The sequence below is a fragment of the Lynx canadensis genome, chromosome F2 (genome assembly GCF_007474595.2).
Source record: "Lynx canadensis isolate LIC74 chromosome F2, mLynCan4.pri.v2, whole genome shotgun sequence".
Taxonomy (NCBI): Eukaryota; Metazoa; Chordata; class Mammalia; order Carnivora; family Felidae; genus Lynx; species Lynx canadensis.
In genome coordinates, this window is record NC_044320.2 from 51,528,940 (window position 1) to 51,601,028 (window position 72,089).

The following is a 72,089-nucleotide window of genomic DNA, read 5'->3' on the forward strand; positions in this document are numbered from 1 at the left end:
GAAAATGAAGGCAAGCAGACTTAATTACACTTCCAAGTGATTGGCCTTTGAAAATACCTTTTTCAATACGAAGTATTGACCCTTTAAATAAGCAGATTCTATCAAACAAATCTAGACGTTTAGAAATTTCAATTATGCTCCTAATAGTTTATGTTGTGTTATGTCAATATTGTAAAATTCTGACGGTCTGTGTTTGGGTTCAGTATTAATTTCCAATGAGAATGTTTATAATCTTTTAAGTGAAGCAGGCATGTATGCAAGTAGCTATAATCAATATGGGGTGGAAGTTTAGAAAAGAGAAATGTTCAGCATGAACTGAAAAATGTTTTATGTTGAAGGTGAGACTTGTGATGAAGAGAAGTCACATTTTATGACATAGAATATTGGAGGGATTGAAAAAGAGGTTTTAAGAATAACAAGCAAGAACAATAACACAAACATTAAATATGACAAGCTTTTCTTACTTTCTAGTTGCGTGTTTACAAACTTAGGCAAAGCAATACAATGGTATTATTATTAATTATTGTTATAACTTTAGTAATAACTGTACTACTCCTCATGCTTGCTGTTTATCCAGCTCCTGTGCCATATCAGAAATTGTGCCAAGCAATTCACATTTATTTCCTTCAGACTGTACCTGAAAACAACCTTAAAGAATGATTTTGTATCTTCATTTTACAAATGGATTCTCTAAGACTTAGGTAAAATTACATTTCCAAGTATTCAAATGAAAAGCTAGAATTTCTGTACAGAATTTCTGTACAGATTTGTTTAACACTAAACAACAACTTTGTTGTGTCCCAGAAAAAAATATTTACACTAACTTATTTAGTGTATTTATTTAATTTCAATAGTCTTACTAAACAATTTTATAACAAGCATTGTGTTTTCTTTGCAGAATTAGGAAACACATTTTTAATGTTTGATACTAAACTATAAAGTGAAACACAGCTTTGACTCTCTGATGTATAATGAATCATTTAAGTGTATATTATTTCTTTAATTTAAATTAAACTTTAAAAAATTAAAACAGCTATTTTCATTTTACTGTCAAAGTAAATCTTTACTCTAGAACCTAAATTGTATCTTAAAACTTGGAAGCACCAATGTTTTTCTGCTAAGGGTTAATTTAAAAATTGCTTTATTAACAATTTTCGAATAGGAACATAGTATTTTTCTGTTTGAGATGTAAAAACTTTACTGCTGAAAATAATAGTAAAGGACATGAATGAGTGCAGAATAAGAACATGGAAATTAATATTGAACCCGAATATATGCCATTGAACCCAAACATAGGATATTTATAATATTGACATAGCACAACATAAACTACTAGGAGCATAATTGAAATTTTTAAATGTCTAGACCTGTTTAATAGAGTCTGCCTATTCAAGGGGTCAATACTTCACATTGAAAAAGGTGTTTTCAAAAGCCAGTCACTTCAAAGTGTAATTAAGTGTGTTTGCCTTATTTTCTTGCAATTCCAATGATTCAGAGCGCTCAAAATTTTCTGGCTTAGTTTGAACTTTTGAGATAATGGCAACCAATCTTTAATAACACTCACTTATGTCTTTTGTGCTTAAAACGATCAAATGCAGAACTCAGTCACTCAAAATTTGATCTTAAGTAAGTCCCCCTCCCCTTTTAGGCTTGAGGGCAATATTCTTTTCCAGTCAAACTTTCTAGACTAAACATACACAAAACAGATGATGTGTAGCAAATTCTCTCCAGTGCATCAAAGTTAACAGAATCAAACACGAGAGAGGGAGAGAAGAAAGAGAAGAAAAAGAGAAAAACTTAGTTTATCATTTAACTATATAAGAAACTACCAAACTTTTCCAGATGTTTGTACAATCATCATATGAGAGTATAGAGCTGCTCCGAATTCTCATCAATTTTGGCTATCTGTATTTTTAATTGTCACCATTCCAGTATTGCCACTAGTTTTGGGTGGGGCCATTTAACTTGCATTGGCCATTGGTATGTGATTGCCTGTGACTTATGCCATGTAAGAGCTGATGGTTGAAGAGCTGAGTGTGTATTCCAGTTCTCCTTCCTTTTTCCTCTTCCATAAGAATAGTATGTTCTAAACAGGAGCTGCTCCCTCATCCTAGATTCTGGAATGAAGAAGATAATGTGGATTCCAGGCAATGTATGGTATAGAACAAAGCCACATCCTTGGGCAAAATCACAGCCTAAGACAGAGCCAGGGCCAAACAAGAACAGATGTTAGTTAAAAATAATCTCTGTTGTTGCACGCTGCTGAGATTTTGAGGGTGGTTTGTTATCTCAGCCTATCATAGAAAAGCTGGTTAACATATGATCCATGAGGATAAAAAGGTGTTCCAAGCCTTTGGCAAGAAGAAATTAAAAAATGTTGAGCATCCATTTCACACTATCACATTTGAAATGATATGAAATTCTATGCGGCGCCTGGGTGGCGCAGTCGGTTAAGCATCCGACTTCAGCCAGGTCACGATCTCGCGGTCCGTGAGTTCGAGCCCCGCGTCGGGTTCTGGGCTGATGGCTCAGAGCCTGGAGCCTGTTTCCGATTCTGTGTCTCCCTGTCTCTCTGCCCCTCCCCAGTTCATGCTCTGTCTTTCTCTGTCCCAAAAATAAATAAACGTTGAAAAAAAATTAAAAAAAAAAAGAAATGATATGAAATTCTAATTCCAGCTTTCGAAAACATACAAAGTATAGAATACTGAATAGTCTTGAACATGCTAATAAACAAAAAATTAGCAATCTGTTTCTAGGTGTTTACCCTAAAGAAATTATTTTACATGGGCATGAGTAAGAAAAAATAGTCCATAAGGCTTTTCTGTATTTGAAAGACATCATTTCCCTAACCAAAGACATTAATTTAACTACAAGAGTAAAAATTAAGGAATAGTATGTTGAACAGAGCCTTTCTCATAGAATTGATTTTTTTCATTTTACATTCCTTTCATTTTATCTCTGTCTCCTTTCAAATCTTCTGAACGTGGACAGCTAGCATGAAGGAAAATGAGAGACCTTGACCACCTTTTCATTAGCAACTCTAGGCAGTATTTTCCATGTTTATTATTTGTGTCCTGTAATCCAGCCAAAGGAGGAACAGACAATTTTTTTTGTACTTTGCCCTTTGTAAAGGTAAGGTAAGGATTGTTGCGACCTCCCAGTCAGGTGCAAGTTCCATTTGCTTGTAAAGGATAAAATCTCTGCATGAGAAACAAGAGTCTATTTTGGAGATAAATTTAGACCTATTCCACATGATAATGCATTCCACGTCAGGCTGGATATCTGACAAATGTGTGAATATAAAATATGTTGGTTTAAAAACTATGCTGATGAAACATATGTTTTCTGTAAAATCAGAAAATTGTGCAAAATTAATTAAATCTCAAAAAATTCCATCTGGTTTACTGTTGAAGGTATACTTTAAAAAAATTAAAATCCAGAAAATGTGTTAGCTTTTTGTAAACATTGTCAATCTGTTAATGTCAGTGATTAGAAATGTAACAATTGCTGTTAGTTAATACCTAAGTAAGGTCCCTTTTTTTTTTTTTTACTTTTTGTTAATAAAAGTAATTTATAGTTGTTTTCACAGATAGAGGAATGGGGATACTCTTACTCTAAAATCCATAGAGTAGTTAAAAGATAAAAGGAAAAAGTCACTCTGTTCAGTGAAATGAATGAACAGATTTAATCCCAACTGCACACTCTGACCACACATGGTCTGAGTGAATGGGTCAGCTTTTGTTCTTCTCCTTTGTTTATTTTGCTAGTAAATTCCTCTCCAACTGCATCCTAATTCACTAATGTGGCTCAAGTACATAGAATAGTGCCTTGTACATCAAATACCTTCAGTAAAGATTTGTTCAATGATTGAATAAATGCAAAAGGTTTCATATAGTATCATAAGAGAAAGCACCCAAAAAGTAGCTATCACAGTTATTATTAGTCTAATTGCATAATTTTCATTAAAATGGTATTATATTAGTATTAGAAATTCATGAACTAGAAATTCATTTTCTAGAAATAAAATGTAGCAGATACGCTTGAAATTGAAAATATTTTTCCACGTGTGATATTTCTGCAAAAATAGAATTCTTGAAATATTTTCCTCTTGAAATTGCTTTCTGCTAATTTTATACATAATTATTAAATTTGTTATGAGCTTTGATATATAATTGTAAACATGTAAATAATTGTTTGCATTTAGCAAATATTATATAGATGTACATATTATATACACATAAACTTCTAAATATGGGCTAAATACTAACAAGTTAAGTTTTTTACAAAATAATTATATTGAAATAAAACTCTTAACTTGCAGTACGTTTCACATGCAGTACGTTTCATATTAGTGCAATGTCCTGTGTGTGCTTCTATGTTTAGAAAATATAGCATAAGCAAAGTAGAAGCTTTAGATTCCTGCAAATGAACCATTTTCAGTCTCTTAACTCCAATGTTTCTAACTCAGGAACTAAAAGAATTACTGTTTAGGTACATACTATCAACAACCAATGAATGGAAACCAATGGTTCTACCATTTACTTCTATATTTAGCATTTTCCTGGCTGCCTGGACAATGAAAAGTCCTGGTCACATACTGTTTTATGGGCAGAAGGGTGCATAATTATTTAAGAAATATATAAACAATAGATTACAAATATATAATATATAAAAATATATATTTATATATATAATAAATAAAATATAATTTTATTATTACAAGAAGGCAAATAAAATGCTTCCAAGTAGGCAAACATCATATTTTTATTTTTTGTATTAATATACAAGGCTACAAGTAAGTGATACCTTATATAGATGACTGGATTGTCTGCACCAGAACAGCTGTGTTACAGCCTCTGCTCTGATTGGTCTGAGTCAATGACGTGCTGACTGTTAAACATTTTTAATGTCACTTCTTTAGGTAACTAATATTCTAAATGTTTTCGATATAACTGAGACTTTATTGTGCAATTAGGTCTATTGTGTGTGTGTATATGTGTGTATGAAGACATTTGTTTGAAGGAGTGCTCTGGATTTTATAAAAGAGAGATTAAGAAAGGTCATTTGCAAAGTGGGGTATTATAATTTCAGTACAATAACTGCTTGGAAAATAAATTGATCTAGTTGTTTATAATTCCTGCCCATTATTATTTAACTCAATCTCTTTCTCTTTGGATTGTATATTGTGGCTGTCAAAAGGCCATTAAGCTTTTAATGCATATTTTTTCTTCATTTGCCAGATACCCTTAATCACAGGCAGTACTGGAGGAATTAATTGCAAAATTAAAGTAAAAGAGAAAACCACTGATAGAACATTATTAAAAGGGATAAGAAGAGTCACTATGAAATATTAAGGCAGGAAGAAGTAAGGATTTGAAATGCAGCTCTGTCTTGTATATTCTTCAGGGCAAATCTTACCTCTGCCCAAGGATTACATGTTCTGTTATATACTGATTATTAGTTTTAATAAAATATGGCATACACATAGGTCATAAATCTCATCTTATTTTTAAAATTTAGAATATTTTAAACTAAGCAAGTTAGGGAAGATTTTAGTTAAGATAAGGTAAGATCTAATTTAGTTGCTATGTTACCAACGTGAAAGGATATTAAATAAAATTGTGTGCTATCTCAATGTGTACAATTCTTTTTTTCTCCAATGTGCACAATTCTTTTCAGAAACAAGTGGAACTTGAGAAGTATATAATTCCAGGCAAGTGATGAAATAAAACAAAGACAGACTCTGAACACATGTGCAGTGTTTCTGGAGAGATGATTATAACTAGAGCTCCACAGACTCTCAGAGGAATAGAGAGAAAGATGAAACTAGAAGGTGGAGCTTATAGGTGGAACTGTAGTAATTTCACCACCCCCAAAATAAGCGTAGTGAAGACCAAGGCATTCTGATCCCATGAAAATCTGCGTTGCTAAGTACAGCTCTGAGCACAAAGAGTATGTTTTACAAAGACTTATTGAGTGAATAATTTGTTCATTATAGGTTTTAGCATACATATATTATGAGGCAATATTATAAGTATACCTTTGTTTTCACAAACGTTAAAAAGTTATATATGTATAATACAGCCATATTATTCACAATTACATAATCACATGGCTAAAACCACATCTACAAAGAAAAGTGGTTATATATAAAGTGGCCAAGAATAAGAAGAGTAATCTATTTTAGTTAGAACCACAATACTGACCACCTACTCTAAGGAAATTTCCAAGGTTTAAATGAAGGTTATCAAACACTTTCTTAATAAAATAATTTCCAGTTTGAATAAAGTTAAATATAATTTAACATATTTGTATCATTAGACTCCTTACTCCCACTGACAGTGTTTACAAGAGATTAACAGGCTATCATGTAACATAATTAAATAAGTCTAAGCAGAACAGAGAATTATAAATAAAATATAAAGCAATTTTGAAACTCCAATAGTACTAAACTTTTTTTTTTTTTAGAAATGAAAAAAATGTAATTTCCCTTTAATGGGTTTCCAAATCTTAAAGTAAAGTGGATTTAAAAAGTCCTGTTTTTCATTTGTGGAATGAATTTTGATGGGATAAGGTGCATTTTTTCTTTTTTTCAGTAGGCTTCATGCCCTGTGAGAGCCCAATGCAGGGCTTGAACTCACGACCCTGAGACCAAGACCTGAGCTGAGATCAAGTAAGACGCTTAACTAAGTGAACCAGGTGCCCTGGTTGCATATTTTTAATACAGATATTTACAGTGTAGAATTTTGAAAAATACTAATGGGCTAGAGCAAAACCCAAGTCAAGTAGATATCTTATCTACAATGTCTGCATTGCTCTCATTTGTTATTTCATCTTTCAAGAAATACTTCCAAATTTTAAGCAGCATCCTAGATTTTATTTCATTAACCAAAAAGGAAGATGGCTCTGGAATATTTAGATTTGTTTAATAAACAAAAAAATGTGAGTGACAGAAGAGTTTATTTGTATGCAGAAATAAATTCCCAAGCTATACACCCTTTCACTTGTATCAGCTGTAACTGTCTATATCAAAACTCACAGAATTAAGTATTACTTGTCTGTATCAAAACTCACAGAATCACCTTCACAATCATGGTCAAACCAGAGAAATGTCGAAAGATATACTTAAAATATTTTATCTATGGGTTTATATGTATATAGATTTCCCAAGTTTGAAGTGAATCCTTTGGACCAAAGACCTGTCTGGGAAACTCTATCTGTAGTTTCATGAGTATCATCTGCAAAGGATGGGAATTGAATTTTCAGAAATCAGCATCTTATTATTTAATATTAATGAGACATTTAGCATCAGGCTTGTGGGAATGATCGTGATTATTTTGTGATTGCTGGCTTATGTAAACTTTTGGTTTCCCCTGGATGCTGAAGTACTTATTTAAAATTGCCTCACTTGTTGCCATCATAAAATGTAACATGTCAATCTTTGAGAATGCTGTGAAAAGTAATTAGTTTTAGACTGTTAAGGACATTAAATTGAAGAAAAAATCAAGAATGACAAGAAGTATTATTTATCTTAATTTATATGAATTTGCAGCAAATAGGAAGGGCTGCTTTATTATGTGTCAATTAGGATTCATTCCTACGAGTATAAATCAGGTTTTGATTATCTTGCATATCAGGTGAGGAGAGCTTTCAAATTTGCAGCAAGGAGGAAGTTTGTTTGTCAGGTTTCTCTGCCTTGTCTTTTTAAAGTTATTTCTTGCAACATATTGCAAGTCAGGGCTTTGGAATACATTAGTTAAACCCTCTGAGACAAAGGATTAAATCCAACAGTTGAAACAGTAGAAATAGGACTAACATTTCAATGTGAAAAGTATACAGGATTGAGCAGTATATGCAATTTCCTTAACAAAAAAAACTAGTTGGATTAAATTCTGTCCCATAATAAATAAAAACACTTCACTCAAAATTGATTTTTTTTATATATTTCCACTTAAAGGTGAATTTAACTGTACGTTTTCAGCTGACTTTGCTTCTGTTTCTGAAACAGCACAGCTTTCAAGAATACTTTTAAGGGGAAATTAATGCTTTTAGCTGTGTGTATTTTGATGACTCAGCAAGAATACTGCTGAGTGCATGACACTTTCTAGAGCTCAAATCCAGTATTTAATGAAGTCTTTCCTAATCTCTTGGCAAGAGGAAGAATAACTGAATGTTCTCCTAAATTAACAACATAGGAAAGTGGAAGATGGTTCTTCCTTTATTGTGATTTCTACTCAGATATATTTATGTTTTTATGTATAACTCCAACATATTTTAAAAAGATTTTACAATCTACTTACAAATATTGGATATTGATAAAAATTTTTCTTCACCAGCAATATTATATAGCTATGGGAAATTCCTTTATTTTACAAGTAGACCAGTTATTTAAAATGATGATTCACACTCTATCGTTAAAGAATCAATATTCAAATTTTTACTAATATTGCATATAAATTCCTTGATAGTTGACTATACATGCTTAAAAATTTTGTCAAATTTTTAGCATCTCATGAAAACTGGCATGTCAAAGATAAAACTATAGTATTGCTTTATGTAACACTTTTATTTGAATTGAATGTGAGTCATGTTTGGTGACTACTTTAAATGGAATTGGAAGGCTTTGTTTATATTCCACTTAGAATAATGGCAATCACCTCCTGTATTAGACTACTTTACCATGCAAAGTATCATTTCCATTTGCTTTAAGTTTGCTTTCATGTATCCATTCACTCACTGAGCATATACTGAATACCTTACTAAAACAAAATACTATGAAGGAGACATACACATGGCTAACAGACACATGAAAAGATGTTCAATATCACTCATCATCAGGGAAATAGAAATCAAATCTGCAATGAGAGACCACCTCACACCTGTCAGAATGGTTAAAATCAACACCACAGGAAACAACAGATGCTGGCTAGGATGTGGAGAGAGGGAAACCCACTTGCACTGTTAGTGGGAATGCAAATTGGTGCAGCCAGTCTGGAAAACAGTATGGAGGTGCCTCAAAAAGTTAAAAATACAACTACCTTATGATCCAGCAATTGCACTACTAGGTACTTACTAAAGGATACAAAAAATACCTATTTGAAGGGGAACATGCACCCCAATGTTTATAGAAGCACCATCAACGATAGCCAAATTACAGAAAGAGCCCAAATGTCCATCGACTGATGAATGAATAAAGAAGAGGTGGTTTATATATGTATATGTATTTGTATGTACACACACAAACACATACACATACTTACATACATACATACATACATACATACATACATACATACAATGGAGTATTACTCCGCCATCAAAAAGAATGAAATATTGCCATTTGCAATGACTTGGATGGAGCTAGAGAGTATTATGCTAAGAGAAATAAGTCAGAAAAAGTCAAATACCATATGATTTCACTCATGTGGTACTTGAGAAACAAAACAGATGAACATAGAGGAAAGAAAAAAAAATAGGATGGCAAACTATAAAAGAGCCTCTTGACTGTAGAGAATAAACTGAGGGTTACTGGAGGGAAAGAGACCAGGGCAATGGGCTAGCTGGGTGATGGGCATTAAGGAGGGCCTTCATTGCGATTAACGGTGGGTGTTATATGTAAGTGATGAATCACTAAATTCTATTCCTGAAACCAGTATTATACTATATATTAACTAACTAGGATTTAAATAAAAACTTGAAACAAGAACAGCAAAACAAAAATCCCAGAATGATATTAGAGTGCATGCAAATCTGTGGCTAATGCTGTCTTGCAGGGATAAGAAGAGTAACATATAAGCCAGGTATTTATGACTTTCCAGGTTGAGCAGAAGTGCAATGGATAGCTCTGTGAAGGAAAAACAGTAATGAAACAACTGGAAGAGTATGAGGAATGAGAAGACTTGAGGGAGAGGCTGGTAAAATACATCTGTAAGATGATCAGGAATTCAAGAGATAAGTTTCATACCTTGAGCCTTAATGGCCATTTGTTTTTTTCTGTTCTTTTTACCAGTAGCAACTGATTCAGGACTTTGAGATGAGGAATAGAGGGTGGCAATATTTTATGAACTGTTCCCTCCTCCTCCTCCTCCTTCTCCCTCCCCCTCCTCTTCCTTCTTCTTCTTCTCCTCCTCCTTCTCCTCTTCTTCTTTTAGTAATAGCAGCCTTGTGGAGAATGAATATGAGTTGAGGAAACCACTAAAAAGAGAACTGGAGAACTTGTGTGAGGCTAGGGTATGCTATGGTTTAAAATATATAAGAAAAACCACCAGATAATTTGAGATGAACAAAAAATAATAATAAACCAGTAAAGAATATTAAATGTTCTGGAAAATAAGAAGAAAACTAGGAAGGGTAATATTGTCTCTGAGGCAAAAGAAATTTTGATCCAGAAGGAGTTGTTGCATAACGTACTTAGTTAAGTAACCTACTTGCCACTTAAAAGTCAACAAAGGTGCTTACAAGAGAAACCACTGGTCTTAGGAAATAGAACATTGCATAAGACTACCAAAGGAGACATTTCCATAGAGAGGTAGGGGCTACATGGCTATTGAAGCAACTGAAAGGTGAAGAAATATAAACAATGAATATGTATTATTTCAATAGATTTCGCAGTGAAGTGCAAGTGGTAGGTAAATCGATCTTAAAGACGACATAAAATAGAATGATGTTGGATTTTTACGTGAGGGAGATTGGAACGTGTTACTAACTGAGAGGTGAGAGAAGGAAAGGTATTAATGCATGAAGTGATTACTTAATTGCTTGGATTTACAAAAGCTAAACCTCAAAATTCTAAGTCTGTAAATTGCCTAAATCTCACTTTTCATTACTGAGCATACGCACTTGTTATTAAGAGGAAAGGTATCCTGAAAATAATTTACCCTAAAATATACTTGTATATTTATGTGTCTGTGTGTATGTGGGTTTCCATTCAGACTTTTATTTATTCATTTTTATTTTTTTAATGTGTTTATTGTTTATTCATTTCTGAGAAAGAGAGAGAGAGAGAGAGAGAGAGAGAGAGAGAGAGAGAGACAGAGAGAGCCCAAGCAGGGGAGGAACAGAGACAGTTAGAGGGAGACACAGAATCCAAAGCAGTCTCCAGGCTCTGAGCTGTTAGCATATAGCTCGACACGGGGCTCAAACTCAAGAACCATGAGACCGTGACCTGAGCCGAAATCGGAAGCTTAACCAACTGAGCCATCCGGGTGTCCCAACCAATCAGAATTTTAAAATATAATTTATAGGGGCGCCTGAGTGGCTCAGTCAGTTAAGCTGCGGACTTCGGCTCAGGTCATGATCTCGCGGTCCGTGAGTTCAAGCCCCGTGTCAGGCTCTGTGCTGACCGCTCAGAGCCTGGAGCCTGTTTCGGATTCTGTGTCTCCCTCTCTCTCTGACCCTCCCCCGTTCATGCTCTGTCTCTCTCTGTCTCAAAAATAAATAAACGTTAAAAAAATTTAAAAAAATAAATAAAATATAATTTATAGTGACTTCATGAGGATCTTGGATATTATTGTAGTGCACATTATTAGAATAATGTTACATTCTATACATGCAAGACTTGTCTTTGTTTTAAGAAAACATCTTTCCCCCCCCCAAAGAACAAACATTAACCATTATATTGGAACTGTTTAAAGAGTTTCTGTTGGGACACCTGGGTGGCTCAGTCGGTTGAGTGTACGACTTCGGCTCAGGTCATGATCGCACAGTGAGTTTGAGCCCCGACGTTAGGCTCTGCACTGACAGCTCAGAGCCTGGGGCCTGCTTCACATTCTGTGTCTCCCTCTTTCTCTGCCACTTCCCCACTTGTGCGCGCTCTCTCTCGCTCTCTCTCTCTCTCTCTCTTTCTCTCAAAAATAAATAAATAAACATTAACCAAATTTTTGAAAAGATAATAGAAACTAAAAAGTTTCTGTTAATTTCCCATATTTGGCTAAAGACAAATGTTTACTTTCACTTGACAGTAAAGATTCTCTAAATGAAATACATATATGTTTTAAAAACTTGAAACACCTTTTCATGAAAAGATTGGAAGTAATATTCAGAATTTATTTTATGGGAGAATATTTTTCACCCACTGGTTAATGATTAACTCAAAATAAATGGTAATCATAGCTTAAATTGATATTTCCTAACATAAGCTGACTGATAGCTATTTTAAAAAAAAGACTGAGTGAACATTTTCTTTCCATGCCACCTATTTATGTCAAAAAACATTTTTAGAATATTTGCTGTGCACACTGAAAATACAAACTTATGCTTATATTCTTTCGCAAAGAGAAATCTGTTAAATTGTTTCAATAACCGCATTGCTCCTCAAGTTTATATGAGCTTAAATATGGTGAAGTCTTCATCTGTAACTGACTTTTTATTCATGATTGATGGGTTTGGGTTTCAGTGTAATGAACTCGTACCTACACTGAAAGAAAATAATTTAGTTAACTAGCATGATACCCAATTCTTTCACTTCTTATCATGTTCCAATTTATATCATTTAAAAATTAAGGACTTTCTCTTCCTTGCCCAAGATTTAGAAGAATCCTCCTAGTAGAAGTGAGATTATGTTCATCAGTAAAAACAATTGTCGGGATGTGTTTGGGAGAAAACAAGCAAACATAATATATGTCATTTACTTATCTATTTGGTTTAGCTTCTTTTATTGTTTTAGAAACAGTTTTACAAAGAAATTCTGAATACTGTATACAATAACAACCAATATTGCCTTATAGTGAATCTTTGTCTTCTCCTCACCTTCCAGGTGAAGCCATATCCATGTGATAGTGGCAAAGAGGGCAAACCAAACAGCAGGTTTATTTGTAGCTCTGACTCTCCTACCTGGATCCAAGGAATAAGAACTTCTACCTTCCATTCCTGCTCCCTGATTTCCTGAACTCCACTTCCAGCAGCCATGTTGTGGCATACACTGGGCAAGAGTGACTTTAAATTACTATGTGTCTTATTCAATTCCTTTCATAAGCTTTCTATGGTTTTCAATGTACCGGTCTCTTACCTCTTTGGTTAGGTTTATTCCTAAGTGTTTTATGGCCTGGGGGGCAATTATAAATGGGATTGATTCCTTGATTTTTCTGTCTGCTGCCTTATTATTAGTGTATAGAAATGCGACCGCTTTCTGTACGTCGATTTTATATGTGATTTTGCCGAATTCATGTATCAGTTCTAGTAGTTTTTGGTGGAATCTTTTGGGTTTTCCATGTATACTACCATGTTGTCTACGAAGAGTGAAATTTGACTTCTTCCTTGCCGATTTGGATGGCTTTTATTTCGTTTTGTTGTCTGACTGCTGAGGCTAGGACTTACAATGCTTTACTGAACAACAGTGGTGAGAGTGGATATCCCTGTCGTGTTCCTGACCTTAGGGAGAAAGCTCTCAGTTTTTCCCCATTGATGATAATATTAGCTGTGAGTCTTTTGAAAATGGTCTTTCTGATCTTGAGGTATGTTCCTTCTATCTCTACTTTCTTGAGGATATTTATCAACAAAGGATGCTGTATTTTGTCAAATACTTTTTCTGCATTGAGAAGATCATATGATTCTTATCCTTTCTTTTATTAGTGTGATATATCATGTTGACTGATTTGCACATATTGAACCAGCCCTGCAGCCCAAGAATAAATTCCACTTGATTGTGGTGAATAATTATTTTAATGTATTTTGGATTTGATTTGTTAGTATCTTGTGGAGGATTTTTGCATCAGGGTGATTGGTTTATAATTCTTTTTAGCAGGTTTGGTTTTTAAATCAAGGAATGCTGGCCTAATAGAATGAGTTTGGAAGTTTTCCTTATATTTCTATTTTTTTGGAACAACTTCAAAAGAATAGGTATTCACTCTTCCTTAAATTCTTGGTAGAATTCCCCTGGGAAGCCATCTAACCCTGCACTCTTGTTTGTTGGGAGATTTTTTTATTACTGATTCTATTTCTTTAGTGGTTATAGGTCTGTTCAAATTTTCTATTTCTTCCTGTTTCAGTTTTGGTAGTTCGTATGTCTCTAGGAATTTGTCCATTTCTTCCAGATTGCCCAATTTATTGGCATATAATACTCATAATATTCTGTTACTATTGTTTGTATTTCTGCGTTGTGGTTAGGGATCTCTCCTCTTCCACTCATGATTTTATTTATTTGGGTTTTTTCCCTTTTCTTTATGATAAATCTGGCCAGGGGTTTATTGATTTTGTTAATTCTTTCAAAGAACCAGCTCCCGGTTTTGTTGATCTGCTCTACTGTTTTTTTTATTTCTGTATCATTGATTTCTATTCTAATTTTTTCCCTTCTTCTGTTGTTTTGGGGCTTTATTTGTTGTTCCTTTAGGAATAAGGTTATCCTTTAGGCATAAGGTTATGTTGTGTAGCTGAAGACCTTTCTTCCTTCTTTAGGAAGGCCTGGGTTGCTATATACTTCCCTCTTAAGACCACTTTTGCTATAATCCAGAGGTCTGGGACTGGATTGGAATAAGAAGTGTTGTTAAAATATTGATTCTACCCAAAACAATCTACACATTCAGTGAAATTCTTATAAAAATAACACCATCATTCTTCACAGACCTATAACAAACAATTCTAAAATTTTTATGGAACCAAAAGAGACCCTGAATAGCCAAAGTAATGGTGAAAAAGAAAATCAAAGTTGGAGGCATCACAATTCCAGACTTCAAGCTGCATTACAAAGCTGTAATCATCAAGACAGTATGGTACTGGCAAAAAAACAGACCAAAAGATCAAAGAACAGAATACAGAACACAGAACTATACCCACAAATGTATGGCCAACTAATCTTTGACAAAGCAGGAAAGAATATCTAATGGGAAAAAGACAGTCTCTTCAGCAAATGGTATTGGGAAAACTGGACAGAGACATGCAGAAGAATGAACCTGGACCACTTCCTTATACATGCACAAAAATAAACTTAAAATGGATGAAAGACCTACATGTGAGACAGGAGACTATCACAATCCTAGAGGAAAACACAGGCAGCAGCCTCTATGACCTCAGCCACAGCAACTTTTTCCAAGACATGTCTCCTGAGACAGTAAAACAAAAGCAAACATGAACTATTGGGACTTCATGAAAATAAAAACCTTCTGCACAGAGAAGTAAACAATCAACAAAACCAAAGGCAAATAATGAATGGGAGAAGATATTTGCAAATGACATACAGATAAAAGGTTAGTATCCAAAATCTATAAAGAACTTATCAAACTCAACACACAAAAAACAAATAATCCAGTGAAGAAATGGGCAGAAGACCTGAATAGACACTTTTCCAAAGAAGACATCCATATGGCTAACAGACACATGAAAAGAGGCTCAAGATAATTTATCAACAGAGAATACAAAACAAAACCACAATGAAATACGACCTCACACCTGTAAAAATGGCTAAAATTAATAATTCAGGAAACAACAGATGTTGGCAAGGCTAAGAAAAGGGGAACGATTTTGCACTGTTGGTGGGAATGCAAACTGGTGCAACCAGTCTGGAAAACAGGATGGAGGTTCCACAAAAAGTAAAAATAGAACTATCCTACAACCTAGCAATTGCACTACTAGGTGTTTATCCAAAGGATAAAAAATGCCGATTCATAGGGAAACATGCACCCCAATGTTTCTAGCAGCACCATCAACAGTAGCCAAATTATGGAAAGAACCCAAATGTCCACCGACTGATAAATGGATAAAGAGGAAGTGGTATATGTAAGATACAATGGAATAGTACTCAGCCATCAAAAAGAATGAAATCTTGCCATTTGCAACAACATGGATGGAACTAGAATGTATGCTAAGTGAAATAAGTCAGTTAGCAAAAGACAAATATATGATTTAATTCATATGTGTAATTTAAGAAACAAAAACAGATGAACACAGGGGAAGGGAAGGAAAAATAAGATAAAAGTAGAGAGGAACGCAAACTATAGGAGACTCTTAAACAGAGAACAAACTGAAGGCTGCAGGAGGGGTGCATGGGCTAAGTAGTGGGAGGATGGGCTAAATGGTGATGTCAATGTCCTAATAAAATTGCTTGAAAACAGTGATAAAGTTTTAAAAGCAGCCAGAAGAAAATGAAATCTTTACATGCAAAGAAACAAACAAATATAAAAAGTAGTATATATGCCTTGTTAGATTTTATGGAAGCAGAAGACAATGGAAGAGAATCTCAAAAGTACTAATAACAAGAAAACAAAAGCAAACACAAAATCAGTCAAGCTTGAATTCTATACCCAGAGAAGATATATTTTGCAAATGAAGACAAAAATTCTCAGGGTTAACTCCCTCTTCCAAATGCTACTTATTTCAAAGTTAGATTAGTGAAATATTGATTGAAGATATGTGTTTGGATTAACAACTAAAAAGAATATCAGGAATTTCGTGGCATGTAAGGCTCTCTATCCTGAGATTCACACCATTTTCTTTTCTCACATCACTGGGGCTCATAAAGACGAGGACCTCGTTTAAACCTTTCCACAGGACAGATTGCCAGACAAAGTAAATGATAATATCAGGTAAAATTGAATTTCCAGACTAAAAAAATAGACATTTGTAGAATAATGCTATCTCAAAAACTGTTCAAAAGAAAAAAAGAAAATCAACACAATAGAGAATATATATCAAGTGAACTAAAATTAGTAGAAAAAAAAGACCTAGAATTAGAAATAAATACACACAATGTAAGAAAACAGGAACAGATGCTAGCAATATCAAACAAGAATAAGAAGTTTTTTTTTTTTTTTAAATCAAGATAAAACAATACGGGAAGTTATTTAAAATAAAGCATCACATGGCTAAGTGAAATAGTAGTATAATATCAAAACAGCAAATTAGTGAGGTAGATGATCAGATTAAGGAATTTTAAGAAGGAAGCACGAAGGGATGTAAAAGTATGTATAAAACATGGAGGGTATAAAAAGGAAGTTTCAATTCCTTGGTCGAAGACTTCCTAGAAGAAAAAAACGAGTAGGGGTGATGGAGAAGGAATTTTTTTAAATAAATAAATAAATAAGTAGCCATATGATTTTAACCTTTGTTTAAAAAAATTCCATCACAGTTCAGTGAAAATATATACTTGGTATATGGGATTACGGTGGGAAATATTGACCTGAGAGGAATTTGTAATAGAGAAGTAGGTGAAAAGATACCAAGCATAGTTACTAGAAGTACCCAGTTAAAGTACAAATCCAGAAGAAGCTGTCCAGGTCACCCAAAACTGGTGAGCAATGAGAAAAAGAAATTAAGGTAAGAGGGACAAAGAAGGAGAAAAAAAAATCTTCAGAATTGGGATATGGATTATATTCTATTCCCAATATGGTAACTGTATCTAATGGTATAGGAGGGTATGACAAAGGAGAGTTTATCTTTAACTCTACCAGGTGCCATGGACATGATCCACTTCTGGTGTTCCTGCGAATAGAATATAATTTTATAGTAATCTCTGTATAATAAAAAATATAGGAATTTAAATAAATAACAATGAGTGAACTCCACATTGAGAGAGTATATGAGAAGTAATTTAAGAGTAGTATGCAATATAGACAGCAAATGAGATCATGAAAGAAAAACATTTCTCTGAATAAAGTTTTAAAAAATGAACTTGGATTTGAAAGCTTCAGAGAAGAAAGCATAACATTTCTGTATCCCGATGAAGAACCCCTTCTTTCAGGCATTAGAGCCTTCCACTGCTTGTTACCCAATGTCGGAAAGCTAGTGTATATTTGTTTTCTATCTGTTTATAATGGTGGGATAATTCATCTAGTAGTTAACCAATTATGGAAGTCTCAATGAAAATTTTTAAGAGAAATGAGTGGAGAGGCAAATTTTAAGAGGCAACTGATCAATTCTGACCTGTATTCATGAGTGTTTCATGCCAGTAAAAGTTTGTCCTGATCTGATGTCACCCAACCCCCTCACCAGCAGTTAGGTCTAAGATATTTTACATACATCTAATTTCTGTGATAAAAAGATAGCAACTAAAGGTTATATCAAGCAATGCAGAACAAAAATGATTCTTTAGGGAAGGGAATTTCTTTGATATAGAGGAAATTAGTGTTTATCTCAAAGCAATGGAAAAGAAATGCATAGCAAATTAAAATCGACTTTTTCCAATCTACCTTTTCCTTCCTACCACCTTACCTTCCAGGTTGTACTCATTCACCCGACGCCATTTCAAGTAAATCTTCTTAGATATCCTCAAAGAGTTTTATTATCTCTTTGTGCGATCCATGCCCACTCTTCTTCAACACTTCTCTAGGACTGATTTTGGGGAGGGAGATGACAGCTTTTCCTAGTTCACCATTGTGGCAGGAAATTACCGTGTTTTTGTTTTTTTGGTTTTGTGGTTTGTTTGTTTGTTCTTGTTTTCGTTTTTTTGTAATTTCTTTTAATATTTTTTCTATAGCCCCTTTTAAAATCAGCCTGTTTATATTTCCCCAAAATTCATATGTTGAACTCGTAACCTCAAAGTGTGCTGATATTAGTAGGCGAAAGTCTTGGGGAAGTGATTAAGTCTTGAGGATACAGCCCTCATGAATGGGATTAGTGCTCTTACTAAAAAGGCCTCAGAGAGCTCTGTCCCCCTTTCAGCCATGTAGGGATCCAGTGAGAAGTCAGGAACCAGGAACAGATCCTCCACGAGAACATTAGGATGCTGACATCCTAATCTTGGATTTCCATTCTCCAGGACACTGATCAAAAAATGTTTGCTTATAAGCCACCCAGTTTGTAGTATTTTGTTATAGCAATTTGAATAGACAAAGACAATGCTCAACATTCTATTTTAACTCCATCCATCATCCATCTTTGTAGATTTCTTTCAGCCTGCTACTGCAGTTTAACTTTATTTTCACAATGGTTTGCAACCAAGAAGAAGTGGTTGGCTAAGCTTTCAATAAAAAGGACTTTTATGCAGAGCATGACTTTCCCAAAAGATACATGGTGAGGTCTGAGTCTATCAGGAGATTTACTATAGATGTACTAGCATATGAATATTAAGAAGTAAATTTACATTGGGGCACCTGGGTGACTCAGCCGGTTGAGTGTCTAACTTCAGCTCAAGTCATGATCTCATGGTTGGTGAGTTCAAGCCCCACATCGGGCTTGCTGCTGTCAGCCTATCAGTGCAGAGCCTGCTTCAGATCTTCTGTCCCCCTCTCTCTGCCCCTCCCCTGCTTGTGCTGTCTCAAAAATAAATATTTAAAAAACAAAGAAGATAATTTACCTTTAAGCATAAGTAGTATTTTAAGGCACTTTTGAGGGAGAATGACTGATTAAGTTGACATTTTAGACAGATGTCTCTGGATTGTATGAAAAATGATTTGAGAGGAGCTGAATTAAAGAAAAGAGATCAGGAGGCACCTGGGTGACTCAGTTATGCGTCTGACTTTGGCTCAGGTAATGACCTCACAGTCCATGAGTTCAAGCCCTGCATCGGGAACTGTGTTGACAGCCCAGAGCCTGCAGCCTGTTTCAGATTCTGTGTCTCCCTCTCTCTCGGCCCCTCCCCTACTCGTGCTCTGTCTCTCTCTCTCTCAAAAATAAATAAACATTTTAAAAACTTTTTTAAAAAGTACTTCATTAAAAAAAGAAAAGAGATCAGTTAAGTTGATGAGTGGTCGCATGTAGTTAAAGCAAAAAGATATGGAAGAATGGATTTAATTTCTGGAAAATGATTGATTAATTCATCAGAATTTGTCAATGATCAAACGTGAAAAATAAGGTAGAGAGAAAAACAAAAATAACCTTTGTGTTTTTAATTTGGATATTAGGATGCATAAGGGAGGTATCATTTGAAATAGAAAATACAGTACTTTTTATTTGTTGAGTTTAAACATCTGTGGAATATACAGGTAGAATCTTAGCCTTGTGGTTGCAGGTGGAAATTCAGATAATTTTGAGTTCAGTTATGACTCCCAAAGGATGTATATTAATGATCTTGCTATCTTATCAGGTTATTATTACCTAATCTTACTCTCTTAAATTCAGTATCCATTTTTTAAATGTTAAAATAGATAAGAGGAGATTAATGTTATACTTTCGTATTAACTACAACCAAATAAGAATATTTTGTATTTCTGTAATGAAACACCATTGTTTATGGTCCAAGATGAAACTAATTTAAATTTAATTATCTTTCATAGTAAGCATGAGAGCAGGAAGATACTACTTTTCAGATAGCTAGTGTAAAAATTATTTTTATTTATATGAAGAAATATTCTATTTTTCTGAACATAAAGGGACAGCCATTTTGAAAACCTTGTAACACAGGTCACCAACAACCTTATTCAGCCAAGACTTCCAATCTTCTCATCTATGGATCTTTTTCATGTGGTCCTTAAGATGAAAAAAAAATTATTATAAATTGGTTAGGCTTTGATTCTGCTTCCTGACATATAAAATGGCCCCAGAAGCCAATGGGAAAAAATTTAAAACCTATATAATCACATGTAGAAAATTGAAAGACAGCATACCATGAAAACAATAGTGTTTACTCCATAACATAAATATGGTTTCAAAGGCGAACTGTGTTATTGAAAGGTAAGTAAACCACAGCTCTTTTCTTTCTTTCTGCATGAGAAAATCTGATGGAAAATAACATAGCTGAAAAGGGATAGTGCTCTATTAAAAACATTTTCAAGATTCCTGTCTCTTTAACTTCAGTCCATCCTGACACAGCATACCCTTCAGAATAGACCCTATTATGACTTTTCTGACATTGTGACATTACATCTTGCTTCCAGCTGTTTTGAATATTCCAAAAGAATATTTTTAGAGATAAGATACAATTAGTAGTGCCAGAAACTCTCTCCACATGTAGGCAGCATAGATTATAGCTGAAGAAAGGTGGGCCAATCATAGTTTAGCTGTATCATTATCTAGGCCTCAGGGATAGCTACAAACCTGAGAATCTCATTGACAATTTAGTTACAGAGGACTTTGTTATGAGTTTAAATTGGCCAGGATAATGTACATGACAAGTCTTTTTAGCTAAATGTTTAAGCTCCTTTAATCACAGAGTATGAGGAATAATTCCAGTATGTTTAGAAACTCAGTCTGGAAGAAATACCGCATTTTGCAATGTATTCTGAGGGCAAAAGCTACATGACCAGATTAATGAAAGCAGACAAGCAATATTCCTATATATTCAGAGTCAAAAAAAGGTTTTATTTCCTTCTCCCTGACACTGAAGTAGCTTGCCAATGAAAGAATAAAAAAATAAATTAATTAATTATTTTTAATCTTACATATGAAATTATTTGAAACTACAGTGAATACATTTATTGCTTATCATCCACTGCTATTCCTTTAAACTCCCCTAAACTCTGCAAAAATTCATCTAGACATTAATTCAAGAAAAATTTAAACAATTTTGGAATATCAAGGTATATTAAGAATAGAGTTATTAGAACAGGAGACAAAAACTCTACTTGTATTTTATATCTTATTTTCTTAGGATAGGAAATGCAGCAGGCAGAAAACATTAATGGGGAAAAATGGAATTATTGCTAGAAGGCTTTGTTTTAAGGGCCAAGTCCATAATTTACTAGCTGCTTGCATTCAACAACACAATTTCTAAAAATCATAACTTGATTTTTATCAGAGTATTGCTGTGAAAACCAGGCAAGATTCTGAAAGTTCTTTTCGATAACAACAAAATGTAGAAATTTAATTACTATTAACAAGTATTTTTCCAAGTGCCAAAGGAACATTAAATTTCCATTATACCTTATTTCCTAAATTTCCTATTCATACCTAAATATCCATTCCACCTTATAATGTTGTGTTTTTTTTTGCCTTTCTTCTATTATTCAAATACAATGTGTTTTACTGGTTACAAAAAATTAATATTAATTTGCAAAACATTACTGCTTATTTAAAAACTTGGGAGGATTTTGTTACCACTATCATATTTGGAAGCATTTTATTTCCTTTTTATTCCTTTCTTTCTATGATATAAACCTTTCATTAGTTGGCTAGGTATTACTTTTATGAAATTCTATTAACACTGCTGGCATAATTTCTAGGCAAGAGATACTTATAAAGAGTTATCCTTGTGTTATTCTTCTGCAATGCTTGCCCCCACCAAGTAATGCAATAGTTTAATGCAGTGCAATAATGGCAAATTGCAAGTGTTTTTATTCTAGTTCTTGTGAAAATAAGTGCAGCTTATACCGAAAATATCCCCTGGAGATTGTCTTGGAAAACTTTTATTTTTTCTGTTTTGTTTTTATCATGTCCTTATAGGAAAGGAAATGGCAGTAATAATCATAACAATAGCAGGCAATATTTATTGAACATATACTATGTGTTCATACTCTTCTAAAGGCTTTGTATACATTGCTCATTAATACAAAACATTACATGATAGAGAACCAAAAACTGAGGTTTAGAAAATTTAAATTACTCAGGGATATAATCACTTAAGAGAGAGGATTTTATCTAAGGTCCGACTGATTCCAGAATCCTTGTGCTGGTAATGACAGACTGGCACGCATAGGAGACACATATCTTTAATGGAATTGAAATGTGATTGGTGGAAGTTCATGAACACATAGATCAAACTACAAGGGTAGTAATGCTTTATCTATCAAATTGAGAAAGGCCAGGAATTTAAAAAATGTGTTATATCAAATTTACCTTGAGTATGATATTTCAATATCTTTCAGCATATTCTATTTTAGTACTGTCCCTCTCATCTTTTTCTATCTTTAGAATTTAGTATGGTCCTTGCCACGATGAGTAGTCAGTAACTGTTGTCAAATCCGAACTTGATGTGCTGGTTGCTCTCATTTCTCCTGTGAGAAAAATACAAAATGTGCTGAGGTGGATAGAAGGACAACACTAAATTGAATACCTACTAAATTGCAAGCACATGTTACACATCATTGCATTTGGTTTGCATCACAGGCAGTGAGGTGGTTATTTTGAAACCTCATGTTATATGATGAGTCATTTGCTTAAGCGAGCACGTTTGGCTATTGAAGGAATCAGGATCTGGATCCAGGTCTGTTTGATTACAAATCTAACAGTTGTCCAAGTAGTCTACGCAAACTTGTAGGAGTTAAAGCGTTTCTTTGCCTCACTGGCCTGTTTTTGTCTCTATGCCGTAGCTGATGGAAAGTTCACAACCCTTTATTCTTCTTTCAGGTGACGGACATTTTGAGGATAGATGGGAGGGTAGTATCCTTGATGCACGCACAGTGATCTCTCCCTACAGTGTACATATTTCTTACTTTTGCTAACATGGAAGACTTTCATTTGTGGATGTAGCCAAGTCAGCTTTCCAACTTGAAGGTCAGAAAATCAGACTTGTCTTTTAGAAATGGGTCTGCCTGCCTCCCTCAGCTTTGCTTTGCTGATAAGTCATGATTAACTTTCACAGAATCACCTACAATGATTTTTTTTTTACCCATTTCAGTAAAAATAAGTCAAATAATAAGGGGTTTTGGTTATATTTTCTGAGAGGATTTCCACAATTATTCTACTCATGCCTAGCAATAACTCCCCACCCCTTTTTCTTTCTTTTGGCTCAGGAGTCACATTTCAGTGAAATATTCAGAATATCTAATTAGAAAAGCAAACTGCTTTCATAGATGTGAAAAATCTATGGCATATTTTCTCTTGGGATATAAAATTTAAATTACTGTGCTGAGGTATGTGATTCTTGCTCTTTTATAATAAGCAGGTTATGTGCTAAAAAGAAAAGAGCAAAAATCCCTGAAGATTGACCTTGGTTTGGAAAGTTTTTTTTTTTTTTTAATATACAAAGTATCATGCTATACCATGTAATTTTATGGAAATTTGATACCAGGCCTTATTTAATTTATACACTAAGTTATGATAACTCTAGGCTTTCTAGTCTGATTTATGCTGGAGGAACTGTGGGAAAAAAGGACATTATTTTGTGGTCATGCTCAGTAATTGCTACATGCTGTAAAGATTGTGCTATGGTAAATCGAAATAATTACAAAGTTATCTATACAATATGACATGCTTTTTATTCTCCTGGGATGGTGCACCAGACCAGAAATTCTAAAATTTCACTTAAGCTGATAATATCCCTCCAATTAATTGTGAAATATATTATCACCAGACAAGAGAGAACACCAAAAGTGCAGTGAAAGAACTATGTCCTAGATTTGTGAAGCGTATGATGGATGAGAAAAGACTCACCTTGCCTGACCCAGGAAAGTGCGATAGCTATTAGGATATATGGGAACTTGTCATTCTGTATCTTATATTAACTAATATGTAATATATGTGTCTCTGGAGAAATTTCACACAAGAACAGTAAAATTATGAGACACTGTCAAATCTAGCAGAGCAAAGGTTGTAAAAAATGATTGTTCTAAAGATTTTTTCTTTTTTTCTTTTTATCATTTTTTACTGATATTTCTTTCACGTGTTTGCCATTACTTACACCTGCATTACTGATTACTTAATTGATGAACACATTGCTTTTCCAAGTGTTTATTGATATTTCATAGGTCAAAATAGGATACACAAATTTTCCCATTCTTGATGACAATATATGGTATAAATCTATATGTATATATATGTGTTTATATATATATATATGTATATATGTGTGTGTGTATATATATATGTATATATTTTAGAGAGAGCATGAATGGGGGAAAGAAGCAGAAGGGGGGAGAGAGAGTGAGCATGAATGGGGGAGAGAGGCAGAAGGAGAGAGAAAGAGAGAGAGAGAGAGAGAGAGAGAATCCTAAGCCAGTTCCAGTTCCATGCACAGCATGGGGCTTATTGCAGGGATCGATCCCATGACCCTAGGATCATGAACTGAGCTGAAATCTAGTGTTGGGCACTCAACCAACTGAGCCACCTAGGCACCCCAACATCTATATTTAAAGAAATATTTACCTGGAATCAAGCTAAATCCAATAGTAAAATAAGTATTTAGGTACACACACACACACACACACACACACACACACACACATCCAATGAAAATTTATTTGTGCGGTCCATATCATTCCTTTCCTCCAATGCCCATTTCTGGGCATGAGATTTATAATCATTACCAAGGTTTACAATGCCTGTCTCCAATCACACCTTCTTCCTCTCTTCTCCATTTCTATGGTTCATCCAATCGTGTTTTTTCTAATGGGTGAACATGCCAATATATTTCCTTCCATAATATCTTGGGTCTTGCTGTTCTCTCTGCTTGGAAAACCCCACTCCAAAAGTTTATATGGTGTGTCCTTCCTGTCATTCAATTGTCAGTTCATCTACTACTTGCTAAGATACACCCAACTTAAGTTTGCCTTCCATCATCCCATGACATAATTTTTAAAAAAAGAATTACCGTTATGTATTATTTATAGTACTTATCACTATCCTACATCCTCACCTTTGTTTTAGTTGTGGATACACAATTAGACTTGAGTCTAACACAACACAAAGCATTAAATACTTATATCAGTCGCTTTATGTCAGTAATCATTGATGGACACTAAAATGTGTAAGCAAAATTTTGATGAGATACAGGAGAATTATGGAGACTCAATCTGTCCCCTCACAAATTAATTATTGATCTCAAAGAGACAAAATGTCACATCACCAGTAATAGAATAGACTGGAATTATGATCCTCCTGATATGATACACTGAGAAGGATCAAATACCATTTTGATGTTGCTTCAGCCAGAAATGTATAACCTAAATCTAATAATGAAGAAACTCCAGATATACCCAAATTGAGGGACATTCCACAAAATTGGGTTCTGTAAAGTCTTGAAATACAAAGAAGACTGAAGAACTGTTGCCAATTAAAGTAGATTTAATTGAAAGATAACAGTTTTCTAAAGAAAATACGGATACTGAATATTAATCAATTTTGCCTTTGGTTGGCTACCCTGTAGACCAGGACTGGTAGTCCAATATGAGAAAGCAAAATAATTGAAGAATTGCTGGCAATTAATGGATCTGACAATTATTTACTGGGCGCATTTGCTTATCTCATTGACTTCAATTTAACATCATCAAAATGTAATTAAGTTCCAAATAGAATGTATGTTGAAAATTGTGGGAGACCACGTGTTTTCGTGCATGAGGAGGTAATTCTTCTCTCATGGAACTTAGAATATACTTCTTTTATTTAGCTATCTCATCAATTATTACAATCTTATAATCGTAATAAATTGTATGCTGTTTTTCTCGTTGGAAACATTGAAGACTAATTAGTTTCAAATTCTATGGTGTGTGATATTTGGAATCTAGAGTTTCATTCTAAAGAAGATGGTAGTATAGTGGGAACGATAAGTAAGATTATTAACCATTAAATAGAAAGCCCACTGAAGTCGATGTCACTGCCAGCATCTTCTTCTGCAAACATTTTCAGGTCCTATAGGCCTGTTTCATTTTTTCTCATCATTTCTGATACTAACTGACAAATCTCTTGTTGGATTTTTAAGATTAATGGATCAATCATTATGTGAATTATGTACATAAAGAACATATACATTGCTCTCACATTTTGTCTCATTTCAACCCAGGTAAATAGTTCAGAGTGAGAGACAAAACTACAACTTGATCAAGTGCTTACTGTACAAGATTTCAAAGACCTGAGCTGAAAGATTTTTCTGAAAGCAGAGGCTTGATTCTCTAAGACTAGTGATCATAAAGCAAAAGAAAGGGCAAGAAGCGAGGTCAGAAATGGAACAGGGTGAAAAAAGATGCTGAAGTACCTTCGTTGAACCCTTTTTGCATCTGGACCTAGAAAAAGTGACTTAAGCTCACTGAAGCCAACCATCAAGCAGAGATTGAAAAGTGGCCTGGAAAGCATCTGAGAGTGTTGGGTGGTTTAAGAGGTAGCAAAGCAAATGGGAGCAAGTCTGTAGCAGTGAAAGGACGGGTCACTTTTGGTCTCGGAGCTACTAAAGAATCCTTAGGATGAAGAGGTGCTGACTCCAGATTAGTTAACATCTATAATGAGGACAATTAATCAGACACTAATAGGCATTACATTGACATGGATCAGTTCCCACAAATGTAGAGCAACAACCAACTTCATAAATCAGAATGGAAAATATCTACATGAGCTGCCAAAGAGATTTAAAAAAAACATGTTTCTCTATAACTTATTATGACAAAAATGTATGCTAATATTTCTATTACAAAATATTTAAATTTAATTTTTATTTAAAATTTGTTGTGTTTCGATGAACAGACTGTTAACTCCCACTAGGCAGAGAGGGAGGCTTCTGCCTCTTTTAGAATCTTTCACAGTGTTTTAAATTTGTTATATAGCCTTCTAACTCTCCTCCTTATTCTACTCTTTCCTCCTTTAACCTGTTCTCCATATGGCCCAGTAGAATAATTCTTTTAACACATGAATGTTTCATTCCACTCTCTCTAATTTCTGATTTCAGGTGTAATGATCTACACTTCCTATTTTGACCTGGAGGTAGGGCAACCATATAATTTATCATTCAGACCCAGGGCACTTTTGAGAGAGAACAAAGAAGCCATTGAAAATTGTGAAGGCATAACATAATTAATGGGTATCTTAGGGAAATTGAATGTGTGTCCTTTCCAACCTCATCTGCTGACAACCTCTGTCATTCTGGTGTCACTTACCTAGTAGCTGCCATGTTGTGGGCATGCCATTGATAAACAGCTGTTAAATATACGAGTGAATAAGTAAATATATTTTAAGTCTGTGCTGAAAGACTATGGATTCCAATTTTCCAAAAACATCACTTAAGTTATTTTAAGCTCGTCTTCAGAGTCTTTTAAATTTATTTTTATACTTTCCCTCCAGACCTGTATTTATCTATGTGCATATTAGTTTCTTTGTTTCCAAGTTTTTATTTATTATTTATTTATTTAAATCCCGCCCCCAAGTTTTTATTTAAATTCTAGTCAGTTAACATCAGTGTAATATTGGTTTCAGGAGTAGAATTCAGTGATTCATCAATTACATATAACACCCAGTGCTCCTCACAAGTGCCCTTCTAGTTTCCAAGGCTGCCGAGTGCCGCAAGCTGAGGGTCTTACACAACAGAAATGAATTATCTTACATTTCGGAAGGACAGAAAGAAGTCAGAGATCAAGGTGTCTGCAGAATTTGTTGCTTTGGAAAACTCTGAGGAAGAATCTGTCCCATGCTTCTCCCTAGCTTCTGGTGATTTGCTGGTCATCTTCGGCACTCCTTGGCTTGAAGCTGCATCACCCAATTTTGCCTTCCTCCTCACATGGCCTATCCCTATATAATTATCTGTCTCAGTGTCTAAATTTACCCTTTTTATAAGAGCATAGTTATATTGTAGACAAACAAGCAAACAAACAAACACACAAAGAAACATGGTCATATTGGTTTAAGGCTTACTGTAATGACCTTAACCCATAACTTGATGACCTGCCAAGTCCCTAGTTTCATATAGGGCATTACTCACAAGGCCTGAGGTTAGGACTTCAACATCTTTGTGGGGACACATCAACCCATAACAATATGCATACAACTAGAGTATTTTTTTTATTTTAAAAATAGTTAATCTTGATAAGAAGAACCGTTGGAGTCAGGGAAAAGTTTATTATGTGCTATTTTGCGCCGGAATCCTTTGTTTGCAAGCCTCAGATAGCAAAGTAAGACTACATTTATTTTAAATAAATATGTTTTCATATGTGTATGCGTGCTTTGAGTGTATGTATTTTGATTTAGGGGATCCAAGTAGTAAAATTAGCTTCAAGTAGAGCTCAATCCAGAAACCGTCAATCTGTAGCAGTCGACAAGGAGGTGAAACACAGCTCCTTCCTTATTTAAGGCTGACTGAAGGGGATACCTGGGAGGCTCAGTCAGTGACCTACTTTGGCAGGCCATGATCTCATGGTTCATGAGTTCAAACCCTTCATCAGGCTCTCTGCTGTCAGCACAGAGCTCACTTTGGATCCTCTGTCTCCCTCTCTCTCTGCCCCTCCTGTGTGTATACTCTCTCAAAAATAAACTTAAAAAAATAAGGCCAACTGAGAATATACTGTAGTCCTAAGGCTATTGAGACAGCTATAACTTACCTCTTTATTAGGAGATTTTCTGTATGTTCCCTTTTGCACCAGAATTTGTGTATTTGTATACATGGGTACACTTTAGTTTCATTAAGATACTTGAAGAGTTATCTTTAATTATGGCAAAAGGATTACCACCAAATTCTGAAATAAGACCTTAATAGGTTTTGAAGGGGAAACTGGGAAAATAAGGCAATACACCTGCCTTTGCTTGCGTATTTCCTTGTAAGCTGGTCAAAGAAAGACATTGTTTTTATGTGTGTCCTCTGCATGTATTTTCATGTGATTGTGCCAGGGGTCAGGGAGTGGAAGTGGGATTTGATGGTGCACTGTGGATTACTGGGGTGTGAGAGAGTACAGAAGAAGGACATAAGTAAGATAATAAGAAAAGAGAAACAAAATACAGATAGGGAGTGCTTACACCAAACCTCACTGGATTGATTCCATTTAGGACTGTTTCCCTGAGTTCTAGGCTGTGTTATATATGCCCCATGGAGTCACATCATGCATGCCATCTCTGATTTGAAAGCTTTATAAAGGGGAAGCAAATTAGTTGAGGGTAAGGAGACCTTTTTTTTTTCTCTCTCTCTCCCTCTGTCTCTCTGCCTCTGCCTCTGTCTCTCTCTCTTTTTTCCCCCAGCTGCCTCGCCCTCATTACAACTGGGCAGTACCTTACAAAGAGTAGTGGCTGGTAATTGCTTATAATATTACATTTATTAATTAGTGTAAGCTTTCTTTTTTTAAGTTTATTTATTTATATTGAGAGAGAGAAAGAGAAAGAGAGAGAGAGAGAGAGAGAGAGAGAGAGAATCCCAAGCAGGCTCTGTGCTGTCAGTGCAGAGCCGGACGCAAGGGCTTGATCTCAGAATCTCAGGAAACTTGAGATCATGACCTGAGCTGGTATCAAGAGCTGGAAGCTCAACCAACCAAGGTACCAAGGCTCCCCAGTGTGGTCTTTCTTAAGGAGGAATTTAAATCTCATAAACTCCTTAAAATTAAAATTTTGTGTCACAATATTTAGTTGTTTCCTTAAAAATTTAATTAAAGGCCAAACACACACACACACACACACACACACACACACACACACACACATTCCCAAGCATTGGTGTGCTGGAAGCAACTTGTACTGTTATTAGAGCAAGAGCTGTTTGTCGAATTGTCAGATATTTGTGGGACAGTTGTTAAACAGCTATTATAAAATTTGCATGAAATAGGTTATACTTAAAACAGTGATGATAAATACTCAAAACCCATCACTTTATAATTATTTCCCACATACTGCTCAAAAAGACTGCAGATTCCTTAGTAAACATCATGGGTAGTAACTTCAAGAGCTCTGATAATACATTGAAATTCTCACCTGTGATGTTCACTAAGGAAGTTCCAGAATGCTCCACAGGAAGTATCGTGATGCTGTGAGCTGGATGACTTGAGGGTAGGCATGGGAGGAATGATGTGTTTGTTTTTCTTTATTGTTTGTTTTATGTCTACAAAAACAATTAGAAGAAAGCACAGAGAGTTCTCATACACCCAGGCACACAGATTTCCGTATTAGGACAATTTTACATTAATATCCTACATTTGTTATCATTAATAAGGCAACATAGATACGTTATTATTAACCAAACTCTGTAGTGCGTTTATACCTCTTTAATTTTTACCCATTGTGCTTGTTCTATTTCAGGATCCCACTTAGGATACCACATTATGTTTAGTAGTCATGTCTCCTTAAGACTCTCTTTCCTATGACATTTTCTCAGACATTATTCTTTATGACCTTGACAGCTCTGGAGTACTGGTCAGTTATTTTGCACAGGATGTTGCCCTACTGGAATTTTTCAAGTGCATTTGTTAAGATATGGCTGGGGTTATGAGTTGGGAGAATGCCAGAGTAAATTATCACTTTCAACACATCATATCAAGGTTATATATTATCAACATAATTTATGGTTTGATCATCTCAGTGTCAGTTTTGCCACTGTAAAGTTACTCCTTTTTATCCCTTGGAATAGTGCTATTCCTTGAAAGGAAGTTGCTATGTACTGCACTGATCTAAGAAGTGGGAGCCATGTTCCTCCTGGTTTAACACAGATTTTCTACATTAATTTTTGGAATTTTTCTGGATGGCAGAATTGTCTTTTATGCATATTTATTTATTTATTTTATTATTTATTTGTATCAATATGAATTCATTGATATTTGCGTATTTTATCCTTAAGATAATAATACAGTATTGTTTCTTTTATATTGTTGCTCAAATTGTTGTAGCTTTGGCCATTGGAAGATCTTTCAGATGGCTCCTGTGTGCCTTTGACATATCCTGATCAAAGTGTGTGTGTGTGTGTGTGTGTGTGTGTGTGTGTGTGTGGGTGCATGTGCATGTGCTTACACTGAGCCCTCCTTAGTTTCTGACACCACATGATACTCTAGGCTTATCTTGTGTGTTATTTGTTCCAACATTAGAATTAACCATTTCTCCAAAAAGACCAGTTCCTTTTATTGGAGAATGGTATTAGAAAAATAAATTCATGTTAGATGTGCTTAGCTATTAAGCCACTGTTTCTTTTAAGATCTCTCAATGGACAGAGAAAAATATAACTGTATTTATACTAACCTGTGTATATACAGCTATCTATGTCTCTAATCACCTGTGTCTATTTTAAGCTAAAAATGACTTCACACTAATGTTTCCAACTCTAACCAATTACTACCTGGATCATTTTAGCCTCATTCACTTGCTGAAATGAGTTGTTTTATAGTTTAGATACAAACAAATTTTGGTTTTTATTTCTAAATGAGGTTTAAAGTACCTAACTATGGTATAAAGGGTTCAGTTATTGGATGTGACTGAAGCAGTTAAAGGAAAAGACAGCCTCAATATCACAAATACATATTTTTTTCTTTAAAAGTCCATAAAAGGGGCCAAAAGTTACTTGGCGGATCACATTGAGTACCTAAAATTATATGATAATAACCAGAATCCCAGAATCTTAAATATAAGAGAATCCAGACTGGAACACCATCTCCACTACTCAAAAAGACATTATTTTTTTATTTTACCATTTAGGAAACTGGTATCATACCACACAGAAAACCTGTAAATAATAGATACTAGTGTATAAATTATTCTGTGTGTATAAATATATATATGTATATATATATTTAAATATATATATATATATATATATATATATATATATATAATATGTGTATGTATTTGTGTATGTTCAGGCAATTGTGTGTGTGTCATTTCAGAGAATGTGCCTTATTTCAATAATTCTTAACAAATCTTTTATCATTTTTATAAATATTATAGTTACTAATTATCAAGCCTCCCCAGTTATAATAATATAGGAATACACAGTTTTATCTATTACAGTATTTTGATTATCAGAATAAAAAAGGTCAAGTAAGGCCCCTAGAGAACCATAGATTAGAGAGGATTATTTCTGCCCATATGTGCTACATACTTAATGAGCAGGATTTACTATGGGGAAGTAAAATATTTGGACTCGAAATTAAGAATTTAATTGCATTAACACTTTAGTTCCTCTGGGCTATGGAGATTATTCTAATATGTAAAATATCAGCTACATCTGCAGAACAAGCTTTCCCCCTGTATGGTTCAGGGTATTAGGGGATCATGGACTTGGCTTGTCTAAACAAGAGCAAACAAGGAAAAATTAGCAGCCTTGTTTATTTTTATCTAGGCATTCACTGAAATAAGAAAATTGTGTATAAAAAGGCACTAAGTAGTAAAATGCTAAGTGATAGTAAGCAGCTTATATTTGTAAAGGGAAGGGAACCTATTAATTTTTCACAAAATAATGCATATAATTAAATATAAAAGTGGTTGTCCAGATTACAAAATAAATAATATATTTAATTAAACATTTTAACTGAATTTTGTCTAAATTATTTGGATTTCTGAAAACCAAGCTAAAGTGGAAAATTATGTTACTCTCATAAGATCTCATCTTCCTTATTATCATATAAAAATTGCATGCAGAGTAAAGATTATATTACTAGATTAATGAATCACTGCCTCTTTTAAATTCTTACACCTACTTCATATACACACATACATACATACACACACACATACAATCCACATTTAGGAGAACGATATATTATGATATTGATTCCTTTCAGCCTAGAGAAAATAGCATGGAGAAAAACGTGAAATGGTGTACAGAACCGAGAATTGGAAAATTGAAACATTTTGTCATATGTTTATGAATCCAAAAACGAATAGGTGGCTCTATAGAGGGTCTCCGTGTTTAATACATATAGGCTTTATGTACAAAAACAGGGAAGCTGCCTACCCCCAATGTATCATCACCTCAGATTCATTGCCCTGAACAGCATCATACTTCCTGTGAAGCACCATAAAATTTCCTTTAGAAATTTTTTAAGAAAAAATATTCTAGGCGCTCCTGAGTGGGTCAGTCAGTTGGGCGTCCAACTTTAGCTCAGGTCGTGATTTCACAGCTCATGCGTTTGAGCCGAATGGAAGACTTGTGTTGACAGCTCAGAGCCTAGAGCCTGTTTCAGATTCTCTGTTTGTGTGTGTGTGTGTTTCTCTCTCTGCCCCTCCCCTGTTAGGGGTCTGTTTCTCTCTCTCTCTCTCTCTCTCTCTCTCTCTCTCTCTCTCTAAAAATAAGTAAACATAAAAAAGAAAGAAAAAAACTCTAAGGAATGCCTCAGAACTTTGTCTATATTAAACATTTCACATGGGTGGGCTGAGAGGTCAAATGGGTGAAGGTGGTCTAAAGGTACAAACCTTCATTTATAAAATACATTAAGTCATGGGGATGTAATGTATAACATGGAGACTATAGTTAATAATTTGTATTGCTTATTTGAAAGTTGCTAACAAAATAGGTCTTAAAAATTCTCATCACAAGAAAAATAAATTCTGTAACTATGTATAGAGATGGATGTTAACTAGACTTACTGAAGTAGTCACTTGACAATATACACAGATATTACATCCTGTTGCACACCTAAATTGATATAGTGTATGTCAATTATATCTCAAATTTAAAAATTTCACATTTAAAATTGGGACGATTTTATTTAGACTGTAGAAGACCGAATATACTAAAAGAGAAGAAAGCAAATATTACAGCTCTTCAGTGACCATAACTATGGTGTATGAAAGAAATGATCATTGTGATAGTTTCTTATCTGGAATTTCAAATTGTTTTCTGTTGTCTCTCTAATCAATCTCCTCCTCTCTGGTAAATCAAACCTATAGATGTGTTGTTTAAGATGAGACTTACAATTAGTACTAAACTTAATGCCTGACTGTGTCCTATATAAATGGGTTGTCTAAGTCTCTTAAAAGTATCAGTTTTTTTTTGTGTTTATTTTTAATTGCCCCACCATAATTGGTCATTGTAACATAAGCCACATGAGTCCTTTGCCAAGTAAGAAAATTAACACCCACACATTATTATCCACATTATATTTATGTATCTACAATATTTCTATCGTGTCTTTTATGAAAGAGAATCTCAGAGTTTCCAAAATCTACTGAGCACTGATTGTAGATCAAAGCACCACGTCCCTCTTTTACCCAATTTTCTACTGGGTGTACTAGATCTAGAGTAGGACAGCATTAACTGGAAATGGAATGGAGATCAGGACACGGTTTCCAGGAAGTAGCTTTCTGGTCCAAAATTTTAAAGAGGGTAAATCTCATGTTAAGTATACTTTCCACAAACAAAACTAACACAACATGTAGACACACACACACACACACACACACACACACACACAGGGACTCAAGGAAACTTTTGGAAGTGATAGATATGTTTATTACCTTGAATGTGAAGATGTTATCATGGGTGTATGCATATGTTAAGTGCATCAAGTTGTATACATTATGTTTTTGTTGTTGAACAACTATATCTCAATAAAGTTGTTAAAACAAAACAAAGTAAGAAGATATGGTTATGTAGAAATTGGCTTCTTTTGTTCTTATCAGAACCTTCTGACTTATTGGAAGATTACTAAAAGGAGGCTGCATTACAAGCAAGTCAAGACATACAAAACTTTTGATTATAATAGAATGCTATCTTAATATTGAAAGTTACTATATTATTTTGTATTCCTCGTTCTAGCAGCCCTCAGTTCCTTCATTTTTTTATATTGTCCTAACTTTCCCTTAGGGATGTACGATTTACATTCTCCTTGAATAACATTAAAATTGTTGGTCATGGGGTAAGCCAATATATTTTTTCTTACATCATTAAGATGAAACTGTGGGCTCTATAAGTAATTATAATAGTGGCACACTGAAAAAAAATTGTTTATGGTTTTTGCTACCCAGATTAGATTAAGGAAGTCAAATATCATTTTCCATCCTACACAATGTTGGTTCAAATTTTCTCTAAATTCTGTTATCTATTTCATACTATGAGTAAGCTTCAATACATTTTTTGTTTTAATTGAAAAAAAATTCCTGACACATAAGGCCCAAAGTATCCTATAGGTGGCTCACTGCATGAACTGTGTTGAAACCTTTGAAGATTTGGGGCACTTGGGTGGTTTAGTTGGTTAAGCCTCCGACTCTTAATTTTGGCTCAGTTCATGATCTCAAGGTTCGTGAGATCAAGCCCCACATCGGGCTCTGTGCTGACAGCATAGAGCCTGCTTGAGATTCTCTCTCTCCTCTCCCTCCCCTGCTCATGCTCACTCTTTTTCTCTCTCAAAATAAGTAAAATAAATATTAAAAAAAACTTTAAAATTTAAAAAAATATAAATATGTAATTAATCATTAAATTTTTAATCAAACTCCTTTATTAAACTATCTGCTTTCCTGAATTTTATCTGCCATCAAGAAATCTTTTTCACAGATCCTTGGCTTAAGTTTGAAATATTTGGATTTTTCATGGACTTGATTCTTTCCTGACTCTGGCCAGTTCCCATTCTGGTATTTTATCCTATAGTTTTGTCCTTGGATTGGTGTTCCCTGTCTTAACTCCTTACTGTTTCCCTGTGACCAGCTGCTTGTACGGACTCTTTGGTGTTGACGCTTAACATTAATACCCATGTTTTGTTGCCACTGCTTACAACCTTGGCCTGTTCTCTCAGGTAGCATTTGGGACACCAGAGTCAATCTCATACATTTTTTTATGACCCTTTAAACAAATTCTAGAAAAGCTGAGCTCCTGGTTTATGGTTCTTATAAAATTCTCAAGCCTAAGTTAGTTAGGAAGAAAAAGAAAATAATCTTATGGATGGATTTTAATAGCAAATGGTAAAATAAATGAATTTACTCATTTAATAAAGCATACTTTAAAAATTGTTATAATTTCTCATCTATACATGTGGTACTAAAAGTAAAGGCCTGAGGCACCTGGGTGGCTCAGTTGGTTGAGGGCTGACTGGCTCAAGTCATGATCTCCCAGTCTGAGTTTGAGCCTCCAGTCAGGCTATGTGCTGATAGCTCAGAGCCTAGAGCCTGCTTTGAATCCTGTGTCTCCCTCTCTCTCTGCCCCTCCCCCCACTTGCACTCTCTCTCTCTCTCTCTCTCTCTCTCTCAAAAATAAAATAAATATAAACCTTTTTTTTTAAAAAAAGTAAACTCCTATGAGCAAAGAGTTTATCATGCTTTCATGAATACCTGTTCTGAGATGTATATGATATAATGGCAGACTCTTTGGATCAGACTGTCCTTCAATTCTTGAATCACAATGAGCCAGAAATTTTAAGATGCCCACACACAGAAATTGATTCCTTATTAAATGAAATGTAAAAACCATACCTAAATTGTATCCAGATTGAATATTGCTTTAATTCCTTCACCTAATTTTTTTAAAAGTGTTGATATTGTCCTGATCACTAAGCTAACAAAATGTTCATTCGTGGTTGGTAAAGGACAGTTTGAGGGTGGGCATGTTCTATAGTTGAATCTCCAAAAATTTGGAAGTAGTGTTTTTACTTGGTCTTCTGGGATCATTCCAGAGCTAAATCTCATTAGTCTTTGCTCAAGTAAAGAAAAATTTTAATGATATTGAACAAAAGGTTAGAAAGAAAGGGCTATCTAAGCAAAGGCAAGGCTTTTTATGTAAGTTTTCAATTCAAATGTAAAACACATAAAATGATAATGTTGCAAGATGAATTGCAGTGGCTGATTTACCAAACAATAGCCAAAAATTTATCAAGACCCTTGGTTCCTATAAGTCATACATTTAGGCTAACAGGAGATTCACTTACACATGATAATTCTTTCAGGAATAAAATAGTTAAAATGAAATGATATTTCTGAAGACCCTTCTTCATTCACTATTATATTACTATATTCACATCTTTATTAATTCACACATGATTCCATTGTTAAGAGGAGACATAAGAAATAAAGAAGGCAAATATGCAAATTTTATCTTAACGGCTTAGTGAAATAGAGAAGATGCCTTGGCCCTATCTAGCTTCTATCTAAGTGAGATGAGGAAAACCTCCATCCCTGCACCACCACATGCTAGCCATTACATATTATGAGGAAGGACATAAAATATTGCAGTTCTATAAAAAAGAAGTTAGCAGAGAGAAAACTGGATCTCTATCATGGACAATCAAGGACAGTTTGGATTGTTTAGGGGAGATAAATATATGGCAGACAATATAGGGACATCACTATGAAATACAAACAGAATGTGTGTGAGGTCAATAATGACAGAGAATTTTGCAGAACTTAGTAGTAGACCATACTCTCCCTTTATAATGTCTGACTCGGTTCTGTGCATCCAATTGCTCCTCTGGATGGACTGTCAAAGAGATGGTGACAGTTTGGGGACATCATCATATTCTAGTGCAATTATGGAATTTAATTTTAAAATTCTCAAAACCAACATTCCAAAGTGAGAATGAAGAAAATATTTTAAAGAATATATAACCCAATGGAATTTATTTATTGGTAAAGGAATTAAAGCCAAAGAAGAAATGAATGATCAACATTCTAGGAAGATAGATACTGGCACTGCATTTCTGGAACCACTTCGCTATGTAGTAATTCTCAGTACACCGATAAAATGGATGAAAGTTAAAACTTAAACTTTTAGTTAGCTAATATTTATTAATTGACCAGCTTAGCATTCAGCAAACATTTTCTGCAAAGAGCCAGAAAATAATAAATATTTTAAACTTTGTGGATCATACAGTCTCTGTTGCAACTACTTAATTCTGTATTGCAGCATAAAGCACCCGACACAAGATGAACAAATTGACATGTCTATTTTTCTGTAAAAGTTATAAACAGAGGCCATGCGCCGTATTTCCATATATGGCCTAAAGGGTGCTATACTTTGGCACCACTAGACTTGTTTTGTTGTCATTTATATATATATATATATATATATATATATATGGTTATATTTATATAAATGTATATATATGTTTATTTTTATATATAAACACTTATAAATATATGTATTTATGCCTACATCTTCTTAAAATATTATATTATAGTTTATTATATACTTTATATATATTATATACTATACATTGTATATAATGTATTATAATAAAATGTTGATTTTTTTTGTCAGTATGCCTTATTTTTACATCTGTCTTAAGGAAACACTTTTAGAGAAAAGTTGGTTGGCAAGATAGGATTTGTGAATTCCTACATTCTTTGGTCAAATATTATCTAAAAGCGTTTAAATGCCATCATTATTTCCAACAGGCCCACTCATTAATAATACCAAAATGCACTCTGCATTTTATATATATATATATATATATATATATATATAATTTTTAAACAAATTGCTTGAGTGAGGTAAGGTAATGATTTAGACCAAATGATTTTGGAGTTTTATGCTGCCTGACAGCAGCTGAGAAAGGTCAAAATCACTGAGTGTTACAGTTTGTGTTCTCAATTTAATTATATTTACACAATCAGAATTTCTACTTGCCTCATATTGTTAAGACAGTATGATATTATAGATATATAGACCAATGGAATAGAATACAGAACCCACAAATGGAATAGAATTGGGCCCACAAATGTATGGCCAACTAATCTTTAACAAAGCAGGAAAGAGCATCCAATGGAAAAAGACAGTCTCTTCAACAAATGGTGCTGGGAGGACTGGACAGCAACATGCAGAAGATTGAAACTAGACCACTTTCTTACACCATTCACAAAAATAAACTCAAATGGATGAAAGACCTAAATGTGAGACAGGAACCATCAAAACCCTAGAGGAGAAAGCAGGCAACAACCTCTTTGAACTCAGCTGCAGCTATTTCCTTCTCGACACATCTCCAAAGGCAAGAGAATTAAAAGCAAAAATGGACTATTGGGAGCTCATGAAGATAAAAAGCTTCTGCACTGCAAAGGAAACAGTCAACAAAACTAAAAGGCAACCGACGGAATGGGAACAGATATTTGCGAATGACATATCAGATACAAGGCTAGTATCCAAAATCTATAAAGAGCCCACCAAACTTCACATCCGAAAAACAAATAATCCAGTGAAGAAATGGGCAGAAGACATGAATAAACACTTTTCCAAAGAAGACATCCAGATGGCCAACAGACACATGAAATGATGCTCAGCCTCACTCATCATCGGGGTAATACAAATCAAAACCACACTGAGATACCATATCATGCTGGTTAGTGTGGCTAAAGATGCTGGCGGGGATGTGGAGAAACAGGAACCCTCTTGCACTGTTGATGGGAATGCAAACTGGTACAGCCGCTCTGGTAAACAGTGTGGAGTTTCCTCGAAAAATTTAAAATAGAACTACTCTATGACCCAGCAATAGCACTGCTAGGAATTTACCCAAGGGATACAGGAGTGCTAATACATAGGGGCACATGTACCCCAATGTTTATAGCAACACTTTTAACAATAGCCAAATTATGGAAAGAGCCTAAATGTCCATCAACTGATAAATGGATAAAGAAAATGTGGTTTATATATATAATGGAATACTGCTTGGCAATGAGAAAGAATGAAATCCTGCCATTTGCAGCCATGTGGATGTAACTGGAGGGTATTATGCTAAGTGAAATAAGTCACTCAGAGAAAGACAGATACAGATACTATATGTTTTCACTCATATCTGGATCTTGAGAAACTTTACAGAAGACCATGGGGGAAGGGAAGGGGGAAAAAAAGTTACAAACAGAGGGAGGGAGGCAAACCATAAAAGACTCTTAAACACAGAGCAAAAAACTGAGGGTTGATGGGGGGTTGGGGAGAGAGGAAAGTGGGTGATGGGCATTGAGGAGGGCACTTGTTGGGATGAGCACTGGGTGTTGTATGGGAGCCAATTTGACAATAAATTATATTAAAAAGAAGACCTGTCTTTTTATTTATCAGTTGGCATCTGACCAACTAACAACAAATCTATTATGGAATCATATCTACCTGAGGATATCCTTTATGGCAGCAATTCAGTAACTTACTTGAAATGAGTAAGTATGAAGTGATTAATAAGCTAATGGCTCACTTTATAGGTCCAACTACCAGACTGTGAATATATACCATATCAGAAATGTTGGAAATTATAGGTACCTGAATATCACAGTTTTAAAAATCAGTTCTATGAAAACCATGAATAGCTGAATTAAATTAGACTTGATACCTGCTGGTGTAACAATCTGGGCCCATTATCCCAGCTCATTAGAGCTTGGTGTTAATGAGGCCAAGGTCAGGGGTTCATTCCCCATATGAGACAGCAAGCTTCATATAAAGACAGCCATTCTGTTCCATGAATTTACACTGTCCACCTTATTCTCCCCATATGTTTCATGAATAATTACAACTGGCCATAAGCAGAATAAGGAAATGAATGTCTAGAGCTCACTTCATCCTCACTACTAGTAGAAAGGCTAATAAACACATCTTTCTGAAGGAAACTGGATTATATTCATACTAAAGAATGCTGCATTGTATTAGTATACATAATAATAGAGAGAGAACATTAATTTGGCCTGATGATTTATTCTACTTCAATGTCAATCACATTTGTCTGTGCACTTATTTGTCAATTATTATGCCATTTCCCGGGAATATAAAAATCAATAGGATTGCAATAACCTGACAGTGGGTGTAACACAAGATACCAGCTAAGTGCATTTCGGTATTATTGAGTGTGCCTATTGGAAATAATGATGGTATTTAAATACTTTTAGGTAATATTCGACCAAAGCATGCAGGAATTCCCAAATCTTATCTTGCCAATCAGCTTTTCTCTAAAAATGTTTCCTTAAGAGAGATGTAAAGGTAAGACACACTGACAGAGAAAATCACCATTTTATTATATTACCAAGGAGATTTAGGCTTCCTTACAAAGCAATATAGAAACCCAACAAAGTCAAATCACTGTGGCTGGACTATATTGGTAAAGAGTTAAAAGACCTCCTATACCTTCCCCACATTTCCACCAAAAGGCTTAAATTCAAAGCTATTCATAAATTTTGCACACTCCTATCTCCTATCTGCTGAGTCCTAGGTGGTCTAAACAGGGTAGTACTGATTGGAGTGCTCCCCTGTCAGGTTCTAAGAAAGCATCAGATCAGTTTACCTTTCTAGTTGTAAGAGTTGGAGAGAAAAGAGAGACAGCCAAACCTGTTAATAACCATCTAACCAGCAGACAATGTAGGAGCAAAGCAGGCTCAATTAGTAACCTGCAATTTGGTTAAGTAAATTAAAATTGCCTTCTTCTTGAAGATAGGAAGAGTATAAGCTTATTCAATTTTCTATCAATTCACATTTTGGCTTCATTATGTCCTCTTTGCGTCAGCATACACTAGTCACCTAGCCACACAAAACGTTGGGAGCCTCAGATGTATTATAGGAACGATATCATGCATCAGATAACCAAGTACTTTACTAGGAGTGCATTAGTTCCTTTTCCTTCTCAGAATAGCAAATGTAAAATTTGGGGTTGTCAGAATTAAAAGAGGGAGATAAAGCTGGTGAAAGGGAATCCCTCAATGAATAGCTGATGTTGATCTAGATCATGATAGAATTTTACCAGAAAGGAAGGCTATTCTGTAAGGTGAATAAAAACATAAGCGAAGGCACAGTAGTAAGGTTGCATTGAGGTCTTTGGGGGAACATAAGGAACTTAAATTAAGTCATAAAATGCTGAGGTGGAATAAACATTGAAATTGAGCACTAAAATCCACAGAAAAGTGATCTTGTTCAGTTTTTGGCTTTAAATAGGAAGTCTGACATCCATAGTTCATACAGTTTTTCTAATATCTAATGTGCTGTAAGTGATGATTAATTGCCTAGCATCAAATTACAAACATATGAAAATATTTGTAACACATACAAAAATAGTCCTAAAATTATGAATATATATGAACTGTGCTTAAAGTAAACAATCATACCAGTAAACAGACTTTTATATACTGTAGGAATAGATCAGACCATGAAAGGAAAGCTTAATTTTCCTTTATATGTGTCTATTTTAGTTAACATAAAAATATGGCTTCATAGTAGCAACAGGGAGTGCTTTCAAATGTAATGTAAATTATGAAAAATGACTTCTAGAGGACGTACTACTATCACAGCCAACACTGAACTGGTAAAATTCCATTTTCTCTACATTGCTACAATCTGTGGTTAAAAGTCCCAGAATAGAATGTTTAAAGAGAATAGGTAATCAATACAATGTGCCATGGTTCTATCAAGACTTAGAATAAAAAGGTGGGAAGGCACAAGGCAGGAAATGCTGTGGCTTTATCTTATCTATGTCCTGGATGCCATCTCCCTAGGGGAAACTTGAATTGAAGCCTCTGAAGGAGAGCCTTTGTTTCTTACAATGTAGCTTAAGTCTCAGGAACAAACAACACCTTTAAAAAGAAATCTGAAACATGGTTCCTCTTATAATGATTTCCTTCAATACAAATTTTTTAATTATTGATTTTTGAGTTAAAATGCTACCGTCACTTACTCTCCCTCTTTTCCCTTACATACAGTCTAGATATGGTGAAATGAAATCAGCACAGAACATTGATTTGAGTCACACCTACATTTGTGTCCTTAGCTGGTAAGAGTGCAAGTATGGTAACATATTTTCAAGCATATTAGTGCCAAGTATCCCCACCATCACCACCAATTTGTTATCAGCTTACTTCCAAAGGAAACCTTACCCTTTCTCCCAGGGCTTGTGCCAGCTGTCTGACTCTTGGAACTGTCTCAGTGTTTGGACTGATCTCAGATAAACATGCATTTGCACTCCAAAGCTGCATAATGCATTCACTCTCAGCATGGGGACATGCAGCTGTTATATGCTAAGGGTGTTATTTATGTTCTTAACAGTTTTGAAAACTAAAACTTTCCTTCCAACGCTCAAATTATCCTTCAAAAATAATTCAAATCCTAGATTTGCCTTTTCGTCGATGAAGAATCCCCTTCTTTACATCTTTTGCAATGCAGCGTTGGTGTTGTTGCCAAAAGAATTCTGAGAAGAAACAACACCATTACATTTTCAGCAGAACACTTTCATAAGTGTTCTATAAGCAGCTAAAAAGAATCATGGTCCTGCTCAAAAAATGATTGTATTATGGTTCCATTAGTCACTTATGTTTAGTATATGATTTCCCTTCACCCATAAAGCCTGTCCCTCTGCAGAAGCTGGCAATAGGGAGAAGCTAAATACCTTAGAAAACAAAGCAGAATAAGAGGCTCCTTCAGCAATATTGTGAGCACATGGGGCAATCATATATGTACTGTCACGTGATGCATATGACGGCTTTTGCTACAGCAAAGGCTTAACTTTTTATGGCAGGTTAACTCCAAAATCCATCTAATTGTATCTTTAAAATCTATAATGCAAGGTGTTTAATTTTGCACATATATATATATATATGTATGTATATGTACATATATATACAAGTATTTTCCTCTGACCAATGCATAAATCTCTTTTTAGAACAAACTTGCACAATGATGTGAGGTCAAGCACTTCCCAAGGTAGAAATCTCAGTAGTATCCTCAAATCAGGGCATCATCTTGAATCTCTGATTCTTTTTTATTAAATGCCTCTACTATATAGCCCCTTCTTTTGATGCCCCTCGATAGTGCCTTATTATCTCACCTATATTCTACTAACTTGGAGGTATGCCAACAGTCAACCAGACTAATCCAACTTCCATACTCCAACCAACTAGCTTCCTGAAGACATGTACTAATTGTTGTCACAATTCTGCTTAGAAATATCTATCAATTGCTCATTATCTTTTCATTTGGCTTGTCCTGAATTCCATCTTTTATAAGAAAATAAATTGTTAGTATAGCACCTTCCTGAGTTCTGAGAGTCATTTCAGTAAATCATCAAACCTGAAGGGGTCATGGAAGCCTCAGAATTGGCAGTAATTTGGTTGGAAGGATAGGTGGCCTGGGGATCCATAAGCCTATGACTTGTGTAAAGGGAAAGGAGTCTTGCTGGGACTGTGCCCATTAAATGTGGAATGTGTACTCAATCTGGTGGTTAGCATTAGAATTCTGCATTTCAGGATTGCCTTCACTAAACATCTAGCTGATCTTCAGATGACTTAGTCCCTGTGACTCTATCTCTTAGCACATAATAGTTGTCTGCTTAATTAAAGCCATACACACCTTTCCTACTTCTTCAAAAGAAGGTCCAAAAATTAAGTAAACCTTTCTCTAAGTCACAAGTCCATTAAGTTATTCTTTTCTTCTAAGATGCCACAGCTCTTGGGTTTTAGCTTTAGCTTTGGTTTGGATTTTGGTTTTAACCTCAGTTCTAGTCCTTTGATTAGTGTGCACACGGTTGCTATAATCATGCTTGATACTTGATATTTTGTTGTTTTCACTATCTTCTATCCATCCAAGTTTGAAGACTTTTCCCATTCGTAGGTGTCCATTTCTATATGCATAATGTGTGTCCTGGGGCACCTGGTGGCTCACAGTTCGTGAGTTCCAGTCCTGCACTAGGCTCTGCACTGACACCATGGAGCCTGCTTGGGATTCTCTTTCTGCCTATTCCCTGCTCTCTCTCTCTCTCTCTCTTTCTCTCAAAAAAAAAAAAAACACAACAAAAAACAAACAAAAACAAACAAAAACCAAACACACGTCCTGCTAATTCAACCTTTATATATTCTTTAAAAATGACATAGGATGGTGTTTGTATGTTGTTAATTATATAAGTGATATTGTGCTATTTATCCTTTGTATTTTACTTTTTTCTTTGAATATAACTTTTAAGATACATCAATGGTCTCATATGTAATTCTGGGAATTACTTTGTATATATCCATATATGTGTGTGTGTGTATATATATATATTTAATTTCTACATAGGGGTATAGGTAACTTAGGACCCCTACACTAGGAAAATGAATAAATACATTGTAATACACATACATACATAGCCTGTGTGTGTGTGTGTGTGTGTGTGTGTTTGTACTGCAACAAAAGATACAGTTATCAGCATCTGCGCATTTGTCCATCGTGAACTATTTGAAAACAAACCATGAGTAAGATGCTACTTTCCAAGATGTAGACTTAATTAAGATGTAAACTTAATTTCACAAATTCCAGATCCCTCCCTCCAATATAGCTCCATTAATTTACAGTTCCATCAGAAGTGCATGAATTTGCTTGTCTTCCCAACTCTTCATCAACACTAAGTGTTGCTTGGCATGATTTTACTTTCCCGTCGTAGAAAGTTTATTACTTGTTGTTGTTTTCCTTTCTGTTGTGCTGACAAGTTCCTTTTTGTGGGAAGAGCATGTATTGTTGTTATTTGTACTCAACCACCGATAGTTGGTGCCCTCTCTCAGAGAAGTCTGCCCATTAGGGAACCACTTATTAACTCCACTAGAGTTTCTGCACTTTCTCAGTGGCTGTGCACTTTCTCTTAATTTACCTAGCCTAGGCCTGGGAAAAAGGAGAGGAAAAGAAAATTGTTGAGGACAAACAAATCTTTGGAAAGCTAACATTTGTGTCTGGCCCCAGCACTGCCCTGATTCATGGTGCCTATGACATCACGCAGACCCTGCTGATTTTTTATGCAGAAGGAACAACTGAACAGTCTACTGTGCACCCAGGAAAATGCTGGGAGAACCCCTTACCTGAAGGCATCTCCTAACTGTGGCCCTGGCGCACCCTCATTTAGGTTCCACATTCAATTCACACCAGGATTCAGTTGCCTTCTTGCTTCTGTAGGTTTTCTGAGTTAACTTCTGAAATCTATGGAAGTACTTCTCCCATCTGTGGCATCTCTGAGTTTGGGTTCAAGGGAAGGAATCACAGGTATGTTTTAGTTAGACATTTTATCTGGAACACAGCCTTCTTCTTGCTAAATTGTCAGTAATTTGTGTCTGTTTTTATTCATCATTGGATTGGATCTTTCTCCTCTTAAAATTACTTTCTGTAGCTAGAAGCCAATGTAGAGTGGATCATCTATAAATATTTTGAACTAAAATTAATAAATGCTGGGGTTTTAAAAACTTCAGAAAGAAAGTCTTACTGGTAAATTATATTTGGATCAAAAGAATAACACTCTTATGTACAGCCAAGGCCATCAATGTTATCATACTAGAACAAGGGAACATGGAGACAAAATGCAAACAGACTTAAGGTGTCCCTGGGCTTTGATCCATGCATGTGCCTATGTGTTTCTGTTTGTCATGTATGTTGCATGAATATTTATGGGTCTTCCAATGGATTTTTATTACTTTAAGAAGGTTCTGTGAAATATAATTTCCTCATTCAATTGTAATTAATCACTAAACGTCTTGGTTCAGTAAAAATATTTGATATAACAAGATGGTATATGTATCTTTATTTATTCACAAACTCAAGATTTAACTATTATGCATTCAGACAGCAGGGTGGTTCAGTGTTTTAAATCTCCAAATGAAGTTGTGAATTAGCACACTATTGGTCTATCTTGTCTATGATAATTATCTTAATGTTACTGAAATACATTTTTCTTTATTCAATGTATCATTATCATTGACAAATGGTTCATACAATGTTGAGCTTCAGATGCAGGTTGATGAGGCCTTTGACTCTGTTTCTCTGCAGTTCTTATGGTATTGAGCTCATCTAGGTACTCTGGTTGAAGGATTGCACATTTCCTCTTTCACATCAATAGAAAGAAAAAGACCCCTGCTTCACACAATAATTATATAAAGGTCCTGAGTTTCTTTTCATTTGACCACAAGGAACGACAATCACAGAGATTAGGGAGTGCCATGAATTTACTGGCTTAGGCCTGGAACTTAGCCCTTCCTCACAACATTGCTGCACAAGGGGATGTGGAACTTACGCTAGTCAGAGCCCACTGGTGGAGTCAGGCATGGATGTGTTCTATACAAACTGCCTGTGTGTTTCCCAGCAGGGGAGAGATAGTCCCTCAGAACTATAGCAGTGCACTATCAGGAAGGGGAAGCAGGGGATACTGGGTAGACAAGTAACAAATGTTCATTTTACCTGCTAATGGTCATCCTTCTTTGTCTTCTCCAACCTGCTTGATTTCCAGTAAAACCCACTACTAATTGTATCTTTCTACAGCACCGATATGATAATTCCATTTTCTTTGATGAAGTTTTGCATAACTTCCCATTGTTGATGAAGTAATATTCAAAAGGCCTTTTATAGTAAGAATCCAGTATATTTTATTGTTTATTTATTTATTTATTTATTTATTTATGTATTTTAAAAATATTTTTAAAGGTTTATTTATTTTGAGAGAGAGGCAGAAATAACGAGCGAGGGAGGGGCATAGAGAGGGGAAGAGAAGAATCCCAAGCAGTGCAGACACAATGTGGGGCTCGAACCTATGAAATGTGAGGTCATGACCTGAGCTGAAAACAAGAGCCGGTCACTTAGTTAACTGAACCACCCAGGTGCCCCAAGAATCCACTATATTTTAGGGCATTATATCTTTTAACTGTTCCTGTACAACTTTTACTTTTCTTCACAAAATCTGGCCAGGAACTCTCACATTCCTATGATTTTATTCACACGGTGTCCTCATGCTTCCTTCTCACCTAGTGACGTCCCACTTATATTTTTATGTCTATCTCCATATCATCACCTTTGTGAAATCTCTCCTGACTCCATGGGTTTCCATAGTACTTTTACTTCCCTATAGTTCTTTCGTGTTTCCTACACTGCTTTTTTTCTAGTATTGATTTGCTTATACATAGTTTTTATTCATGTGTTCTAGTCACTTTACACATAACATTACTATTTCTGTTTGGCATGTACAATACACATATAAAATACGTGCAAAGAAACAACTAGACATTAAATTTTCTGGATAAGTATTAATCCCTAGCCTTACTTCATTCCTTATGGACCTATAGAGATGATAACAGTATTAATGTATTGGACTATGGATGAAAAGCCAGCTACTGGCTAATTGCTGCTCTTATGAAGTTACAAAGATCCATTACTGACCAAAGTGGCTAAAACTTTCAGGCTGGACCAAGCCAAATGGTGTATGATCATTATAAATAATACTAGTCTATTAGTGTAGGAGAAAGATAACACTGCAATGCCTACAACATTTTCCAAGTTGGTTCACATATATCAAATATTCACAGAAGTGTCTGGCACATTTAGATGTTTAATAAATACAAGCTGTTATATTTATACTTTTATTATGAGATATACTGGTAGCTATGACCACCCAGAAGACAAAGACTACAGTAGATCTTTGTACAAAACAACATTATAACAGTTCACAAGTTATCTCTTGAGAAAAAAAAATACAAGGAAACATGGGGAATAATAAATAAGAAAACAACCACCTAAAATTATCTTATATATAAAATGGTATAAAGGCATAAAAAGGATGTGTAGAGTTAACTGTAACTAAGTAAGCATTAAGAGAAAAATCAGTGAATCATTTAATGCTAAACAAAATTGTTTTTGAAATGTGTTTGGTTATTTTAGCTATTCTAAGGCAGTTTTTTAAATTACTTTTGAAATATCTAAAGTTAAGGAATATTAAAATATTAAGAGATAGCCCATAAATATGATATGAAAACAATATTGTTTTAATGGTATGTTTAGCCACATACCCCTAAATAACTATTAGGAGGGGGAAAAAAAGAATAAAGAGCATGAATTTACTGGTAAAGTCAAGCCAGGGTAAAAAAGGGTAATCCATGAAAGTATACACTGTTGAAGAGAAATCTTTTTCACTTATCATCAAAAGACAGAAAAAAATTCTTTTCTTTTATCTTGAAGATTTCATTCAACCCAGGAACAGGAAAATAGGTCTAAGGGAAAACAGAGAGTTCATAACCATTAGATTTTGTACCGCAAGTACAATTTCAGAATAAAGCATTCTATTGTGTAGCTGAATTTTACAATTTTATATGAGGAAATATGAAATATTCATTCCTTTTTTTCTCATCCCCCAAATGAAACAAAGAGATTAAGACCTCACAGAAGACATACAGTTCTATAATTTTTTATTTGCAAGCTTACATTAAACTGATAACACTTCCCTCTGGACTATGTTTTATAATCTTGATAAAATGATTTGAATGGCCCCACAGTGATGCTGTGAATTTCACTATAAAACAGGTTAATATGCCTATAACAGTATGCTCCTACATTCTCTAATAGCATGAGTATGACCAATCTATTTTTATTGAAATTATTTAATTTTGGAGGCCTGAGTTAATACTGCCTTGCCTCAGGAGGATAATATGATGTTTATGCTTAGGAGCCAGAGATGATAAATTTAGCCATTAGACTCAGCCTTTACATAACCATGCATTACCTTTTAGTTGCCGTGTTGCTTATCAGAGCCTTGAGCTATTTCTCTAAAAAAACAAATATATCCTACATTTACAAACCATTTTGTCCACGCTATGTTCTTAATTTGTGTATTAGAAGTCACAATATATTTAGCAAAGAAGGTAATTAATTTAGTAATACGTAAATATTACTTATTGCTTAAGTCCTATGTGCCAAGCCCTGCGCTAACCTTGGGGAATCCGTAATCAAGAATGGAGATGTTTGATTCTGCCTTCACAGACCTTATGTCAGACAGACCTTATGTGAGGCAGCATGCTAGGAAGTTGGCTATCACAACATGGTGCGTTAAGTTAAATGCACTGGTAAAACTGGCCAGATTAAAGACTTGGGAAAGTCAGCAGCCACTGTTACAATTGGGATGTCGGAAGAAGCAGCTCAACAAAACTGATCTAGGATTCTAGAGCAGCGGTTCTCAACAGAGGAAAATTTTGTGTCCCCCTTTCTTCCCCCTAGGAAAAAGCTATTTGATAATACCTGCTGACAGCTTTTCTTGTCATGATCCAGAATCTGGCATCTAACAGGAGAAGACCAGAGAATTTGCCAAATTTTGTACACTGTACAGAAGAGTCTCTGACCCCCCATGCCCCAGTACTTGTCTCAAAATGTCAATAGTATCTAGATTGAGAAATCTTATACTAAAGCAAGTACAAAGAAATCTAAGGACTGAGCCATTATTTTGCTCTTTTGAATAGCTTCAAATTTAAGTTGCTCAATTTAGGACAATGTAAACAGAAGTATATTTTATCACCAGTAAAATGTCCAATTACTAAATACTAAATAAGGTGAGTAGTTAGTTTAATAGATGCCCTTTAACCATACTGATTTCGTCTCTAAAATGTAATTAAAGGCATAGGCAATGTTTTGTTGTCTTTTGTTTTGTTTGCTATCCTTAGAAACTCTAGCTCACTGTTCCAGAATAACAAATTCAGAATGGTCATAAAAAGTTCTAGGTGATTCCTTTACTATGTACTCTCTGTCTCTCTGAACTTAAAAAACTGTTGGAAGTTTCCCTTCTATTTGTCTCTGAACTATCGCTAGTAAACTAAATATCTTTTAGTGTTATTTTAACTAAACTAACATTTCAACTAAAATGATCATTGAACAAACATCCCACAATGGGCCTCATGTCTTGACCATTTAACGTCTTCTTCTCCATGTTGGCATATGCCCAAAGATATTCCATTCTCTTCAGTCAAATCCATAAGGATTACATTTTTCCCCTATTTGGTTTTCAGTTGCTTGCTTGGTATTGCTAGCTGTTTCATTCAGTCATTGTACAGTCTTGTAAGGTACTTCGAGAGATGCTTTTGAACGATAAAGTACTGTACATGTAAAAGTGATTGCTGATTTTGTCGCCTACTTCCTGCAGGGGCTCTGACATGATAGAATGCCTGGCTTGTAGCTGCCAGTTATCCCTGCCAATCATCAGTCACAGTATATCTCTGTCGTCTTCCAATACCATCAAATTATGGCAGGTTCAAAACTTGTTTTTTTATAAAATCCTTTTGAGGCCAATTATAATTGTCATTCATATTTATTTCAGTTACAAAAAAGCATAAGTCTATGGAACCATTAATAACATGAGGTAGTATTTTCAAAAATTGGAGTAATATGTCTGACCTTGAAATTTCAATTTTTCCATCCATTTGTTTCTAGTTCTACAAATAATAGCAGGAAGGGGGGCGTATCTGTTGTAGAAAAAACTACAATAAAACAGTATCTTAAAATGAATATGTATTTTAAAATACTAAGTGCAAAGCATTGCATTAGATACTGAGAAATATTTAAAAAAAAATCTACTCTCTTGCCCCACTGAATTGCCTATGATCTAGACACCAAGAAGCCACTTTCTCCAAAGGCCTTTGACAGGTACAAAGATGGGATACTGAAATGTTGCTGCAGCATATCTCCACATTTTTTCCATCATTACATGCCAGCCAAAAATTGGCAAAATCAACAGAATTAAGGGGCAGTTAAAAAGGGAGTTAAAAAATGAAGTTAAGAGGGTAAATCGAACTGATAGCCCACAGAACATTGAAACTCATGCTAAGGTCAGACTTTTTCCTGAATTCCTCCTGATGGTGTCACTTAAATACATGAACAAGGGAAGGGCACTTGGGTGGATCAGTCGGTTAAGCATCTGACTCGATTTTGGCTCAGGTCATGATCTCACAGTTCCTGGGATAGAGCCCCAGGTCCAGCTCTGAGGTGAAAGGTGATTGCTGAGTCCTGAGCATGGAGCCCGCTTAAGATTCTCCTTCTGCCTTTCCCCTGTTTGCATGCTGTAAAATAAAATTAAAATTTTTTTTTTTTAAATCAGCAAGGGAGAAGGGTAATAGCTATCTAAATAGGTCTGTGGCCATTTTTCAACATGACCTTTGACAATTTTACATAACTTCTCCAAGCTTGGAAATGACATGGAACAAACACAATTAAAGCTGCTTAACACAAGTATTTAGGATTAGACACAGAAATAATAAGTATATGTGTAAGAAGAGAAATTATTATTTCAGTATGAAACATATTTTTCAAAATCTTTGGGTCACTGGCCAGCTGTGAGTCTACCTAACTCTGTAAGCACTCAGTGCATATCTTTTCAGATTCTAAGAATGGCTTTGCCATCTATCCATATGAAGACTTAAGCAAGGAAGTTTGAGGGATAATTAAGAGTATAGTTTAGCCCATGTTAATATTGCAATTTTTCTGTTACGTTATTAATCAGTATCTAAATAATACTATTTAATGTCAAATAACCAAATGGGGGACATAAGCGAATTTCAGGGGAGTGGGGCACTAGTGTAGAGATGGTTTTTACAGACATGACCATACAGGAGATTGCCAAAGAGGTGAGTGTAAATGGTAAAGAACAAAGGAAAAATGAACAATTTCTGGGGCACTGTGCCAAGTGTAGAAGGCTACAAAAGAATTGTTCTAATACAAAAGAAATGGTCCAGAGAGGACTCAAAAATAGAAAAGTAAACCACTTTTAGAGGTTTCCCACTGTGAAATTTGAGTAAATGAAGGAAAAAAATGTTAAAAAATGAAATACTGCTAATAGTGTATTTGGTTTAGAAACCAAGCCCTTCTCCCCTTGTTATCACTGTCATGTTCTGACCTCCTGGCAAATCAAGCTTAGTCACTGAAAAATCGGTAACTCATTGATAGTTTTCCTGTTTGTTCACTTTTCTGCCATCATCATCAGCAAGCTCATAGTCATTATCAATAATCCATCCGATGGTCTAGCCTGCTTACTCCCAAGCTCACTGTTAGCCACTTTCACTCTCATTGTGCTACATCCACCCATTGCCAGAGTCATGTTTTGGATCTTGCCATCACCAGAAGCTGCTCCATTTCAGGAATCTTTACCTCTTATCCCATCCTGGGATAATAGTTCCTGTAATAAAATCTAAAAGTAAAGTTCCCTGAGGCGCCTGGGTGGATCAGTCAGTTGAGCATAAAACTCATGTTTTCGGCTTAGGTCATGATCTCAGGGTTGTGGAATCAAGTCCTGCATCTGGCTTTGTGCTGACAGTGCAGAGCCTGCTTGGGATTCTCTCTCTCCTTCTCTCTCTCTGCCCCTCCCCTTCTTGCATGCATTCATTCTCTCTCTCAAAATAAATAAATAATAAAAACACTAAAACTATAAAAATAAAAGAGTGACCCAAAGTTTTTCTGTAACAATGAACATAACTAAAGCAAACTTGAATTGTTTTATGGATAGCTTTATAGTCCTGTGTTTCTAATAAATTATAGCTATTGTAATTTCAATTGTTACTATTATTTATTGTTATTGTTGCTATGTTGCTAGATTACTATGGCTAAGTCTCTGAAAAACTTTTTATTGTTAACATCTTACTAATTTTCTAGTATTAGCCTGTATTATGGATTTATAGTTCCTTTTGCCCAGCTATTAGGGCTTCTGGTTTAGGACCAGAACCACATCTTATAAAGGCAGTTTAGGACTCAAGCCACAGTAATATTTTATATAATATTGCAATGTAGTCCCTGATCTAGTGGGTGACCTGGTTCAGTTCTTTATTGTAAAGTTTATGTCTGTGTCATTGTAGTTTGGCAGCTACTTGTCCAAGGTGACAGTTTTCTAACAATTTTCTAACTCTAGAAAGTCTAATTTTTCAGTTTATTTTCTGAAAACAGTGAGCTAAGTCCTGTTCACCTGTCTGAAGCTACTACACAGGGACCAAACTATCTAAGCCTTGCACCTAACGGACTGGTGGCCTTGACCTCCTGACTGTTTGGCATTTCCTCCTGTTTACAGTTGGCAAAGATATCTGTCTTGCATTTTAGCTAAACTTACCATTTTAGAGAGTAACTACCCTTGCTATTTCTTGGGAAGTTACAAAGCCACTTTATACTTGCAACATCCACAGAATCTAAAATATAAAAACAAAACCAGCAGCTCAGCAAAATAACTATTTTTTGATTCGTAAAGGAATTATTCTCATGGATTCTAATGAAAAGGATGTTATGTAATGTGGGAAGATAATGTCAACAATAGTAGAACATTAAATGTAGCAGGATTCTCAGAGCACGTTTCTTATAACATCCACCAGTATCAATCACTGCCATCACATCTAACCACAATCCAGAAAAAATAAGTAATTTTTCAAGAGGCCTCTAAGATGCTGTTAGGGTCCCCAGTTTTCAGGGCACTACATAATTCTTGGAAAAAAGATTAGTGTAAAACTACCACAGGAACAACTTAGTGAATTTGAATTAATTTTAAAGACATGCAAGCTTGTTTTAAAACTATCTGCTTCTTAAAGATAAAATGTTCTTCTCATATTTAAGGGAAACTGTACTAATTCAGTAGGTTATATAACAGGGTTTGGTTCTTAACGAGTACCTGAGTTTCTTCCAGGTCACTTAATTGATGAAAATTTCAGCTAATTACACCTTGATTAATTTATCCATTCTTATTGTGGATAGGTCATGTTTCTCTAGAATTCATTCCTGGCTTTCATGTCACCACAGGGAAGCAAATTTCATTTGGACATTATTAATTTTCATTTGTACCATACTTTGCTGATAACACATTTGTTTGCACTATAAATGAAGTTTTCTGAGGTATTCCAGTTCCCCATTAGTGGCCTTTAGCTTTTTGAAGCACAGAAAAGCTTGATGATTTTTAAAAATAAGCACAAGAGTAAAAATGGAGTATTTGAAATGGGAAGAATATTGCTATGAATCTCAAATCTTAAAGATATATTGCTGTCACACAAGATCACCTCTATGTGCATCCTTCTCCTTGTTTTCTCCAGAAGTATTTTTTATATAAATTACCTCTTGTCAGACTTGTATCATATTTTATTCCCTAAAAGTGTTTGGCAGACCTTGCAGTTGTAATAAATAACAATCACAAGATACTGCTAAAAATAACCAACTACAAATTTAAGTGTTTAACTAATAGACTCCTCCTTAAAGACTAATGCTCTGTTTTCCTAGGTTTGAAGTTTGAACAAACTTGAAGTTAATTTAAAAATATTCATTATTATTTTGGCAGAAGCAGTTTATTTTTTTGTGAACTGAGGGTAATCAGTTTATTCATCCTTAATTCGTATGATTCTATTTAGAATTTACTATTAGAAGAATAAGGGCACCTGGGTGGCTTAGTCGGTTGAGCGTCCGACTTCAGCTCAGGCCATGATCTCATGGTTCGTGGATTTGAGCTCTGTGTCGGGCTCTGTGCTGACAGTTCAGAGCTTGGAGCCTGCTTCGGATTCTGTGTCCCCCTCTCCTTCCCCCTCCCCTGCTTGCACTCTGTCTCTCAAAAGTGAATAAACATTAAACAAAAATTTTAAGAAAGAAGAAAAAATACATTCTCTTTGTAAAAACCTAAATTTTATTAACATTGAGCACTCTCCAAATCTTTACATATGAAATAAGGAGTACTTACATGTTGCTACTTCATTTTCCTACATCTACAACCAAATTCTAGAAGGGGTAACACAAAAATTTGGGGAGAGATAGTAAGAAAAATGGCATTTTCTTATGTTATCTTATATTTTATTTTATCTTATATTTTATATTTTATCTTATGTTATCAACTGTTTATTCTTTATCTGCTAACTTGACAGCTTTTTATCTATTGGGTTATGAAGAATGGGTTACCATGATGTTTAGTTGTTCTAAAGTAGCTTTTTCTAGTGTCTCATGGGGACCTCTAAACCCATGGATGTATTTACTGCCTCCAGATTTATTTAAATACAGTATAACCTTGGTTTGTGAGTATAATTCGTTCTGTGAACATGTTTGTAATCCAAAGCACTTGTTTATCAAAGTGAATTTCCAAGAAGAAATAATAGAAACTCAGATGATTTGTTCTACAACCCAAAAATATTCATATAAAATGATTACAATACTGTAATGTAATACAAACAATAAAGAAAATACAAAATATAAAGAATAATAAACAAATTAACCTGTACTTTCCTTTGAAAACCTATATGGCTGGTGTGAAGGAGACAAGAGAGAGGATTATTGTTTAGGACAACTTTCACTATCACTAATGGGATCACTGCTATTGGCTCAATGGAATCTTTTAACAAAGAACTTATCCAATGATCTAGAATGAAGCAAAGCATTCCTAAGCTTACTTTTGTATGGGTAAGCAAGGGATTGTACACAGGTGCTTTGAAGTGACAAAAATCCCTTTTTTGTGCTAGTTGTGGGCAACTTCCCACATTCTGAAAAATCAGTGATTTCTGCCAAACACCGCAGCCTGAGACTGAGGAGCCGAGCATGGGAGAAGATCATCCACAACCCCACAACAATGGAGAGAGAGAGGGAGGCGGAGAGAGAGAGAGAGAGAGAGAGAGAGAGAGAGAGAACCATTGGCTCAGTTGTGATCATATGACATTTTGGTGTCATGTACTACTCATATTGCAGGAATTTGCTCATTTATCAAGTTAAACTTTATTGGAAATATTTGTTCATCTTGCGGAACACTCACAGAATGAGTTACTCTCGAGCCAAGATTTTATTCTTCCAAAATAATTTTTGAGAGAAAATCATGAGAACCTAGTTATCCTCAGAGTACAATTTTGTAATATGTATTCAGGTGGTAAGTAGATAACTTTCTCCTTTTTTTCCCTAGATACCAAGTGATAGGTTCTCTTGATCAGTTTGCTTTATGTCAAGACCACAAGCCTCTATTATTAATTCATTACAATAAATCAGCTCTTATGGTGAGAGTAGAAGTTTCATATCTCAAATCCCAAATTGAGCTAAGAGTCTGCTTCTAGAAAATACAGAAATATGCACATCAAAAGTATTTTTTTAGTATCTGTCTATTGGATGTTGGCTTCTTTTCCTTTTCCTTTTTGTCTTTAAGAAATTCTATGGTATCCTACATATTTGGTCCATATTTGTGCCTACTGCAAACAATCACTGGGAAGGTTTTATGTATAAGGCACAGTGCAGAGTGATGTTGATGTGGACACAAGAGTGATCCAGCCTAGCTTGTAAGGAGTTCTCATCCTAATGGGGAAAAAAGGCTTCTGAATAAACACAGAAAACCAAATAAAAACTTAAATGCAACTCAGTGCATGCTTTTATAGAGTTGTGAAAGATTCTATGAGAACAGAGAAGTAACCAAATTATGCCCACTATGAAAATAGGACCATATTTTAAAGTTATAGTACCAGTTTGCCCTAGATGCACAGTTCACCTTCATCACTACATATACAGACTCTGAGTAGGGGGAAAAAGTACAACTTAAGCAGAGTCGCCTACTTAATTAGTACCAATCCAAGGCTTAAATACTGTATTAAAAGTCGTCCTCTGTAGCAATTTTTACTACATTTCTTTTTTTTTCAAAGATGTGTTAAATTCAGTTTATGTTTTCACCAATGAAGAGGCACTTCCAATTTATCTATGGACAGATTTATTCTTTTTCTTTGAGTAAAGGTTAGCATCATGAATTTTAAAATGATTAGTAGGTATTTATAATGGGAACAAATTAGTGCTAAAGGCACAATCAGCATTGTGTTTACTCTGTGATTACAATGTCCTGATATGTAGCCAGTTATATATTTATGACTGAATAAAGTGAATAGTTTCAGGGACCCATATTGTAAGAACTAAACATCTAGTAGTACTATCATTAAAGTCCCATAAAGAGAGGGTAAGAGACTACAGCTGAAATTTCTTCATTACTGAGGAAATAATGGCTGAAAAATTTGTAATTTGGTGAAAGACACAATCCAGATCTAAGAAGTTGAGCAATTCCCATACAAGATAGACCCTGAAGAAATCTATGCCAAGACATATAATATTAAAGTCTTCGGGGCGCCTGGGTGGCGCAGTCGGTTAAGCGTCCGACTTCAGCCAGGTCACGATCTCGCGGTCCGTGAGTTCGAGCCCCGCGTCAGGCTCTGGGCTGATGGCTCAGAGCCTGGAGCCTGTTTCCGATTCTGTGTCTCCCTCTCTCTCTGCCCCTCCCCCGTTCATGCTCTGTCTCTCTCTGTCCCAAAAAAAATAAATAAACGTTGAGAAAAAAAAAATTAAAAAAAAAAAATAAAGTCTTAAAAACAAAAGACAAAGAAAAAACTTGAAAGTACCCAGAGAGAATTGATGCTTTTCTTATAAGAGAACACAATTTGAAATGACACTTGATTTCTTACCAGAAATCATGAAGGCCAAAAGAAAGGGTCACACTATTTTTCACATGTTGAAAGATAACATTTCCTGTTTTTCAGGAATCAAGAGTCCTCAGATGAAAGAAAACTAAAATAATTTAGTTCTACCATACTTACACTTACAAATTGGCTGGAGGAAGTTCTTCAAAGGAAAACTAATAATAAAAGAAAAAATCTTAGAGCATCATACAAGAAAAATAGTAATATGAATAGTAAAGAATAGTAACATGAGCAAAAAATAGACTGCTCCTTTCCACATGTTATTTTTTAAATCATATTTGATGATTAAAAACATTTTATACTGAAAACAATGATATTTAAAAGTAGGGAAGATAAAAGGTAGAGATAGCAGTGAGAATTCCACACATTATTCAAAAGTATAAAATATTAGCATAAATAGATGATTGGTTATAAATCACATATATATAGGGTAATACTCAGAATGACCAGTATAAATGCTACACAAAAAGATACACTCAAAAACACTGTAAACCTTGGGGTGCTTGGGTGGCTCAGACAGTTGAGTGCTGACTTCCACGCAGGTCATGATCTCACAGTCCTTGAGTTTGAGCCCCACATAGGGCTCTGTGCTGACAGCTCAGAGCCTGAATCCTGCTTCAGATCCTGTGTCTCCCTCTCTCTCTCTGCCTCTCCCCTGCTCATGTTCTGTCTGTATCTCTCTCAAAAATAAAATAAACATTAAAAATTTAAAAAACAACACTATAAACCTAGGTGGATTCTTTAAAAAGTTTAAGTCACTACAGAAAGACAAGAAAAGAGAAGCAGAATAGTGAGGCCATAGAAAATGAATAGAAAATAAAATAATAGGGGCGCCTGGGTGGCGCAGTCGGTTAAGCGTCCGACTTCAGCCAGGTCACGATCTCGCGGTCCGTGAGTTCGAGCCCCGCGTCAGGCTCTGGGCTGATGGCTCAGAGCCTGGAGCCTGTTTCCGATTCTGTGTCTCCCTCTCTCTCTGCCCCTCCCCCGTTCATGCTCTGTCTCTCTCTGTCCCAAAAATAAATAAATGTTGAAAAAAAAAAATTTAAAAAAAAAGAAAATAAAATAATAAAATGGCAGACTTAAGGGGCACCTGGGTGGCGCAGTCGGTTAAGCGTCCAAGTTCAGCCAGGTCACGATCTCGCGGTCCGTGAGTTCGAGCCCCGCGTCAGGCTCTGGGCTGATGGCTCAGAGCCTGGAGCCTGTTTCCGATTCTGTGTCTCCCTCTCTCTCTGCCCCTCCCCCGTTCATGCTCTGTCTCTCTCTGTCCCAAAAATAAATAAACGTTGAAAAAAAATAAAATTAAAAAAAAAATGGCAGACTTAAGTGCTAATATATCCATAATTTCCTTAAAAGTAAATATTTGAAATACAGCAGTCAAAACATATTGGCAGAGTAGATTAAAAAAAATAAATAAATAAACAAAACAAATGCAAAGAAACTTGGCCCAGTATATGCCGCTTTAAAAAATCCACTTCATATTTATAACATTGGTTGATTGAAAGTAAAAGAATGGTAGAAGATATACTAAGCAAATATTTAAAAAAGAATAGTTATATTCATATCAAAATTGATTGCACAACAAATAAAATTATTAGAAAGCAGTACATTATTGTATAATGATAAAAGGAAAACAGTTTGCCAGAAAGACATAATGATCTTATATGTGAACACATAAAACAAAATAGCTTGGAAATAAATGAAATGAAATGGAGAGAAACATACAAAACCACAATTATGACTGGGGACTTCAACATCTCCTTTTCAGCAGCTGGTAGAACCATTAAATAGATCAGCAAAGATACAGAAGATGTCAACAACACAATCAGCAAAAACAAGATCTAATTGACATGTATAGAACAACAATGTATAGAATACACACTTGTCAAGCAGCCCTGGGACATTCACCATGAAATACCATATCTTGGGTTAAAATACAATTCAACAAATTCAAAGTAGTTTACACTATGCTGTGTAGGTTCTCTGGCAGTAATAAAATCAAACTAGAAATCAATAGCAGAAATATAGCAGTAGAATCTCAAAACATGTACAAATTAAAAAAATATACTACTAAAGAATCAATTGGTAAAAAACAAAGAAATCTCAAAGGAAATTAGATAGATAGATGATATATAGATGATAGATAGGTAGATAGATAGATAGATGATAAACAACAAAAATGAAAATGAAATGTGGAATGAAACTAAAGTGGGTGTGAGAGGCAAATCCATAACACTAAATGCTTACATTAAAAATGAGTAAAACTTTCAAATTAATAATCTAAGTTTCTACATCAAAAAAAGGAAACTAGAAAAAGAAGAACAAATAAATCCAAACAAGCAAAAGAAAGAAAATAATAAAGATAGCTGAAATCAATATAATTGAAAATAAGAAAATAGACTGATTTAAAAAAGTTAATTCTTAAAAAAAGTAATCAAATTGAGGAGTCTCTGTAAGACTGACAAAAATTAAGAGAGAAACACGAATTACCTATCTCAGGAATGAGATTGAGGATATAACTACAAATCCTGCAGCCATCACAGAGAATAAGGGAATAAGGGAAACAGTTTTATAATCATCAATTTGAGAGCTTAGAAAAAAGAGACAAATTTTTGTCCACACACTACCAAAATCCACAAGCTACCAAAACTCAATAAAATAGACAATATGAATAGCCCTACAACCATTAAAGAAATTTTGATTTAATTTTTTTGATTTTAATTTAATTTAAAATCTCATAGAGAAAATATTGCACTCAATTGGCTTCACTGGTATAATCTACCAAACTTTTCAAGTAGACTTGATAATAATTTTATGCAATCTCTTCCAGTATGTAGATGGAAAGCTTTCCAACTCATTACATGAGGCAAGTATTACCATGACACTAAAACAAGACAGACAGTACCTAAATAAATAAATAAATAAATAAATAAATAAACAATAATGATGTAAGCCAATATCTCTCATAAATTTAGATGGAAAAACTCCCCCAAATTTTAGCACACAAAATCTAAGAAATATGGCCTTTTGTAGCAACTGGATGGAACTGGAGAGTGTAATGCTAAGTGAAATAAGCCATACAGAGAAAGACAGATACCATATGGTTTCACTCTTATGTGGATCCTGAGAAACTTAACAGGAACCCATGGGGGAGGGGAAGGAAAAAAAAAAAAAAAAGAGGTTAGAGTGGGAGAGAGCCAAAGCATAAGAGACTTAAAAACTGAGAACAAACTGAGGGTTGATGGGGGGTGGGAGGGAGGGGAGGGTGGGTGATGGGTATTGAGGAGGGCACCTTTTGGGATGAGCACTGGGTGTTGTATGGAAACCAATTTGTCAATAAATTTCATATATATATATATATATATATATATATATAAAAAGATAAGCTTGGAAAAAAAAAATCTAACAATTTATAAACAAAATACAAATGACAAAGATGTGCAATACTTTTTACCATTCAAATATCAATCAAAATTAATAGTGTCAATAAAGTAAAGAAAAAAATCAGGGATTCCTGGGTCGCTTAGTTGGTTAGCATCCAACTATTGATTTTGGCTCAGGTCACGATTTCCCAGTTTCATGAGATTGAGCCCTTGGTCGGTCTCTGCACTGACAGTGTGGAGCCTGCTTGGGATTCTCTCTCCCACTGTCTTTGCCCCTCCCCCATCTCAAATTAAATAAATAAGCATTTAGTAAAAAAGAAGAAAAATCACATGATTTTATCGGCTAAGATAGGCATTTGACAAATCCCAACAACTGATTTATAAAAAAAAAGTTGACCAATTAGCAATAGAAGGGAATTATTTCAACTTGATAAAGAACATTTTTAAATTGCCCTACAGTTAATATACTTAATAAAGAAAGATAGCACATGAAAGGTGAAAAATTAAGTATTCCTCTGTAAGATCAAGTATAAGGCAAGGATGTCTGCTTGCATCATTTTCATTCAAAAGGACCTTTCAAAAGGACAAAAATGAGATTAAAGGCATACAGATTGGAAGTGAAGAGACTAAACTCTTATATTTGCAAATTATATGATTGTTTAAGTAGAAAATCCAGCAAAATATCTACAAAAGTTCTCCTATGATAAGTGAGTTCAGCAAGGTTATGGGATACAAAATCAACACAAAAGAGCAATTGTATTTTTTAAGTTTATTATTTTGAGAGAGAGAGAGAGATAGAGCATGAGTGGGGAGGGGCAGAGAGAGGGAGAGATAGGATCCCAAGCAGGTTCCATGGTGTCAGCCTACAGCCTGATGCTGGGCTCCAACTGACGAAACGTGAGATCATGACCTGAGCCGAAACCAAGAGTCAGATGCTTAACCAACTGAGCCACCCAGGTGTCCCAGAACAATTGTATTTTTACATGCTAAGAATGAACTAAAAATTTAAATACAGAATAATAATAATTATTGCTCCAAATAAAATAATATACTTAAATATTTACTTACAATATTTAAGAATCTGTATGCATGCTGAAAATTTCAAAATACTGATGAAACAGTTAAAAGAAGACTTTAATAACTGGAGAGCTACAATGTGGTTATGGATTGGCAGTTTCAACATAGTAAACATGTCAATTGATCTATATATCTAATGCAATTCCTATCAATATTTCCATTTAACTTTTTGTAGACACAGACAGGCTTACTCCAAAATTCACATAAGAAAAAAAAAAAACAAAGAAAAAAAACCCCACAAAATTTACATTGAAAAACACAAGCCATAATATAACTAAATCAGTCTTGACATAGAAGAATAAATTGAGAGGAATTCCTTTGCTTGATATTAAGGCTTACTATATAACCATAGTAATCAAGACTGTAAAGTATTGATGGGAGGACAGACACAGATTAATGGAAAACAATGAAAACCCCAGAAACAGACTTGGTTATGATGGACTGATATTTTTGCCAAATTTTAAAGCTTTAATGGTATTTCATGAGAGAAAGGATAGCCTTTTCAACAAGTGGTATTGAGCAAATGGAATTCTGTAGGCAAAAAAACAAAAACAAAAAACCCAACCCCCCCAAAAAAAAGGAAAAAACAAAAGGAACCTTGATCTAAACCTCACATATACAGAAAAATCACTCAAAATGGGTCATAGCCTTTGAGTCCTGTAAAACTTTAAAACAAAAAATATGAAACACTTTGAGAAACTATGAGTAGGCAAAGAGATATTAGACCTGATGCCAAAAGCTAAAAGCATTTTCAATGACAGAAAAACTGATAAATTGGACCCCATGGAATTAAAAACTCCTGTTCTGCAAAAGCTCAGGAGGGAAAAATGAAAAGACAATCTAAAGACTGGTAGAAAATATTTGCAAACATATATATATATATATACATATACACATATATATACATATATACACATATATATACAACATACATATATACATATATATATGACAGACCACTATCTAGTGTGTATATATATATATTATATTATGTAATATATATTATATTACATATATATGTATATATGTATAATATACATATATGTATTACATATATATGTATATATGTATAATATACATATATATGCATATATGTATAATATACATATATGTATATATGTATATATGTATAATATATATTATATTATGTAATATATAATATATATATTACAAAACAATATATTATGTAATTATACAACGTGTAAAAATTCATATAAATACTAAAAAGGGGAAATAGAGTGATAGAATTACTCCATTCAGATAAAGACAATTAAGAAAAACAGTAAGCAATTTATATTTAGTATCTCAGAATTTCTAGCTGATAAGATATATAATGTGCTTTCTATTGGTTGATAAAAGACAGTGTTGATTAGCCCCACTTAGCTCTCTCCAAAGCTGGGCTTTGTGGACTGGCAGATAGTTTATTTGGCATGATTGTGATGCTTTCTCAAAGAAACAAAATCTAAATCTTTTGGGCAAATGAAATGAGGAACTCGCCCTCCTTCTCAGGTAGATCATGTCTCAGTGTGAAGCAGATAAGTAGTATCTGTTGAGAAAGAATCATTAAGTACAGTTCCTTGTAAAATATTTTGGAACCAATATACTTAGAATACTTCTAAGCCACAAGTAAAGAAGAGCCTAAAGGGACATTTATGGTTTAGAAATATATGTATTTTCTAGAAGAAAAAGAATTTAATAAGATATTTCGTTACTACCATTCTCACTCCATATACATGCCCTATATACTGCACCAGCATATTTCAGGTGAGATTTTAATCAACTACATTAAAATCATTTAGGATACTGGTTTTAAAATGCTGATTCCTGGGTGACTTTCAGATTCACTGAACTTGAATTCATGATTTTACTTTATGCTGTTATGTTTTGATGGTGAGTATGAATTCAGGAACTTGTGTGAAACAAGCCCAGCTAGAACCAATGTCAGCATCACTGCTATTTTGTTTTTGTTTCTGTTTTTTGTTTGTTTGTTTGTTTGCTATGATGGTTTTTTAACAATATGCCTCTTTTCTAGAAATTCAGGTTGCATGCTCAAACCTACTATTTGTATTTACCCACAGGGGCATGTTTCACATGCTCACTTGCCTCTAAAGTTTCACTAATAACTTTCAGGAAGAAGAAGAGAAACAAGGAAGGTAGAGAAACAGTTGTTCTTTCATGAATTGAAGATCTCTTACCGCTCTCCACTCTTCTCATAGAAACAAAAGCAAAGGGAGATAAAAATGTCTGTCTCTGCTGCTGCCAGCAGATTGTGCCATGAAGTTTCTGTTTCACTGGCTGTTAGTCACACACTGATACAGATTCTCCCTAGTATGAGCTCCAAATATGTACTCCCAAACATCCTTGAAGCTGTGAGGTACCTAAATCTTATTTCCTGGCTATGTGCATTAAGCAATAGTGCATCCACTGCATTTTGAGGTTGTTTATAAAGATCCACGTAATAGAGAGGTGTCCACTGCTCCCTGTACTACCTGGGTGACTGATGAGGTGAAGTGGAAAGTGGTTAGAATCTAATATTTGCTTCCCTTCAATCATTCAGCAAATTGTCTTGAGTGTCTACAGTGTGCCTGGGAATATATTAAGGTCTAGAGATGAAAGAAAAATAAAATACTGCTGTCCTTAAGGATATGGCAAGTTTTATTGAGGAGACAAACAGGAAGACAAGTAAAATACAGTGTAGAAGTATGAGGAAGCAATTGGTGTTAAAGGAGTAAAAAGAGAGACAGGAAACGGCCTCCAGGAGCAACAGCCCAAGATTGGAATATAACTTGGTGGAGTGATCATAAATAAGGAAGAGAGCTCTCAGGTCTGGACACATAGCAATCATGTGAACGTTATGCTAAGTAGTTTACACTTTATCTTGAGGTTAACAGGAGCAATGTGATCCTATTTGCCTATTAGCTAAGGTGCTGAGGCTGAAGTTATGGAAACCAGGAGGGAGGATGTAGCAATAAGGAGAAGAGAAGTGAGTGGTTTCAAGAGCTGTTAGTGACGTACAATTAAAAGGACTAGTGATTAATAAGATTTGGTACTTATGAACAATAAAAGTTAAGAAATCCTCATTTTCTCTTGGGCATTTGAGCAGATGGTTGTGCTTTTCATGCAGTTAGGTCACCGTTGGAAGACCGATCACAAAGGTAACATTGGAGGAGTTGCAGTCCTGCAAAATGCCAGGTCCTTCAGTACTTGGACCTGGATTCCAGCAGGTCCCTGTATAATCAGGGTCATTCTCTGCCAAAATGCCCAATGATAAAAGACAAGTGGGGAAGAATGTGTACTTTATAAAAAGTGGAAGCTGAGAAAGTTTTAAAAATGTCTAGGTACAACTTATAACATTAAATTATTGATTTTGCTTGTTTTTATTTTGTCCTCTAAAGCCAACAAATAACTTTCAAATAACTAATATGAAACATATTCTAAGACTTCTTCATGGAAAAGACTTCTTTTATTTACTGATACCTTTTTTTCTCTCTTTTGCTTCCATTACACAGAGATCAACTGCATTGCCCATCTCTTCTAAATAAGATTAGGATCATAGGACTGAGTACTGGCCAATGATATATTAGCACAAATGATGTACATGGATTCTAGGCTTGCTCCATAGAACTCTATTGTGTACTATATCTTTTTCTCCTTTGAAATTCCATAATGATCTTGAACATCATGTGTTACAGGTAATGGTCCCATAAGATAGAAGGGGCTAGAATGCCTAAATTACTGCAGGAATAGAGCCCCCTTGCAAATCCCAGTGGTTTGTCACATGATCCAGCTACTAGGTTAAGCCACTGAGATTTGGGGGTTGTTTCAAGCAGTCAGCATTCCCTGACTGATTTAGTTTCGAAAATAGGAATAGTGTCCCACTGTTGCAAAAATCTTCACTATACAACATTGTTTTTGTGAAGAAACTGAATTTCAAAGCTGGAAAATTGGTATTCCATGTTACATTGTGGGAAAACTTTTAGTGACATCATCACCTGCAATAATAACGTGGAAGAAAGTTCATGCCAGGAGCTCTAGGGGAAGTGGTTGGAAAGAATTAAAACCTTATTGTGTGCTGACAATTATTAGCTATATTTGACAAGAAGGATTTAAGTTCAGAGACCGATACACCCAGTACACTAGGAAAGAGAAAGGAGTCCAGAGGAGAAAATAGTCTGGGGATTTGTGGCATTGAAGTCTAAGAAAAAATCTGTGTGCATTTAAGCAAAAGAAAAATGAAATAAGTTTGAGAAAACAGCAAAGGCCTATTAAGATCCAGGATTTTTGTTTTTTTACTCAAACTAGATAGCCTCAAGGTAGCAGCCATTCAGTTAATAGAGATAAATGTCAGGCAAGGATGCAAAGAATATGCAGATTTAAGAAATATGGCTAAATAAGTGTTTATATGTGGTTATTGGCACCAGGAACTAACTGGAAACAAATAGATCAGGAGCCCATTAAGTTCTGAGGAGAATTATATTGTCAAAGGAATTATAGTCCACTTTCTAACATTCTATTTAAAAAAATCCACAGCATCCAAGACCCATTCCAATGTTTATTTATTTTTTGGGACAGAGAGAGACAGAGCATGAACGGGGGAGGGGCAGAGAGAGAGGGAGACACAGAATCGGAAACAGGCTCCAGGCTCCGAGCCATCAGCCCAGAGCCTGACGCGGGGCTCGAACTCACGGACCGCGAGATCGTGACCTGGCTGAAGTCGGACGCTTAACCGACTGAGCCACCCAGGCGCCCCCCAAGACCCATTCCAAATGCAGTTGAAGAAAATTCACTCTCCCCACCCCCCACCACACACTCAGAAGTACAGAGCTAGGATTTATAAAAACAAGGGAGAATGTGTCTTTTCAAATAACTGAAGCAGAATTAATCAGAGAACATCCCCCACTGCCAGCACAGGGACCCAATGTTTACCCCTAAAGATCCCACCAATTTTGTGGAACTACTGAAAGCCTTCTCATCTTCTTCCAGTTGGAAATTTTGATGACAGTTTTTTATTCCTGTATACCATAACATATTGGGGAGATTTGGGGGGATACTTTTGAGATCATGGGTTGATCAAACCAAGAGGAATCACATTCTGACATTGTGGTAGAAAGTACCACATGTTCTCCTAGAGATCTAGGACCATGACTGAATGCAGTTACTATATGCTCGCATTTTAGGTTTTCTCCATTGTTGAGGAGTCACTGTGCTCCCTACACGGAATCAAAGATGAAGTGGATATTTGGTGGCCCCAGAGCAGACTGGCAGGGACTGCTGGTGCTAGATCAAGTCCACTTCTTTCTCTGATTCATGGACTGAGCCAGCCTCCGTTTGCCTGCTATTTTCTCTTCCACTTTACATTAGACACCATGTAAAAGCAGGTGGTGCCACAAGGTGGAAAGCATCTTGTCCTTGATTGCAAGGAGCTGAAACTCTTTGCAATCTACCTGGTAAACTGACTGAAGCCCCAACCGTATGTTATAGATATTAACCTATCCTGATAAACGTATTCCTTTCAGGCAGCTTTCTGATCTCAACTAGATGTGTGGTTTAGAGACAAACTTTTATACAAATGTCAGTTATTGTATTTTTTTCCCCATTACAGTGTTCACTGATATGTTTGGTTAATCAATATTTAGAGATTTTCCTAAAAGAAAAGACATTGAAGAATGAGGTTAATAATTTTCACATAATTATACATTAAATATCTAATATGCCATTAATTTCAAGAATGAGAATTAGCCAAATTAATATATTCCTTTAATTACATTAGGTAATTAAATCTCACAGTTTAAAATGATAATTAGTACATTATTCATGTAATAGCCTTTTGAAAATTGCTCCTTTTAGATCAGAACAAAAAGTATAGTATGGTTAAAAGGAAAAATTAAGGGTGGCCTTCATTCTTGTCTGTTACTTGCCAATTTTGCAACTATTAATAAGTAATTCTTCTCTCATACCTGGTGTTCACCTATATTAAAAATGGAATGAGAAATACCTATTTTTCAGTGGTTTTGTAAGGTTTAGATAATTTCATCAGGGAAAAACTCCTAGCCTTACAGATATTCAACAAAAAGTACCCCAGGAATGGTTACAATTATAAATCAAATTAATTTTTATTAAAACCATCCCCCCCCAAAACAGATGCAGCAATATTGACAGTGTGAAAATACAGATAACAGTGTATTTGTTTAAAATGTGAGCTTTTGGGATAGGATGAAAATGATCCATTCAGAATCAATTCTGCCTATGATATGATAGTCCACATTTTACCCCTAATACTTTGCACTAATTTGTATCCATTAAATAATTTATTTGTCTTACAGTATTATTGAACAGTTTTATGTGTGCTAGGGATTTTCGTCAGAGTTTAAATGTACATTTGGGAGTCATCTGACGAGAAGTGATGATCGTTAAAAAAGAGAAAGGATGGGATCACTGAAGCAAGAAATGTATAGGGAAGAAAACAAAATAAAAATAGGACATTTAGAGCCTAGTAATGAAAACAGGATGTGAGGTGCCAAGGATGTAGGAAAAGTACAAAATGATGCATTCTTACCAAAGCCAGATGAGCTTTAAGAAATAGGAATAAACAACAACAACAAAAATCAAATATGGCAGAGATTTTATGGAGCATAAGAAGAAAGATATCAAAAAGGCCAGTTGTATTAATGTTTCACAAATAAAATTACCTTTGTGAATAACAAGAAAAATACTCTAAAAAATGTATACATGTTATGCTTTTCAGACTTCTACGCTATCCTGGAATTTTCCCCAACTGCTCCAGACCACATCAAGAGGGGCCATTTTGATAAGTGTCAGTACTGTATATTATACTGTAAGCATATACTCCCTTTTCAGGATATTACAGACTTGGACTTCTTCTTGACTCTTCTATTTTCTCATCACTTGCACATGTATTATTAATATATTAATTATTAATTTCCAATTGATGGAGACATTTTACCCTTGGACATTTGGCAAAATCTGCACATATTTCAATTATATTTATGAAACAAGGATTATTTCTTTTTTGTTAGGGTCTTCATAAGCAACTTTTATAATCTGCCCTTTCTTTTGAAGGTACAGATTGACATACCACTGCAGAGTCCTTTTATTCTGTTCTTACCAAAAATAAGACACCCAAGCAAACCAAAACACATTTCCCCAGTTATGATTTAGAAGAGCCACCTATTATTATTATTTAAAATTATATTCTGTGTCTCCCTGTCTCTCTGTCCCCCACCCACTTCCACTCTCTGCTCTCAAAAATAAACATTAAAAATTAAAATTATATTCATGCGAACACTGAAACTTTTGAATTAATATTTGACTTTTATCAAATGTATATAAAAAGTAAAAGTAAAAAAATAATCTGAATTTATGAGAAGAAGCATTTTCCAGCCCTTATTCTTTCTTCCTCCAATTTCTGTTTAGTTACTTGTTATATTATATACCTCATATTTCTAGATGGCATGCTATGTTGCTATTTATTGGGGGGGTGTTATTGTTTTGTCTTTTTTGAAAATATTTTGGTTGTTGTCTTAGTACTTCTTATTATAGTGGATTTGGCTCTCTTATAGTACCACTCTTAGACCCAGGAAAGTGAGACTGTTGCCTTTGTCCTGCACTTCAGTGGGCCTCATGTTTTGGAGTGCCTTCCTCAAAATTGTCTAAATGACTTTCTTTGCCTTGGACTCACCTGAGCCAGCAGTGCCTTCCAGGTGAGGTACTTCAAGCCAGGCCCAGGTCTCAAGTGAACATAGGTCTCAGTTTCTCCTCTTCATGTTTTTTACTAATCTACATTTGTGTCTAAGGTCTATCAAATGCCCCACAGTTTCAGGACTCATGTTTATAAAGTTATCTCAGGCCCCAAAGCTAGACCTTGTAGTATAAGGCTGTCCAGGAATATAGATCATGCTTACTAGCTGAAGTGGTATTTCTTTCTGGGTCGTGGGACTTTGAACTGCTAGATTAGTCTGATACACTGATTTTCAATGACCTTCAGCGCTTTGGGCTACCAATACTCTAGAACCCTGAACCTCAGGATTGAAGGTCAACTTCGGCTTGAGCTGGAGGGTGTGATTGCATTTATCAGCTCTTGCCTACCTATGCTTGAACCCTAGTACTACCTCTGGTTTACAGCTTCTGATAGTGGTGGGTGGGACCCACGGGGAGGTTACCTTGTACCTCTTCATGCTCTGCATCAGGGGTCAGACAGTTTATTAGGAGTGGCCATCCCTATATCTTCTGAGAGTCTTCATAAATGTTGCTTGGCAGTTTCAGCAGGCCCTACTGATCAATTTCCTCTCTTGCCTCCAAATTATATGGTGCTGTTGTGCTTTCAAGGGTTGGTCATAGATTTGAAAAAAAAAAAAAAAGACAATTATCACATCAATAGCACCACCCACTTCTCTCACATTTCCTTGCCTATTGTCCCCACTGATGGTTATGTGGAAGGCAATGGTGTCATCAACATTGAAAGAGATCATATTCTAGGAATGAAGGGACTGGGGCTTAAAGAGTTCAAAAGGAGACTTTCAAGGACTGAAAACAATCTGACATTTTTTTCTACTTCAAGCTAATAAGTTAGTTTGCTACTATTTCAAGGATGACGAAAAACAAAACAAGACTTAGGTCAGAGATAAAAGTCTTTATTACTTATAGCCAGAAGTGTGAGTAAATGCATATTTATGCCAATTCTCTGCCTAGTCATCTAATTCTGACAGGATGCATAAAGAAGACCAGATAGCACCTGCACACACATGGACTGCAGACTTTTTGTAATCAGCAGCAAGTATCCAGGCCCTTTGTTCCAAAGGCAGACAATGTTTCTATCTCCCAAGATAGCTTAATACTGTGTTCTATATCTACGACATAAAATTCCAAACAGCAACTTTGATACAGAGGAGAAATTTTTACTTATGTTTTCTTTTTTTTTTTTTTTACATTTATTCACGTTTGAGAGACAGAGAGACAGAGCACCAGTGGGGGAGGGGCAGAGAGAGAGGGAGACACAGAATCCGAAGCAGGCTCCAGGCTCTGAACTATGAGCACAGAGCCCAATGCAGGGCTCGAACTCACGAACCGCGAGATCATGACCTGAGCCGAAGTCAGAGGCTTAATTGACTGAGCCACCCAGGTGCCCCTATGTTTTCTTTT